General features: G+C 37.3%; 3 protein-coding genes across 3 annotated transcripts; all 3 read right to left on the bottom strand.

Moving 5' to 3' along the window:
• Positions 1 to 22312: 22312 nt before the first annotated feature.
• Positions 22313 to 30889, bottom strand: LOC135634363 (ras-related protein Rab11D-like). Its single transcript, XM_065144780.1, has 2 exons — positions 29986 to 30889; positions 22313 to 23019 (listed from the first exon to the last, which is right to left on the bottom strand). The coding sequence occupies exons 1-2, from the start codon at positions 30204 to 30206 to the stop codon at positions 22587 to 22589; spliced, it is 654 nt and encodes a 217-aa protein (XP_065000852.1). The 5' UTR covers positions 30207 to 30889; the 3' UTR covers positions 22313 to 22586.
• A 199-nt stretch (positions 30890 to 31088) lies between these two features.
• On the bottom strand, positions 31089 to 31938 carry LOC135634364 (pathogenesis-related protein 1-like). The gene has a single exon (XM_065144781.1). It carries the CDS (start codon positions 31882 to 31884, stop codon positions 31381 to 31383), a length of 504 nt encoding a protein of 167 aa, XP_065000853.1. The 5' UTR covers positions 31885 to 31938; the 3' UTR covers positions 31089 to 31380.
• A 2071-nt stretch (positions 31939 to 34009) lies between these two features.
• Positions 34010 to 36518, bottom strand: LOC135632421 (heat stress transcription factor A-4b-like). The gene is made up of 2 exons (XM_065140988.1): positions 35917 to 36518; positions 34010 to 35383 (listed from the first exon to the last, which is right to left on the bottom strand). Exons 1-2 carry the CDS (start codon positions 36187 to 36189, stop codon positions 34244 to 34246), a joined length of 1413 nt encoding a protein of 470 aa, XP_064997060.1. The 5' UTR covers positions 36190 to 36518; the 3' UTR covers positions 34010 to 34243.
• Positions 36519 to 66422: the final 29904 nt, after the last annotated feature.

Here is a 66422-nt window from a genome sequence, read left to right as displayed (position 1 = left end):
AGTACAACTCATGGCTTTAAGAAAATCGAGAGCGATATCACATGCGTAGCGAAAGAACAGAAAAACAAAAATCCCTAAATTTCTCTTAAATTATGTTCATCGTTATGCGAAGATTGGTGCACAAAGTCCATGATACTAAAAAATGCATATATGAAAGATTGTGTTACATAGGGAGATCGTATATCCCTAATTCCCTGTAGATTTATAAGAGAGGAAGAAGAAGGTCAAGCGTCCTCCTCTTTAGCGATGATCTACACAATAGGGTTATGACGATGCTTCTCCAATCTCTAGGCCTGTTATCTGAGGAGGAGAAGCAGAGAGGAGAATAAGAGATGGTAACCAAGAGAAGCTTTAGCACATAAACTTTTATTTCCCTCCTATTTATAGAGCCCCCCTATTAACTTAACCCTAATGGATCCTATCATATTGGATATTGGATCTCCATCAAACTACCTATTGGGAAATCTTGGGGGCGACATCACATGCGCAGCGGAAGAACAAGAAAACAAAATCCCCGATTCCCAAAGAGATGTTCGTCGTCGTTCGAAGATTGGTGCGCAAAATCCACGAAACTGAAAAACTGCATATAGAGTAGATTGTGTTATATAAGAAGATCGTATATCTCTGTTTCCTTGCAGATCTTTAGGAGAGGGTGAAGGAGGTCAAACGTCCTCCTCTCTAGCGGTGATCCACATAACAGGGCTGCGATGACGCTTCTCAAAACTCTAAGCCTGCTCTAAGGTGGAGAGGGGAAGGAGAATAGGAGAGACAAGCAAAGGCTCTAGCCTATTAGGCTCTGAATACCTCCAATTTATAGAGATCTCCTGTCAAACCCTAATGGATCCTCCCCTAGTGGGTATTGGATCTGCATCCAATAACCTAAGCCTTTTAGATTACTGGATCTCTGTCCAATAATCTCTCATGGGCTCTTATTGAATCTTGTCCATGGGATCCAATAATTCAGGGGCTTATTGGATATCCAATAAGAAAAGGGCTCCGTCGGATATCTCATATCCGAACCTCTACTTATCGCAATACCTATCATATGTGTGTGACCCTCTAGGCCCAATATCAAGCTGGCTGTGAGTCATACTTGTCAGAACTCCTTCTAATTTAGTGAATTATTATTTCTGTAATAATTCACTCGACTCATCGACTACGGACGTACTAGGCCACTACGCCGTAGTCCCCAGACGATACAAGGGAATCCAATCCATTGGACCTATCTATCCTCAGTTACCGTGTACTTATAGTCCCTCATCCATCTAATATCCTAGAGACCGTATATCGAGCATGGTGCTGCCAGACCCATACGGTTTCTACTCGAGTCTCGCTCTAATCGGATTCTCCTGGAGAACTTTTTCTCTCTCAACCCGAATGACCCTGGCCAAGGATTTGTCTGAGCAAGAACATATGGGATATTCCTCTCATGATGCTGAGAGTGGATGATCCTCTATCGACACTCAATAGCCCTCGTAAGGTCGACTACCACTCCCAATGACCAGCTATACTAGATCTGGAAAATCCAAACCTATAAGTCAGGTATCAAAGAGTGGAGCACTCATACAAGACATCCTTGGTGTCTCAAGTCTAAGGACCAGATATACCACTAAGACTACGGAATCACTGTCTGACAATAAGGCATTATCAACCATCCAGCATTCCATAAGCGAATCAATCAGTGAACTTATTCTCCAATGAGCACTTGTACTGTATCCCTAGTGTCCCTACATGAGCAGCTATGAGACTAGCTGCATCCATCATATGGACGGGTATACAGCACACTAGTCTGTCCGGTTATCACGATGTCCCTCTCGAGTAACCTATGACCGGGATTATTTAGGATATGTGTTTAAAGGTGAATCGATCTCATTTTCGTGATCTCATCACGATCCAATTCCCATTGCACAAATCCAAGGACATCACAATATACATGTGCATATATGCAATAGTTATAAAGTGATATATGCCAAAATATAATAAGAAAAAAGATTCTGTATCAAGTCACACATGCCATCACTCACGTGATTGGCTTGCTAGGCACCTATGACTAGCAATCTCCCACTTGACCTAAAGCCAATCACCTATGTGTTTGAACCCCATCAGACCCCTGTGATGCTCAAAGACAATATGAGACAACGACTTTATTAGTGGATCTGCAATGTTATCTTCGGATGGAACTCTTTTCACTACTACATCTCCTCGGGTTACGATCTCTCTAATAAGGTGGAACCTCTTCAGAACATGCTTAGATTTCTGATGAGACCTAGGTTCCTTCGCTTGAGCAATCGTCCCGTTGTTGTTGCAATATAAGGAGATCGGCTCCTCGCTACCCGGCACGACTCCCAAATCTGTGATGAACTTCTTCAATCAGACTCCCTCCTTTGCTACATCCGATGCAGCAATGTACTCTGCCTCTATAGTCGAGTCAGCAGTAGTATCTTGCTTGGAACTCTTCCAGCACACTGCTCCTCCATTCAAGGTGTACACATACCCTGAATTCGACTTGCTATCATCGACATCAGACTGAAAACTTGAGTCCATGTAGCCTTCAACCTTAAGGCTATTACCTCCATATACTAGTAAAAAATCCTTAGGCCTTCTCAAGTACTTAAGGATACACTTTACTGCTTTCCAGTGCTCTAAGCCTGGATCCGCCTGATACCTGCTCGTGACACTTAGAGCATGCGCTATATCAGGCCTAGTACATAGTATGACATACATGATAGACCCTATTGCTGAGGCATAAGGTATCATATACATGTTCGCCCTTTCTTCTGGAGTCTTTGGGGACATACTCGTAGCAAGCGATATCCCATGTCTCATCGGTATGAAACCTCTCTTGAAATTTTCCATGCCAAACCTTTTGACAATGGTTCCTATATACTTGGACCGGGACAAGTCAAGCATCCTCTTGGATCTATCTCTATAGATTCTAATCCCCAAGATATAGGATGTTTCCCCTAAGTCCTTCATGGAGAAGTGTCTAGATAACCAAGTCTTTATTGTGGATAGCATTCTTACGTCATTCCCAATGATCAAGATGTCATCCACATATAACACCAAAAAGGTGATAGTGCTCCCACTTACCTTCCTGTATACACAAGGCTTATCTTCGTTCTTAACAAAGTCATAAGATCTGATTGCCTCATCAAATCTTATGTTCCAACTTCGGGAAGCTTGCTTTAGTCCATAAATGGATCTAAGAAACCTACACACCTTATCTGGGCAGTTCTTGGACACGAATCCCTCATGTTGCATCATATACACCTCCTCTTCGAGGTTCCCATTGAGGAATACGGTTTTCACATCCATCTGCCAGATCTCATAATCATAGTGTGCTGCAATAGCCAATAGAATTCTAATAGATTTCAGCATTGCTACGGGTGAGAAGGTTTCGTCGTAGTCAACATCTTGCCTTTGACGATACCCCTTAGCCACTAGCCTTGCTTTATAGGTCTCTACCTTTCCATCTACTCTGATCTTTTTCTTAAAAATCCACTTGCAACCGATGGGTATAATACATTCGGGCGCATCAACTAGGTTCCAAACCTTGTTGGAGTACATAGAATCCATCTCAAAATTCATGGCTTCTTACCACTTCCCAGAGTCTATACTCATAATAGCCTCCTCGTAGGTCTGAGGGTCAATATCCTCAACATCCTCTCCTCTAATATGTCCCACATATCTCTCAGGAGGATGAGATGCTCTATCAGACTTACGTAAAGTTGAAACTTGTGTGTTAGGTACCTGAACAGACTCGGGTTGTAGAGTGGTGCTTAAGCTTGGTTCTCCAACCTCACTCAACTCTATCATTCTCCCACTATCTCCGCCAAGAATATATTCCTTCTCAAGGAATACTGCTCTCTTAGCTATAAAGACCTTTTGGTCCTCGAGATGATAGAAATAATACCCATAAGTTTCCTTGGGGTATCCCACAAATTTGCATTGCTCTGTCCTTGATTCTAACTTATCGGTGTTGTGTCTTTTAACGTGGGCAGGGCAGCCCCAAATCTTAACAACCTTAAGATCAGGCTTCTTCCCTTTCCATATCTCATATGGTGTAGACACTACCGACTTAGTTGGAACTCTGTTCAGAAGGTAAGCTACGGTTTCTAGGGCATATCCCTAGAATAAGATGGGTAGGTCAGCGAAACTCATCATGGACCGTACCATGTCTAATAGCGTACGATTTCTCCTTTCAGAGACACCATTGAGCTGAGGTGTATAAGGAGATGTCCATTGGGATAATATCCCATGGTCCTTGAGGAACTGAGTAAACTTTGTACTTAAGTACTCACCTCCTATATCTGATCAAAGAGTTTTGATACTCTTTCTAGTCTAGTTCTCCACCTTATTCTTATACTCTCTGAATTTCTCAAAGGCTTCGGACTTGTACTTCATTAAGTACACATATCCATACCTTGAGAAATCATCAGTAAAGGTAATGAAGTAGGAGTAACCACCAATGGCATGAGTTGACATGGATCCACATACATCACTATGTATGAGTTCTAATAGCTCAGTGGCTCTCTCTCCAGTTCCACTAAATAGAGAGTTGGTCAGTTTTCTACGAAGGCAAGGCTCGCAGGTTGCATATAACACATAGTCGAATGGATCTAGATATCCATCATTTAGCAACTTTTGAATCATTCTTTCATGGATGTGACCTAGCCTACAATGCCACAGGTATACACTGTTCATCTCATCTCATTTCCTCTTGGACACATTTACATTCATGAATATACCTGAAGCTTCATCAAGCTTTTGTTTCGCCCTTTCTGCAAGGTACTTTTGCAATTTCTCTTCCAGTGCCCATCTTTACCACAGTGGAAGCATTGGCCTTTGTCCTTTGTTAGGTCTTTCTTAGCAACCTTTGCTTTACCTGGTCTGCCCTTGCCCTTTCCCTTCTTAAGGGACCTTTCTGCTTTCCTTTTCTTTCTGGTCTCACTAGTGTAGAGAACTGGCTTCTCTTTCTTAATAATACTCTCTACCTCCCTCAGTATATTGAGGAGCTCTGGGAGAGTCACCTCAAGCTTGTTCATATTAAAATTTATTATGAACTGTGAAAAGGAATCTGGTAGGGACTAAAGCACAATGTCCATACAAAGTTATCCTCTAGGACCATTCCTAGACCTATGAGTTTCTATATCCACTCAATCATCTTTAGGACATGGTTCTGAACTGGTGTCCCCTCAGTCATCCTAGCGCGGAAGAGGCTCTTGGATATCTCATATCGTTGAGTCCTTCCCTGTTCCTCAAACAATTTACGGACATGTAGGAGAATTGATCTGGCATCCATCTTTTCATGTTGTTTCTGTAACTCAGGAGTCATAGAGCCCAACATATAGCATTGAGCAAGAGTGGAGTCATCAATGTACTTCATGTAGCGAGCGATCTCATCCTCGCTTACCCCTTCTTCGGGCGTCAGCATCACTGTATCAATGACGTACACGATTTTCTCCATCATGAGAACAATTCTCAAGTTACGGAGCCAATCCGTATAATTTAGACCAGTGAGGCGGTTGACATCAAGTATGCCACGAAAGGGATTTGAAACCGACATTTTATGAAAATAAAGATGCAACAGAAATGAATAACATGCAAATTTTGCAAGAAATAAACTATCATGATATGAACTTCTATCTTAATATGCTCTCACTTTTTTACTAACGAGTCATGCGACACCCTCAGCATGTGAAACGGAAGTCTCCGACAGACTTCTAGTAGGGATCATGATCCAATCAGCGTCTTAGTGTAACTTCGAGGGACTCGACCAATCACACTAAGCCTAAAAGGTAGATAACTCTTGTCGATCACAACTCCTTGTGATTCCCGTCCTATTCGGCCTCCGAATCACCATGGTCTCGAGGGACTCGACCAACCTTGGTGCTCAATTAAGTTAATACCTTCGTTACAAGATGAGTATGATTTGATGATATACCCTCGAGGGACTCGACCAAGCATACCATGTCCTCAGGTCACCGGTGACATCTCTATGTCGTAAGCAAGACAGCGAATCGCGATATAGGTGAGTCTCGAGGGACTTGACCAACTCAACCTACACCAGGAATCGGTTCCTACTTATAACGATGGAAGGCCATGTGGGTCAATCTAATTGCCTCACGTTTACCGACTTAATATTATCGAGAGAGATGTTTCTATGATTTGGTCTCCTAATATGACATGACACACATATACATATTTAATATATATCTATATCGCATGCAAATATATATATATATAGTATGTGTATAAGCAATCACACCAGATGATCATGGACCACAACCTAATGTGATTAGTCTCGAGCCAGTAGGCCTAATCACTCACATCAAGATCTATGTGTGCAACAGTGTATCTCCATGCCCTGTGATCGTCAATCTCATCCTCGTCGGTTCCGTCGACATCTCAATGCATCTTCATGCATCGCGATCGTCCGTCTCATCGCATCCACGCTCCCACTGCGCCTCCTCATGTGATTACAACTTAATCATAGGCACGCAGGCCCGATGATAAACGAAAAATATAATGGAGGCTCGCATACCCCAATAATAATAATCACAAGTACACACATCACACGGTCCATGATCATCCGTCCACATATCATACATCACATGTATAAATAATCATCATCATATAGGACTACTAGATAATAATAAAAATAATAATCAAATAAACTTTTTAATTAATTAGTATTTTATGAAATCAGGGACATATAGAAAATTTCTGAATTCATAGGGGTATTTTCATAATTTGGATAAAAGACAGAAACTGAAATTTCTCAAATTCATAAGGGCAAAACTATCTTTTTATCCAAAAACCCTAAGCCCCTCTCCCTCTTCACTGCTGATGCTATCGTCGCCACCCTGTCGGTGGCGGCAGGTGCAATGGGGTCGGGGCGTCGCCCCTGCAGGTGGGCGCCCCCGTGGGTAGCGTTGCCCCCGCGGGCGGGAGCCCCTGTGAGCACTGCACCGCCCCTTCCGCGGGCGGTTCTGCCCGCGAGGCAGCGCCCGTAGGCAATGCTGCCTTTGTCACGCCCCTCAAAATATCCATGATATTAAAATTTTCATCACAGACCAATCCAGGATCCAAACTAACATTTGAAGACACTGAAAAACATTCTATCAAATTCACATCTATAAAACCTATGCAGTTTATAATCATTTATCACATCACTCGATAATTCACATTTATGACAACCCAAGCCAACTTGACAAACATTAACAACATTTATAAATCCACAAGCTAAATAAATTATACAATCAGAACTCCAATTATTCACCACAAGTTCATATCATCATAAACTAGACTTAACATTCCGAAATTCCAAATAAGAGAGATCTTCTAACACTTTTACACAGTATATTCATTTCGATTCATCGACAACATTTCATTACATACAAAACATGCTTATACAACAATAACATAATAACCAACAAGACTTGCCCATAATTCTGAATAGCTTTCCATTGCCTTAGCCCAATTCAAACATCTCAAAGAGTGACTAGCTGACCTGAAAGATTTTATATAACAACGGAGTGAGCAAAAAACAGCTCAGTAAGTGACAAAGCATATTCAGAACAAAAGAAACGATTTCAAACAAGTAAGATATCATAATGCAAGGCAGAATACAAGAATTCTCAAGGATACCATCTCATTAGATACAAAATCATATGTGTCATGTCATTCAAAACATATTTGGTTCATAACAAATGGAGAATAGAGTAATTGGAGCATATCAATAGCGTACGAGATGTTCCAAAGCATATCAATGGCAAATAGGATATTTCAGAACATATCAGATCATAGCAAATGGAGCACAGAATAATTGGAGTATACCAATAGCGTATGAAATATTCCGGAGCATATCAATGACAAATGGAATATTTCGGAACATATCAATGGTATGTGAACCATTTTGAAGTATATCAATGGCATAGGAAACATTTTGGAGCATATCAATACAAAATATGAAACAAAAGCTCAGACGTCGTACCCTAGCATAGTGCATGTGAGTGGTGGCTCCACGCCGTGATGAGTTCTCGACTCTATCCACGGGTAGCCCTTTCCTACTTGAGCCCTCTTACCCTGCCCAAGTACTAGGTCGGCTCTGAATTTCATATCAAATAGATAGATGGTGAAGTGGGATTCCAAACATAATATGGTCCATCCATTTCTGAATGACCACCAAACATAATCTAAAGCAACGCGGGCTCTAAGCACATACCCTTTACCATTTCTGGCAAAGGTCCAAATAATCCCACAAACACTAAAGTACAAAAGGGTATTGTGAACAATAAATTGGGACATATCGGAGGCACATGCGGAACAACGAAATGTACATGTGCCTTTCTGAGTCAATACGATGCAAACATAATCCTTCACAAATGTATTTAGATTTGAAAGGAAATGAAAGTAAAAGCGTACAAGGATTCCAAGCAATCACTTATAGCTCAATTCAAATAAGAAGGTTAGATGAAATCAATTTCCAAAGGAATGAAACCAAAATATGCGAAATCGACCAAAGCTCGATTTCTGGCAGAATTCAAGAGGCACATTGAACAAATGATTCAAACTATCAATTGTGCTCCAATTTACTCAGAAATATATTGTGGAAAGATATTTCAATCTATTTTCAGATAAAATAAGTCTCGTATGAATTGAAGTTTCCAACAAAGAGTTACAATTGATTTAATAACCAAAGGTCAGAAAACAAAATCATTATTTTGCATAATCCATAGGGTCGGATTCAATAGATAACTGGGCAGACATTTGGACTCTAAATCTTTTAATCTAGGTATCAAAAGAAAGATCTACGAGTCTAGTTTCCAATGTAATAAGATTTGAATAAATCAAAGTTTTCAAAATGACTTATAGGCAGTTCAGTATCAAAAGGTCAGAATCTCAGACGTTGCACAGATTTGAATCGTTACGTCTAAACAAGAGTTATATCAAATGTAAGGCTAGAACAATTTAAAGTTCCTCATATTCAAAGCAAATGTAGAGATCAAATTACAGTACGGAAAGATCAGGACACTTGTAATAGGAAATATTAGAAAGCTTGCAATAGGAAGGATCAGAATACTTGCAAGAGAAAAGATTAGAAAGCTTGCAATAGAAAGGATCAGAACACTTGCAAAAGAAAAGATTAGAAAGCTTGCAATAGAAAGGATCAGAACACTTGCAATAGAAAAGATTAGAAAGCTTGCAATAGAAAGGACCGGAACACTTGCCTTTCAAATATTTTGATCTGAAGATCCAAAGAAGGCGTCAGCCCAATTCCTTATACTTTTCCTCCGTGTCCTCCACAACTGCAGCTCATGTAGAACATAGAGGTATAGTCACCTGCTCTCTCTTACTCTCATTCCTTCGTTTTCTTTTTTTTTCAAACGTAGCTATCGCAGCCATCGCCGCTGCCACTACCACAGTCGTAGCCACGACCGCCCCTTCCGACACAATCGCAGCCCCTTCCACTGTACTACTTCCTTCCTCCCTTCTCTCGTTCCTACTTTTTTTCTTTCCCAAACACAGCTGCCGCAGACGCAGCTGCCACCACCGCAACCGTAACCTCTTCTTCTTTCCCTTTCCTTTCTTTCTCTTTCCCACAAGCAGCTGCGGCAGCCACCACCGCGGCCGCAGCTATCGCAGCCAACGTCGCAGCTGCAGCCGCAGTCGCAGCCACGGCCGCAGCCACCACAGCCGTAGCCCCTTCTTCTTCCCCTGCTCTGTTTCCTCTCCTTCCATCCAACTGCAGCTGCCACTACCGCAGCTGCCTCCCCTTCTCCTCTTCCTCTCTTCCCTTTTCCTTTCTCTTCTTCTTCCTTTCCTTCTCTTCTTTCCCAGCTGCACTGCTGCAGTCGCAGCCTCAGCCACGACCGTAACCTCTTCTTCCTCCCCTGCTCATCTTCCTCTCCTTCTCTTCTTCCAACTGCAGCTGCCATCGCCGCAACCGCAGCTCCTCCTTTCCCTTCTCTTCTTCTTCTCCTCTTCTTCTTCCCTCCTCCTCCCCGGCGTCACACACACCCTCTCCTCTGTTTCCTTTGCAGGAAACAGAGGTATCACAACCTCTTCTCCTGCTTCCTCTTCTTCTCCTCTTCGAACACCCCACACCTCTCCTCTGTTTCCACCTGCAGGAAACAGAGGTGCTACAGCCCTAGCTACTGCCACCTCTCACTCCTCTCCCTCTTCCCTCTCTTTTCCCTCTTCTTCTCCTTCTTCCTTCTCCTACCTTTCTTCTTCTTCTCTTCTTCCTCACCTTCTCTTCCTCTCCTTCTCTTCCAGCCGCAGCTGCCGCCGTCGCAGCCGCAGCTCCTCCTTTCCCTTCTCTTCTTCTCCTCTTCTTCTTCCTGCCTCCTCCCCAGCGTCACACACACCCTCTCCTCTGTTTCCTCTGCAAGAAACAGAGGTATCACAACCTCTTCTTCTTCTTCTCCTCTTCGAACGCCCCACACCTCTCCTCTGTTTCCACCTGCATGAAACAGAAATGCTGCAGCCCTAGCTGCTGCCACCTCTCGCTTCTCTCCCACTTCCCTCTCTTTTTCTTCTTCTTCTATTCTTCTCTTCACCTCTTCTTCCTCCTCTCTTCTTTTCCCTCTTCTTCTTCTTTTCTTCTTCTCCTCTTCTTCCTTTCTTCTCTTCTTCTTCTCCCCACGCCCCATAGCTCCTCTCTCTGTTTCGGAAATAGAGAGTGTGGGAGGCGGTGGGATAAAACCAAAATTTTCAGTTTTCTTTATTTTTTTCTTTTTGCAACTTAACAGTTTAATCCTTGAAATTTTTATATTTACATATAGGTCCTCCAATTTATATATAAATCCTTATTAATAAATTTTCAAAAGTGAGGGATATTACACTCTCCCCCCCTTAAAAGAAAATTTAGTACTCTAAATTGATCATAACTAAATCGATGAAAAGACGAGGATTATGATATTTTTATTTCCTCCTACTCTCAAATAGTTTCATTAATACAATACAATTACATAATTATCCAAGAGTGACCGAAATATTCTCCTCCTTGATCCTCAATAGATGGTAACCCGACCTTCAATCAATCTTTGAAAATACCTGTGCATCCTGCAGTTAATCAAATAAGTCGTCATTTTAAAGAATACTCGTTTTTGATGGTCACCTAATTCAACTGTCTATAATCAATACAAAGCCTCAATGTTCCCTCCATCTTTTTAACTAATATCGGAGCACCCCATGATGAAATATTAAGCCAAATAAAATCCTTATTTAATAGTCTTTGTAGTTGTTTTTTCAATTCCACTTACTCAAATGATATCATTCTGTAGAGAGGCTTAGATATTGAGATTGTCCCAAGGATCAAATCAAAAGCAAAGTCACGTTTGGAGGTAATCCAAGCAAGTTATCCTGGGATACATTAGGCAAGGAGATAAATCATGTCCAATACTCTCAAAATAAAAGATCGACTGATCAAATATGCAAAAAGTGACAATTTGTTATATACCAATCCATACTCGTATGATAGGAAGATAGCCAATCCATACCAAGTATAATATCAAAACTCCAAATCTCTAGGAGAACAAAATCAGCAAAAAGTTCAAGTTCTCCAATAAGAATCAAACAAGAGGACCAGATTCAAGTTCGTTATCAAAGAATCTCCAATGATTGTATTTACATATATCACATAATGCAGTGGTCTAGGTTGAATACCCAAGTGATAAGCAACATATTACGAATCAAATCGTAGATAGGATCCATGGTCAAACAAATATTTGCATTCTTTCATAAACATGCATAATACATTCGATCACTAATTCAGAAGTTTTAGAATCATATTCAATGATAGCATACACTCTGACATGGGCTGATGATTTATGAGGCAGTGACAATTTCTTCTTATTCAAGGGGCAGTCTTTTATTTTATGATCCAATTTTCTACAAGCAAAATAGACTCCAGTTACCCGAAAACACAAATTTGTTTCATAATTTAACTTGTAATTCACACATGATTGAGTCTTTTGTGGTAACTTCCCATTTCAAATCTAAATGTCTTAACCCTCTTATTATTACTTTCTGATTCATTTCCAATCATATTTTTATTGGTAAACTTGTCCTTATCATTCTTGCCACTAATCTTCAAAAATTTCTTTTCATTGTTGCCATTAATAATCAGCCTCTACTTCCAATATAAGGTAGCAAAAGAAATCTTTTGATCATCAGAACAATTTTGTATATCAAATATCTTCTCTGTTTGCATCACCCATTTTTCTACCACCAATGAAATTAGGTCTACCATGCTTTCATTGCGCTACTCTGATTTAGTATCTTCGATCAACCCTTTCATCCCCTTAATTAATCAGAAACAAATAAAATAGGAGGACCAAATGTCCTCATCATCCTAGATTCCTAAAAGGCATCAAAGAAAATTTCTACCAATCACTATAGTTCACTAGATCTCAATATATTTTGTACGTCAACATATTAAATATTTCAGTGATCCTCAAATCATGCTCTGATACCACCTCTGTCACGCCCCTCAAAATATCCATGATATTAAAATTTTCATCACAAACCAATCCAAGATCCAAACTAACATTTGAGGACACTGAAAAACATTCTATCAAATTCACATCTATAAAACCTATGCAGTTTATAATCATATATCACATCACTCGATAATTCACATTTATGGTAACCCAAGCCAACTTGACAAACATGAACAACATTTATAAATCCACAAGCTAAATAAATTATACAGTCAGAACTCCAATTATTCACCACAAGTTCATATCATCATAAACTAGACTTAACATTCCGAAATTCCAAATAAGAGAGATCTTCTAACACTTTTACACAGTATATTCATTTCGATTCATCGACAATATTTCATTACATACAAAACATGCTTATACAACAATAACATAATAACCAACAAGACTTGACTATAATTCTAAATAGCTTTCCACTGCCTTAGCCCAATTTAAACATCTCAAAGAGTGACAAGCTGACATGAAAGATTTTATATAACAACGGAGTGAGCTAAAAACAGCTCAGCAAGTGACAAAGCATATTCAGAACAAAAAAAACAGTTTCACAAGTAAGATATCATAATTCAAGGCAGAATACAAGAATTCTCAAGGATACCATCTCATTAGATACAAAATCATATGTGTCATGTCATTCAAAACATATTTGGTTCATAACAAATGGAGCATAGAGTAATTGGAGCATATCAATAGCGTACGAGATGTTCCAAAGCATATCAATGGCAAATAGGACATTTCAGAACATATCAGATCATAGCAAATGGAGCACAGAATAATTGGAGCATACCAATAGCGTATGAAATATTCCGGAGCATATAAATGATAAATGGAACATTTCGGAACATATCAATGGTATGTGAACCATTTTGAAGTATATCAATGGCATAGGAAACATTTTGGAGCATATCAATACAAAATACGAAACAGAAGCTCAGACATCGTACCCTAGCATAGTGCATGTGAGGTTTAACTTAGTGGTGGCTCCACGCCATGATGAGTTCTCAACTCCATCCATGGGTAGCCCTTTCCTACTCGAGCCCTCTCACCCAGCCCAAGTGCTAGGTCGGCTTTGAATTTCATATCAAACAGATAGATAGTGAAGTGGGATTCCAAACATAATATGGTCCATCCATTTCTGAATGACCACCAAACATAATCTAGAGCATCGCGGGTGTAAGCACATACCCTTTACCATTTCTAGCAAAAGTCCAAATAATCCCACAAACACCAAAGTACAAAAGGGTATTGTGAAAAATAAATTGGGACATATCGGAAGCACATGCGGAACAACGAAATGTACATGTGCCTTTCTGAGTCAATACGATGCAAACATAATCCTTCACAAATGTATTTAGATTTGAAAGGAAATGAAAGCAATCACATATAGCTCAATTCAAATAAGAAGGTTAGATGAAATCAATTTCCAAAGGAATAAAACCAGAATATGCGAAATCGACCAAAGCTCGATTTCTGGCAGAATTCAAGAGGCATATTGAACAAATGATTCAAACTATCAATTGTGCTCCAATTTGCTCAGAAATATATTGTGGAAAGATATTTCAATCTATTTTCAGATAAAACAAGTCTCGTATGAATTGAAGTTTCCAATAAAGAGTTACAATTGATTTAGTAACCAAAGGTCAGAAAACAAAATCATTGTTTTGCATAATCCATAGGGTCGGATTTAATAGATAACTAGGTAGACATTTGGACTCTAAATCTTTTAATCCAGGTATAAAAAGAAAGATCTACGAGTCTAGTTTCCAATGTAATAAGATTTGAATAAATCAAAGTTTTCAACAGGACTTATAGGCAGTTCAGTATCAAAAGGTCAGAATCTCAGACGTTGCACAGATTCAAATCATTATGCCTAAACAAGAGATATATCAAATGCAAGGCTAGAACAATTTAAAGTTCCTCATATTCAAAGCAAATGTAGAGATCAAATTACAGTAAGGAAAGATCAGGACACTTGCAATAGGAAATATTAGAAAGCTTGCAATAGGAAGGATCGGAACACTTGCAAGAGAAAAGATTAGAAATATTGCAATAAAAAGGATCAGAACACTTGCAAGAGAAAAGATTAGAAAGCTTGCAATAGGAAGGATCAGAACACTTACAATAGAAAAGATTAGAAAGCTTGCAATAGAAAGGACCGGAACACTTGCCTTTCAAATATTTTGATCTGAAGATCCAAAGAAGGTGTCAGCCCAATTCCTTCTACTTTTCCTCCGTGTCCTCTCCCTGTTCCGTGTTCTACATATGTCTTCTCTTTTTCCTCCACAACTGCAGCTCATGCAGAACATAGAGGTATAGTCACCTGCTCTCTCTTACTCTCATTCCTTCATTTTTTTTTTTTCAAATGCAGCTATCGCAGCCATCGCCGCTGCCACTATCACAGTCGTAGCCATGACCGCCCTTCCGACACAACCGTAGCCCCTTCCACTGTACTACTTTCTTCCTCCCTTCTCTCGTTCCTACTTTTTTTCTTTCCCAAACATAGCTGCCGCAGACACAGCTGCCACCACCGCAACCACAACCTCTTCTTCTTTCCCTTTCCTTTCTTTCTCTTTCCCAAAAGCAGCTATTGCAGCCACCACTGCTGCCGCAGCTACCGCAGCCAACGTCGCAGCCACAGCCGCAGTCGCAGCCACGGCCGCAGCCACCACAGCCGCAGCCTCTTCTTCCTCCCCTGATCTGTTTCCTCTCCTTCCATCCAGCTGCAGCTGCCACTACCGCAGCTGCCTCCCCTTCTCCTCTTCCTCTCTTCTTCCTTTTTCCTTTCTCTTCTTCTTCCTTTCCTTCTCTTCTTTCCCAGCTGCACTGCTGCAGTCGCAGCCTCAGCCACGGCCGCAGCCTCTTCTTCCTCCCCTGCTCATCTTCCTCTCCTTCTCTTCTTCCAACTGCAGCTGCCATCGCCGCAGTCGCAGCTCCTCCTTTCCCTTCTCTTCTTCTTCTCCTCTTCTTCTTCCCTCCTCCTCCTCGGCGTCACACACACCCTCTCCTCTGTTTCCTCTGCAGGAAACAGAGGTATCACAACCTCTTCTCCTGCTTCCTCTTCTTCTTCTTCTCCTCTTCGAACGCCCCACACCTCTCCTCTGTTTCCACCTGCAGGAAATAGAGGTGTTGTAGCCCTAGCTGCTGCCACCTCTCGCTCCTCTCCCTCTTCCCTCTCTTTTCCCTCTTCTTCTCCTTCTTCCTTCTCCTACCTTTCTTCTTCTTCTTCTCTTCTTCCTCACCTTCCCTTCCTCTCCTTCTCTTCCCGCCGTAGCTACCACCGCCGCAGCTGCAGCTCCTCCTTTCCCTTCTCTTCTTCTCCTCTTCTTCTTCCCTCCTCCTCCCCGGCGTCACACACACCCTCTCCTCTATTTCCTCTGCAGGAAACAGAGGTATCACAACCTCTTCTTCTTCTCTTCCTCTTCTTCTTCTTCTCCTCTTCGAACGCCCCACACCTCTCCTCTGTTTCCACCTGCAGGAAACAGAGATGCTGCAGCCCTAGCTGCTGCCACCTCTCGCTTCTCTCCCACTTCCCTCTCTTTTTCTTCTTCTTCTATTCTTCTCTTCTCCCTCTTCTTCCTCCTCTCTTCTTTTCCCTCTTCTTCTTCTTTTCTTCTTCCTTACTTCTCTTCTTCTTCTCCCCACGCCCCACAGCTCCTCTCTCTGTTTCGGGAACAGAGAACGTGGGAGGCGGTGGGATAAAACCGAAATTTTCGATTTTCTTTATTTTTTTCTTTTTGCAACTTAACAGTTTAATCCTTGAAATTTCTATATTTACATATAAGTCCTCCAATTTACATATAAATTTTTATTAATAAATTTTTAAAAGTGAGGGATATTACGGCCTCGCTGGGGGTTTTGCCCGCAGGAGCAACGACCACAAGCGCCACTGCCCTACGGCACGTCACCCCACGTGAGCAGCGGTCGCAAGCGCCGCTACCCTGCAGTACCTTTGCCCGCTGGCTGCCAGCCTCGTCGGCCGCAAGCCTGCTGCAGGCACAGCGCTTGCGCATGCACCGACGCTGTGTTGCCTGGCTACGGTTATCGCTACAAGTGGTTGTAGGCACGCAGATCGAGGGCAGCAACTGTTGCTGCCCTTCCTTGTTTTGGCGTCAACAATTTTGACGTCAAAATTCTTCCTAAACACAACACACGTAGTTCAAAATCGATCATTCGCACGAACAACCTGGCTCTGATACCACTGTTGGGAAATCTTAGGGTCGACATCACATGTGCAGCGGAAGAACAAGAAAACAAAATCCCCGATTCCCAAAGAGATGTTCGTTGTCGTGCGAAGATTGGTGCACAAAATCCGTGAAACTGAAAAACTACGTATAGAGTAGATTGTGTTACCTAGGGAGATCGTATATCCTTGTTTCCTTGCAGATCTTTAGGAAAGGGTGAAGGAGGTCAAGCGTCCTCCTCTCTAACGGTGATCCACACAGCAGGGCTACGACGACGCTCCTCAAAACTCCAAGCCTGCTCTGAGGTGGAGAGGGGAAGGAGAATATGAGAGGCAAGAAAAGGCTCTAGCCTATGAGGCTCTGAATAACTCCTATTTATAGAGGTCCCCTGTCAAACCCTAATGGATCCTCCCCTAGTGGGTATTGGATCTGCATCCAATAACCCAAGCCTTTTAGATTACTGGATCTCTATCCAATAATCTCTCATGGGCTCTTATTGGATCTCGTCCATGGGATCCAATAATTCAGGGGCTTATTGGATATCTAATAAGACAAGGGCTCCATCGGATATCTCATATCCGAGCCTCTACTCATCGCAATGCCTACCATATGTGTGTGACCCTCTAAGCCCAATATCGAGCTGGCTGTGAGTCATACCTGTTAGAACTCCTTCTAACTTAATGAATTATTATCTTTGTAATAATTCACTCGACTCATCGACTACGGACGTACTAGGCCACTACGTCGTAGTCCCCAAACGATACAGGGGAATCCAATCCATTTGACCTGCCTGTCCTTAGTTACTGTATACCTATAGTCCTTCATCCATCTAATATCCCAAAGATCGTATATCGAGCATGGTGCTGTCAGACCCATACGGTTTCTACTCGAGTCTCGCTCTAATCGGATTCTCTCGGAGAACTCTTTCTCTCTCAACCCGAATGACCCTAGCTAGGGATTTGTTTGAGTAAAAACACATGGGATATTCCTCTCATGACGCCGAGAGTGGATGATCCTCTATTGACACTCAATAGCCCTCGTAAGGTTGACTACCACTCCCAATGACTAGCTGTGCTAGATCTGGGACAACCAAATGTATAAGTCTGGTATCAAAGAGTAGAGCACTCATACAGGACATTCTTGGTGTCTCAAGTCTAAGGACCAGATATACCACTAGGACTATGGAATCGCTGTCTAACAATAAGGCATCATCAACCATCCAGCATTCCGTAAGCGGATCAATCAGTGAACTTATTCTCCAATGAGCACCTGTACTGTATCCCTAGTGTCGCTACACGAGCAGCTATGAGACCAACTGCATCCATCATATGGACGGATATACAGCACACCAGTCTGTCCGGTTATCACGATGTTCCTCTCGAGTAACCTATGACCGGGATTATTTAGGATATGTGTTTAAAGTTGAATCGATCTCATTTTCGTGATCTCATCACGATTCGATTCTCATTGCACAAATCCAAGGACATCACAATATACATGTGCATATATGTAATAGTTATAAAGTGATATATGTCAAAATATAATAAATAAAAAGATTCTGTATCAAGTCACACGTGTCATCACTCACGTGATTGGCTTGTTGGGCACTTATGATTAGCACTACCCAAGTCTCTTAGATTAATGGATCTCTATCCAATAATCTCTCATTGGCTCTTATTGAATCTCATCCATAGGATCGAATAATTCAAAAACTTATTGGATATCCAATAAGATAGGGGCTCCGGTGGATATCTCATATTCGAACCTCTACTCGTCGTAATGCCTACCATATGTGTGTGACTCTCTAGGCTCAATATCGAGCTAGCCGTGAGTCATATCTTTCAAAACTTCTTTTGGATTAGTGAATTATTATCTTCATAATAATTCACTCGACTCATCAACTGCGGATGTACTAGGCCACTACGACACAGTCCCAAGACAATATATGTGAATCCAATCTATTGGACCTATCTGTTCTCAGTTATCATATATCTATAGTCCTTTATCCATCTAATATCCCAGAGACCATATACTGGGCATGGTGCTGTCAGATCAATACGGTTTCTACTCGAGTCTCGCTCTAATCGGATTCTCCCGGATAACTCTTTCTCTCTCAATCTGAATGATCTTGGCCAAGGATTTGTCTAAGCAAGAACATATGAGACATTCCTCTAATGACACCGAGAGTGGATGATCCTCTATCGACATTCATTAGTCATCGTACGGTTGGCTACTACTCTTAATGATCGATTGTGCTAGATGTGGAACTTCCAAACATATAAGTCAAGTATCAAAGAGTGGAGTACTCAGACATCTTTGGTGTCTCAAGTCTAAGGACCAGGTACACCACTAGGACGAAGGAATCGTTGTTTAATAATAAAACGTCATTAACCATCCAGCATTTCGTGAATGGATTAATCAGTGAACTCATTGTCCAATAAGCACCTGCAATGTAACCCTAGTGTCCCCACATGAGCAGCTATGAGACCAGCTGCCTCCATCATATGTACGAGTATATAGTATACCAGTCTGTCCGGTTATCTCGATGTCCTTCTTGAGCAACCTATGACTAGGATTATTTAAGATCTATGTTTAAAGGCGAATCGGTCTCATTATCATGATCTCATCATGATTCGATTCTCATTGCACAGATCTATGAACATCATAATATATTCATGCAATAGACAATATAAAGTCATAAAATGCTAAATAATATAAGAATATATATCATCATCACTCATGTGATTAGCTTGCTAGGCACCTATGACTAACAATCTCTCACTTAACCTAAAGTCAATCACCTATGTGTCTAATCTCCATCAGACCCCTATGACGCTCAAAGACAATATGAGATAATGGTTTTATCAGTGGAACTATGATGTTATCTTTGGATAGAATTCTTTTCACTACTACATCTCCTCGGGTCATGATCTCTTTGATCAGGTGGAACCTCCTCAGAATATGCTTAGACTTCTGATGAGACCTGAGTTACTTTGCTTGAGCAATCGCTCAATTGTTGTCACAATATAAGGGAATCAACTCCTCGCTACCCGGTACAACTCCCAAATCTGTGATGAACTTCTTCATCTAGACTCCTTCCTTTGTTGCCTCTACTACAGCAATGTACTCCACCTCTGTGGTCGAGTCAGTAGTAGTATCTTGCTTGGAACTCTTCCAGTATACTGCTCCTTCATTTAGGGTATACACATACCCCAAATTTAACTTGCTATCATCAACATCGGATTGGAAACTTGAGATTGTGTAGCCTTCAACCCTAAGGCTACTACCTCCATATATTAGTAAAAGATCCTTAGTTCTTTGTAAGTACTTAAGGATACATTTTATTACTTTCTAGTGCTCCAAGCCTGGATCTGCTTGATACCTGCTTGTGACAATCAATGAATACGCTATATCATGCCTGATACATAGCATGACATACATAATAGACCCTATCGCTGAGGCATAGGGTATCCTATCCATGTTTACCCTTTCTTCAAGAGTCTTTGAGGACATACTCCTAGAAAGTGATATCCTATGTCTTATTAGTATGAGACATCTCTTGAAATTTTTCATATCAAACCTTTTGACAATGGTGTCTATGTACATGGACTAGGACAAGCCAAGAATCATCTTGGATATGTCTATATAGATCCGAATTCCCAAGATATATGATGCTTCCCCTAAGTCTTTCATGGAAAAGTGCTTAGATAACTAAGCCTTTACTATGTATAGCATTCCTACATCTTTTCCAATGATCAGGATGTCATCCACATATAATACAAAGAAGGTAATAATGCTCCCACTTACCTTCCTATACACACAAGGCTCGTCTTTATTCTTAACGAAATCATAAAATTTGAATGCCGCATCAAATTTTATGTTCCAACTTTGAGAAGCATGCTTTAGTCCGTAAATGGAAAAGCAACCTACACACCTTATCTGTGCAGTCCTTAGACACGAATCCCTAAGGCTGTATCATATACACCTCCTCCTCGAGGTTGCCATTGAGGAACACAGTTTTTATATTCATTTGCTAGATCTCATAATCATAGTATGCTGTAATAGCCAATAGAATTCGGATGGATTTTTGACATGAATACGAGTGAGAAGGTTTCGTCATAATCAACACCTTGTCATTGATGATATCTCTTAGCCACTAGCTTTGCGTTATAAGTCTCTACCTTTCTATCTACTCCGATAGCCTATACTCGTAATAATCTTCTCGTAGGTCTAAAGATCATTATCCTTAATATTCTCTTCTCTAATATGTTCCACATATCTTTTAGGAGGATGAGATACTTTATCGAACCTACATAAAGTCGAAACTTCTGTGCTAGGTACTTGAACAACCTCGGGCTGTGGAGTGATGCTTGAGCTAGGTTCTCCAGTCTCACTCAACTCTATTACGCTCCTATTGTCTCCATAAAAAATGTGTTACTTCTCGAGGAACACCGCTCTCTTAGCTACCGCTCTCTTAGCTACAAAGACATTAATGAAAGTGACTTATTGGCATGTGTTCTCTGGTGTACATCTCCCTTACCCAACACGACAAAGACATTAACGAGGGTGACTTGTTGGCATGTATTCTCTTATGCGATCATGCTTCTCAATTAATTTCCTTATCGCTTTGGGTTAAGCAAAGAGTGATCTCTTTGTTGATCATCGAAAAGGAAAGGCCGGAGATCATAGAGAGTAAGTGGTTCATGAGTTTTTGCTTAGGTGTTGCTTAGGTGAGGAGGAGAAAAGTGAAAAGTGTCATGATTATTATCAACGTAAATATCTTATATCTTCTTCATTGCAGGCTAACATGAAAATAAATCGGTCTAATAGAAACATGGATAGTAAACAGACAAACAAACAAACTGACGATTTAATCTAAATTGTGAAGCTGTCACTCGAGTAGGAAGCCGACCCTTTTTGTCTCTTCTAACTGTACTTGTATTCTTACCAATTAGTACTATCTGCAATGGAGGTGGCATGCAATACTAGTAGTTAGGAACAACTTTTACTACAGATTTGATCCATAAAAATAATAATTCTGATCACAGTCGTACGAAATCTATGACTATTTTTCTATGCATCCCAATGAGAAGCATAAGACGATGAATCCACCGACGAAATGAATCTGCATGTGAAGCATTTTTAATATTAGAAGTGATGCTTATGGACCCCGAAAGTACATTTGGCAAAACAAAATAACCACAATAAGTATGATGGGATATAAACCGTTCTGGCTATAGTGAGAATACTTCTTTACAATATCATGAGACAAACGGGTAGAAGAGCGTTTCCATGTCCTAAAGTCACAAGCCCTCGGCCAAGAACACAAATGTACTGATGAGGCCATGAATGTTTGATACAGTAAAACAAATCAGAAATGAGCATAAAGGGAGTAATTTTGGGTCGACCAAACTTGCCTAATATTTTCCTTACCCCATTAATCATTTTGATTAAAAAAAAAGAACCCCTAGAAAGAGAAACTTAGCTTCTGATGAACATAACTCTCGCTACAGCCATATGCTACTACCAGTCAACCACTTGCTGATAAGAAGATATGATAGTCAATTAAATGGTCCATTCCAATAATCACAAAGTCGTTTATACTAATAACATTTATCACACTATCAAAAGAGCATTTACTGAAATGAACCATCACTACAATAGAATAGAGACTGTTTGCTTAGTCGGCTCACTCTAGATTGCACCATAGTTAAGCCTTAGTCTCAACAATTGGAATATCGGACTATACTTGCAGATATTAAAATAACAAAACCTCAGTCTATTCAAGTTCATATCCAGAATTGCTAATCTCAAAAGAAAAAAAGCAATCTGACATTACTCAAACTAAAACATGCATCAGAGAGAGAAAGCAACCACTGGGCAACACTAGTGTTACCTAACTTGAACAGCAGCTGGGTTTCTTCAGTGTAGAAGCATCATCCTTTACGTTTATTCTCTCACCTTTACTAGGTACAGAAGATGTTGCATCATCACCTGCTTCGACTGCCTTCTTACTCACAATACGGTATATCTGAGTCAAGACCTCTTGAAATGCGTTGTCCACATTCATTGCTTCTAATGCAGATGTTTCCATAAAATATAGGGATTCCCTCTCAGCATAAGCCTTGCCGTCTTCGGTCGGAACAGCAACAAGGTGTCGGAGGTCCGACTTATTCCCAATGAGCATGACAACTATGTTAGGATCTGTGTGGTCCCTCAACTCTTTTAGCCAACGTGAAACATTCTCAAATGTAGGACGTCTGGTAACATCATAGACGAGCAGTGCACCTACTGCTCCCCGATAATAAGCACTTGTTATGGCACGATACCTGCATTTGAAGGTCAAATTAAGCAATATATATTATGAGCATAATTTCAACCTGAAATGCACCAATTAGCACTTGATATGCTTTCCAGCTTGTGCCAGATCTGACAATTTTAACTTAGGGTTTACCACAACCTCCAAGATCATTTCTGCATGTCTGTATTTACCATGGCTGTGACCAGTGGTATAGATTACACATACATAGATCTGTACATCGTCTGTGCAAATTATACTCAATGCAAAGAAACATAAGTGTTCAACATGATGAACACATACTTGCTCTCCACAAGATTGATGAGCATGTCAAATTATCATGTCAGAATATTCAGATTAGGGTCACAACAAACTCAGGTCCACCTAATGGTTGTTATATCAACAATCAACTAAATGTTGGATTTATGCAAATGACCAACATATATTGAGAAAAAGCTCAACTACATGTTCTTTTCATTGTCATCAAAGGTGCAGACACCTTTTGATGATCCTAACGTATGCTAGCAGAACAAAGTACATTGACATCCCAAGTAACTGTTCCGTGATTCAAAAGCAAGTTTTCACAGGAGACGGGAAACATCAGTAAATATTGTTGTTCAAGGCTAATGAAGTGCTGCCATGAACAGCAGGATATTGTTCAATGATTGCAATGTTCTTGACAAAGTACCATAATATGAAAGCACACAGAATTCCAATGATGCATATGGAGTAAAAAACTACTGAGATATGCTGTTAATAATGTTAAGATTAATTCAAATAGTTATGATTAGATAAAATAAAAGAAAAAAATAGATTTAAATAAATAAATGAGGGTGAAAGATTTATTGGGATATGATAGATTTTTTTCATTGGTTTAAAAGACTTGTACTTTATCTTTTGATCAATATAAATAGGTACTCTTGGATCAATCCAAAGCACTGCAAATTGGAAGTACTCTTAGTATCTTCTACTATTTTCTTCGCCTTCTCCCTGAAGTTCTGTAGAAAAGCCAACAGTGTGGTACCAGAGCCTGGTTCAAAGAAGATCAACAAGAGTACATTGATTAAAAAGAAAAGAAGACTAGTACATCCAGAAAAACAAACAAGAAGATGGTAGGCATTGAAGTAAGTGTTCATAATTAACTTCTCCCTATCTTCAAAGGTGATAATTATCAATTTTGGACTGTTAAGATGAAAACTCTATTTATTTCACAAGGATTATAGAATTTGGTAGAGAATGATTATGTTAAGTATGACCTACAGGATCTTAATATTACTAAAGATAAAAAAGATTAGATGAATAAGAATATGCAGAAAGATGTAAAAGCTCTCTACATGCTACAACAACCAATAGATGATTCCCTATTTCCCTAAATCATAATGACATCAACATCAACAGAAGCTTAGAAAATATTAAAAAGTGTGTTTGGAGGCACAGACAAGATAAAAATTTCAAAGCTCCAAATTCTTCAACATTAATTCGAAACCCTTATGATGAAAGATTCTGAATCTATCGCTAATTTCTTCTCAAAAGTATCTTCTATTACGAATCAAATGAGATCTTATGGTGAATCTAAAAGATCCAACTGTAGTAGAAAAAGTTTTACGAAGTTTATCTCCAAAATTTGATATGATTTTTGCTTCTATAGAAGAAGCTAAAGATACAAATACATTGTTTATTGATAATTAATGGACTCCCTTTTAGTTCATGAACAAAAAGTAAACAGATCTTCATATGAAACTTCAAAACAAACTCTTTAAGTGAAGATATATCAGAAGAAGGTCCAAAAGAAAAATTCAAAAGCTAGATCTTAAGGGAGAGATTAAAATAACAGAGGTTGTGATCAATCAAATGAGGGACAAAGGAACTCGAATGAAGGTAATAAAGAAACCCGTCGATGTTTTTGTTACAAAAAAATTATACATATTGAAAAAGATAGTTGGTACAAAAATAAAAACTAAATGTTCCTCTCTGCTCTTACTGTAAAAAATATGATCATCTTGAGAAAGATTGTTGGAATAAAAATCAAATAAATTATCATAAAAAAAATAATAGTAAAGAAAAGGATGAAGAAAATTTTTTCCTTATAGCATCTGATGAAGAATATTCTAAATCTATTTGGTTTTTGGATAATAGATACAGTAATCATATGATAGAGGACAAAAGTTTATTCTAAAGACTTGATGATTTAGTCAGATCTACAATGCAAATGAGAAATAACAATAAAGTTCAAGTGGAAGGAAAATGAACAGTTGCTGTGAACATTAAATCAAGTAAAAAAATCATTGATGATGAGATGGTTATTCCTGGTTTAAAATAAAATCTCATTAGTATAGGGCAACTGATGAGAAAAGGATATTATACTTTTTTTTTATGATGAAAAATGCTCGATTTATGATTAAAAAAAAAATTAATAGCAACTATGAGGATGACAGAAAACAAAATGTTTCCTTTATTATTTTCGGATTTCTCCTTACGTGCTATTGTTACTGATGAATCGATATTATGACATAAAAGCTATAATCATTTGAATTTTTGTGGGTCTATACAAACTATCTCGAACCCTTCAAATTCAAATTGATAAGAAGAGGTCTCAGAACAAGACTAAAGTTGATGAAAATTCTAATGAGAGCGATGAGGAGCCACAATTCAAGAAGCGAAAAGTTCTTAATTCTGTTCCATTTACCGCTGGTAAACCTATTACAAAGACTATAAAAAAAAAGGAGAGTACCAATAGTGATGAAGATGAGGATGACAGTTTTGAAGAAAGTTATGATGATAAACATTTAAAAGGGCAACAAGCTAAAAAGTCTCAAGCATAAAAAAACAACAGTGGTTCTGATGAGTCTTTTGAGGAAAGTGAAGATGAGCAACCAATAAAGATTCCGAAGAAGGTTAAAGATGCAAAAATGGTAGATATAACTCCGAAAAGTGAAAAACAAATTGCTACGAAGTCAGAAATAAAAGGGCCCAAAACTCTCACTACAAGTCAGACTCAAACTCTTCAGAAAATCCACCAAAACTTAAAGAAGACTTTCAATCCTCTGAAGATCATGAAGACTTGTAAACCTATGGAACTAGTTGATAAGGAGAAATTCAAATGGACTACTGTAGCACCGAATACTAGTTTGCCGATATCTTCATAAAAGTTTTGGTAAAAGAAAAGTTTTATTCCAAAGACAACTTCAAATTACAACTATTTGAATTAAGAGGGTGTGTTAAAATTAATTCAAATAATTAGGATTAGATAAACTAAAAGATAAAAATTTAGATTTAAATAAATAAATAAGGGTGAAAGATTTATTGGGATATGATAATTTTTTTTATTGTTTTAAAAAATTATATTTATCTTTTGATCAATATAAATAAGTGCTCTTGGATCAATCTAAAGCACTGCAGATTGAAAGTACTCCTAGTCTCTTCTACTATTCTCTTACCTTTCTCCCTGAAGTTTTATAGAAAAGCCAACAAATAATAGATGCTAATGACGAGAAAATGTAACCCTTTTAAGCATAGTCAACAAAATTAGATGATGCCAGTCCTGAATTTAATATATTCTAACACAGTGATAATACATTTAGATCTATAATGAGGCTGTGGCCTTGAGCCTTAAAAAAGGGAGCTGGAGCACAATGTCAAAACCAAAATGGAAAGGTTTTAAGTACCTTCTTGCCTACAATCAGAAACTTGGTGTCCTAAGAAAAGAAAGGTAATGTAGTATCTTATTGAAAAGGGATGAATAGCTTTATGAAGCCATATACATGAAACTCCATCATACACAAAGATCTTCACATGAAGTAGACAGAGTCACATACTAACATGCTCGCTCATTATGTTCTATATATAAACATGCTCCTATCTTTATCACATTATAAGCATTGAGGTCCTATGCAATTAGAAAACACTTGATGACCATTATGTATAAAACTTAAGATGCACCACTTGCCAGAAGTGGTTTCTAGAACATTCTCAAAGAAAATGAAGTGATGACTAAAGTAACTTTCCACATACCTAATCACACTTCCTTAACTGTTTAATCTAATGGTTATTACCTATTGTTCCAAGGCCTCACTTTTCTGAGTACTCCAGCGAATCCAGAATTTCAGTTTCCTTACAATTGAAGCTTCTTTTAAAAATATAGGAGGGAGTTCCACAATTCGTTCTCTCAAAATTGATATTGGATCAGAGCTAGAGTCTCTAAAAATTTAGATTCATAGCCTCACTGGTTAAAGTTCTTTTTTTGCAACTGTCTAGATCTTTATTTGAGGGCAGGCCTTGGTCGTAAGGTTGCTCTTTTATGACCTGGGAGACCAAGATTTGGGTCATGAAAATAACATTTTTAAATATTTAAAGCTGCATACATTAACCATCTCTAGACCTCATATTGATGGAAGCCTCGTGCACTAGGTATGCCTTTTTTTTGTCTTAACCTTTATTTCCACATCTGTGATCACACCTCCATAATATGGACTATTTACATATTGTTCACGTTGTTTAATCTAATGGTTATTACCTGTTATTCCAAGGCCTCACTTTTCTATGTACTCCAGCAAATCCAGAATTTCAGTTTCTTAACAGTTGAAACTCCTTTTAAAAATCTAGGAGGGGGTTCCACAATTCATTCTCTCAAAATTGATATTGGATGAGAATAGAATCTATAGAAAATTTAGATGGATTAACTCAACAGTTAAAGTTATTTTTTGCAACTGTCTTGACCTCTGTTTGCATATATTCTTCCTCCAAATAAACCACAAAATGACTAGATGAAGCAGATACATACTAAAAGCTCCTAAGCTTGTAGAAAAATTATTTATCAAAAGGACTCTCACTATTCTCCTCTGTAGAGATTGTCCACTGCTGGTCAAACAATTCATAGTTGGAATAACAGGGGTTAGATGCTAGGTAAACCAAGGATTGAAATATCATACTGTACTAAAGTTTTGACATTCGCTCAGTATGATACGATACTATATACCGAGCGGTATACCATTCGGTATATATAATATATATATATATATATATATATAAGTAAAAAATATTATATATATTTATATATAAATTTTTTTTATATATAAATATTTTTATAAAAGGCGACGTCGCGTCGCCTCGGTGACGTTACCCCGCGTGGGAGAAGGGAAAGGCGATGTTGTCGAGGCAACATTATATATATATATATATATATATATATATATATATATAAAATAAAAGGCGACGTCGTGTCGCCTCGACGACGTCGCTCCACGTGGGAGAAGGGAAAGGCAACGTCGCCTTTTATAATATATATATATATATATATATATATACCGCCCGTACCAAGCGGTATTATTCGAAATTGAAAACCTTGAGTTAAACATATGTAAGTTTAAGTTACTTTCTTATGCAAATTTTGTGAGATGGGCATAACTGAAGGACAATATCCATCTTAGAGAAATGAAACATGAAATAGATTAAATTAAAAAAAAAGAGCAAAACTAACCCATTACTCTAGCTTTTTTTTTTGCCACCTAAGTTTCTCTGAATTCTTGTTTGAACAACCTAGGCACAATCCTAACCTCATTCTCTGCCATTCTGGCTACTCTCTTAGTCTCTTATGTTCTTCTCTCCTTCTCATCTCCCCCTCCATCAACTCAGGAAGTCTAATGCTGAATGCCAGCTGGCAGCCCCTCTCTTCTTCTCATCCCTCTACATAATCTCTCTAATAATTTTGTCCCATCAAATCAATTTCTCTCCATCCTCCATTGTACTCTAACTAATCCTCCTGCCATCTCCCACTTGTTATCATCAACTTCCCCTTTATATCCTTCACTTTTCTTCTCCCACTCCCTGGAATCCCACTACTGGCTTCCTGTAGGCCTCTTTGGAGAGACAAACTATGGATATAAGAACAATGCTATCCAATTAGTTTGCAGATTTCCTTCACAAAACCCAAGAATATATTTCTTAGGTTAGCCCAACTCAACCACACCAAACCCACCAAAACAAACAAACAATTAACGTCAACTGCTTTCACATGGTGCTCAGCCAATTTGTATTTCAGTTAATAGGTATCACTTTGAAATGAAGAAATGTTTGTTTCAAGTTGCAGTTAATGGATATCACTTTGAAATAAATATATGTTAGTTTCAAATTGAAGGATGGTAACCAGGCTCAACCTAAAATGAAAATTTTTACAACAAAATTTCCTCCTAAAATTCTAAACCTAAATATGATTAGATTTCTTTTGATCTTATTGACTAGGACAAGTTGTGCCACCATAATAAGGTTCCTCCTCTATAATTTGGTTGACCACCACAGGAGTTGTGAAAACAAACCTCTTGACTGGGTAAAGCTCTATATTTTGACCCACCCTAGAACCTGTATTCCAGATGCCATGCACACCTTTTTGCTGACACAATAAGATTGTTGATTCAGTCACGTATTTTTTGGCATTGGATCAAGTTTGTATTCCATAACTCAGAATTTAAGACATAATCAACACTTTAAATTTTAGCAGTTTGAGTTCCTTCTCTTATTTGATGGCTTACAATATTTTTCTTGTTTAGATGTTTAAGTAGCATATTACTATTATAATAATCACTGTTGGAAACCTAATGCAAACTAAATGTATTGTATTTCCTATATTTTCTTGTTTAGATGTTCGAGTCACCGTTGGATAGTCTGATCCTATCTTTTGTTAACTACTTAGATCTTCAAACTCAATAAAAGGTCGCTAGGAGAAATACTTGCCCATTATAATAAAATAAACGCCAGTTGACTTCGATTTTGTTCCGAGCAGGTTAATTCACTGCCAAGTTCGACTGCATCCAATTTGTATCAGATGAAATCTTCACCTACCAAGTGAGGTGTTCCCTGATTCTTCTCCAGGACACGAGATCCTAATTCGCTAGAAACCTAAGAAACCCCTTTCACAACCCAAGAAATGGATCCGCGTGTCAACCTTAGTCAACTTCAAGAAATGAATAAGGAAATCAGAGGGAGAGGGGGAGGGAGAGAGTACCTCTCTTGGCCGGCGGTGTCCCAAATCTGGGCCTTGAGAACCTTGGTGTCGACGGTGATGCTGCGGGTGGCGAACTCGACGCCGATGGTGGACTTGGACTCGAGGTTGAACTCGTTGCGTGTGAAGCGGGAGAGGAGGTTGGACTTGCCCACCCCGGAGTCCCCGATCAGCACTAGCTTGAACAAGTAGTCGTAGTCGTCCTCCGCTCGGTATCCTGCCATCCCTCCCTGTCCCCTTATCCTCTTCCGTCTGCTCTCTCTCTTCTCTCTCTCTCTCTCTCTCTCTCTCTCTGCACTGCGGCAACCACCGTCCACCACGGCTCAAGAAATAACTACCACCGAAGTTGTTCGGTGTAGTTTCGATCGGTCGAGGTGAGATTTTGGTGGAGACGGTGGATTGGATGATCGTCGCGGAAGAACACGATTAGCACACAGGAAGAAGCGTGAAAGAGAGAGAGAGAGGAAAGACAGAAAGAGGTCTTTTTTACCTGAAACGAATTTACTCGCCTTTTTACCACTCGTGCTATTGGGTTTAACTTGGGACCCGGATACTTGAGGCATGGTCTCTCGGAGGCCCATCGATCGGGCTTCGTTCGGAGGCGAGGAGAAGTGCCACGATGGACGGAAGGACAATCAAGGTTTGATAAAGGAGAGAGAAAGGTTATTTCAATCACCATACCGGTGTCTCCCCAGATCTCCTATTTCGTGTTATTGGTCCTATAAAGTTGGGCGAATCTCTCGTCGATGGTGCAAGAAAGGGGTATCGATCTGACGCGAGGGATTCAATTCACCGTTGCACTTTGCCTAACCCGTTTCCAGAAGGAAAGCGACACACCCTTCTGCCATCCAATGGAAGACGAAGCGGCAGAGGAGGGGAAGAGAGAAGATGCTTGTGCTGGTCCGCCTTGAGCTGCTTCTCTCAAATGCAAATAAAACCTTTCTGGATTTGATAATTTAAAGTCCCATAATGATCTTTTCAAACCCTCGGGAAATGCAAGAAAAGCAAACTTAGATAGAAAAGAGAACAGAGATGTCAAGAAACAGTACAAAGAACAGACATTTCTTCCTCGTAAAGATGACACCTAAGAGTTATAGAAGCAATCATAGGTGAAATATCCTCCTCATTATAGTATTTAAGAGTCGACTTGGGGTGGATCTTGGGACAATAATTCCACCTAAACCAACCTGAAGCCACCACTTGTGGGACCAATTGGAATTGGAGTCAACGCTGTTGATTTTTGGATACAGTAAAGTCAACTCAATAGCTGTTTCAACTTACCAAAAAAAAAAAAAAACTCAATAGCTGTTTCTCACTTCTTCTTCTACCACAAGCAACACATGAAAGAGAGTCATATCGTCGAACACACTAAGATAGAAAGGGAGCTGAAGCCATAATTCAGTAAGGCCTTCTGCCGATGATGTTGCCGTGGGGATCGTACTCGCAGACGCCGTAGGTGTCGCCGCTGTCGCAGAAGATCCTTGCGCAGCCGACGCGCTGCGTCGTCCTCCACACCATCTGCGTGTAGTGGTAGCAGTCGGCGTTGCTGGAGCAGGTGTTGGTTCTGTAATCGTAGAAGCGCTGCTCGGCCGCCCAGGCGGCGACGACGTCCCGGATCGTCCAGCTCTTGCCTTGCCCCCAGAAGATGTTCTCGCCGTAGGACAAGGTGGAGTGCACCAGCGCGCAGTCCCGCTTCCGCTGGTTGGCGTACTGCAGCGCGACGTCGGCCAACTGGGTGCTCCACTGCAGGGGAGGGACCCCGATGCTCTTCCGCAGCTCGTTGTGGGGAACAAGGAACTCCGCTGCGTCGCCGCTCACTGCGCTGAGAAAACGGCCATCTACGTGAGAGAGGAGGAGTGGGACGATGAGGAGGAAGGTGGGAAGAGAGTTGATGATGGCCATGACACGACAATGTCGAATGAGAGAGAAGGATTGTTCTTTCTTGGAGTCGATGAGAATTGTGTGGGTTATATGCTGATGGTAATCCATGAGAGGTTTGGTGGTGGGATCATGTGAGCATGTGAGTGAGGCAGGAATAAGAAGGATTATAACTCAAAAGTCAGTGCTCGGGAACATGATCAGGTAGCTAATCATGGTTGTAAGTCCGGCTACGTGTTGTTGTGGTGGTGGTGAGAAGAAATGTCTGCATCAATGTTCTCCGCATTCCACCACCAGATGTAAGACCGAGGAGAGAGAGACAGCGTCAAAAGTCAACGATGTAGGAGATTATGACAAGAGATGCATGGAGACACATGCTCCCCATGTGGAATTCAGTATGTTTAGTCTTGACGAACTCAAATACATGCTGTTATATGCTTGTTGCATTCTGAGAACATGGAAGGAGGTATGAAAGTCCTACGAGTGTGTTTTGTTTAATGTATTTGATGTTATGGTAGAGTTGCATGCAAGCCATGCATGCTTTAATAATGTTCAGAAACCATTTTTATTGGCCACAATGCTGTTTCAAGGAGAAAAAATGTTAAAGAACTACCAAAACGTTAGATTCTCTCAGATGAGGAATGTAGTCATATATTGTTCAGGCATTACTATCATGTGGAGAGAAGTTTTAAGCTGTATTTTATATTGATCTATGTATTAAATCTTAAAAATGATTCACTAAGGAGATTAGTAATTGAGAACATTGATGTTTCTCTCACTATTTTGGTTCTGCAAAATCAACTGTCTGAGACTGGCAAAGAGGGAGAAAACTGTTACCTGTTTACACAATGAATGAGAATATTATCCTACTTTCAAATTAAAGGCATTTGGACTCGTCAAATTTGCATAAACATGGAGAACAAATTATTGTGAATGTAGGCAGCAAATATGAAGAAACAGAAGAACTATAAGAGTTGTTCCTCTTTCACTCTCTGCAATCTTCATGGTACAAAGACCCCCCAGTATCCTGCTCTACAAATGCGTCTTCAGTAAAGAAAGAAGATTAATCTCTTTCTCTGTTTTACTCGACAAGAAGTCCATCTCCTCTTTTCCAGTGTCTCTGTGTTTTTTCGAAATATAGCAGCTCCATCATCCTCGAGGTTGCTTTCACAAGTACTTTCAAAACTAGATCCAGTCAAACCACATGAATAAACATGCGAGTAAAGCATCAGCTTGAAAAGAAACAGACTGATCTCCAATCAGGTAAGAGGTCCTCATCAAACTGCATTATTTGCACCCTTCCACAAAAACACATAGATATAAGTTTACCTTAGACACTACATTATGCTATATCTGCTGAAATGGATCACACTGAAACATCAATACCTTAGCATAAAGAAGCAACTCTTAAGGCATAATGATTCTGTGTAACTTTCATAGTTGTCAGGCTTTCTAGATGTCTTCCCATGGTGGTACATCTATAAGAAAAAAACTCTGTTTAGTGAATAGAATTCATGCATGAACTTAATTAGCTGAAACATCTATGAGGACCTCTCGTCGGGGAATGTTGTGCCAATAGACATGCTCCTATCCTATACAGCATAAGTAAAAAGATCGCGTTACCATGTATTGGTACTGTTGACATGCTTCAATACGGTGCCTACTGATACCTTTCTTTGCTTGGTAGGTACCCATCTGTGCTGACTGCCAAGGCAACCTTAGATATCGTATTCCAACTTTCCAAGATAAACGTCTGAATGAGCATCCCAGAGGCAAACTTAACATAATAAAAAGGGCCAATTTTGCAATGTATCTGACTACTGCAATGTAAAAACCAAACAGATGCATATTGTCAACAACAAACAACAAGGCGCAGATACTACAACCACCCATACCATGTCAAACAATATAAACTACAAAAACGACATAGGCAGAAGCGCAAAGATCAATATGGTTGACCTTGATGAACAAATATACCCTCTAATTTCATTTCAAATAGCAGTCAAGAAAGCTTACTAAATCTAATGATCTAAAGAATTTTCATGTCAAGACTGTGAGTATAAATTAACCCATGTAAAACATGCATGGGAGAAAAAGGATGTCAATTCAGTCAATCAATAAATTTGTCGAAAAACGAGGGGGCATAGCCTCAAGGTAAAAATGATTTAGAATTATCCTCATACCAGATGCCACCATGCATCCAAAAATAAATGAATAAGGTGCTAGTAAGAAAAGTACAAGTTACTTCTAACCGAGGATGCAAATAAATTTCAGGACTGAAATCTGAGTGTCTTTATCATACATATCTACCATGGGTTATATTTCGCTATCAAATCACATATATATATCCTAACATATGAAACACCAAAAACAAAATCTAACATCAGGTTTTCTCTACTGAAGTGAGATTCGCCATCTTTTCTACAAAATGATCAACATTTATCCCATTCCGACACATGTTTTCCACCTCTCTTATCTTTCCTTCACTTTGTTCATCATCTGAATCTCTTCTTTTCAACTGGACTACCTTAGTAACAGAAGAACCTGGTATCTCTGTAAGAAATTGTTCCCAAAACACATCATTTACTCCAGTGGGCATGGTAGATGTGGTGGTACTGGTTGCTTGATCTCGCAATGAATCAACCTCAGTAGCTGCAGGTTCTAAATTAACATCTATCTCAGCAACCTTGATCCTTGAATCTGTTTGATTTTCAGCTGCAGGAATACCAGGAGTTTCCACATGGCTCATACATTCTGCTGTCTCTGGAGACGAATGGATATCTCCCAGACAAGGTGAAGAAGGATATAAGTTAGGCAAAAGTGATTGCAGACTTGCACCAGTCTCCACTGATGATGCATTCATTTCAGTGAGAAGAACATCAGTGGGAAGGCAAGCCACAATGCTATCATAGCACATGTCATCACCGGAAGTTTGACTAACACCTCTGAAGAAATTCTCCAATGAATTCAACGATGACTCCATCTTCTCAAAAGGCTCCATGTCAAATATCTGAATAGATGCATAGTCTGATTTTTCACCTGCCAAGGGCTGCTGGAAAGTGACAATTTGATTATCTTCCATAGCAGTGTCCTCATTGAAGTAATTGATTTTTGGCAATCGCCTCTTCTTGCTGAGAAGATCAGAGTCTTGTACAAGGTTAGACAGGAACCAAGGCTCCTGCACGATCTGTGTCAAGAAGGCCATCAAATTTCTATGTCGGTCTCCCAGGACCTGTAATCTTTCCTCTAAGGACTGCATTTGGTGCTCCATTCCATGCTGCTTGTGCACATTCTTCCGAAGCTCATTCACAAGCATAGCCTTTTCTTGCTTAAGCCGCTCAATCTCCTCTTCAAGATCCTGTTTTTGAGCTTCCGACAGTGGTCCTGAAGAGCTACCTTGGTTGTGCGGCGAATGGCTATATACTGGCTTGCGTCTGTGTATGTTCTTCAGGAGGTGCTTTTCTCCTCGTATAAAATCCTCATTTGCAAACTCCCACTGATCAGGGTCTATCTTTCTGAAACCCTGCAAGGGTCAATGAACAGTTTAATATCTTTTGAATCACACATCAGAAACACTAACCAGTTCACACCACTTGAAGATCATCAAGGCAATAAAGGTATTCATACTTATCTAAGTCATGTTTACTAACTTATTGCCAATCGAACTCGCAAATTGAAGAGAGGGAAGAAAGGAAGAACTTGTCCAAAACTCTACACGATCTAAAATAAATCGACATGTAGAAAAACTAATTAACAGAACCATCAGAATGGTGGAAAATAGACCACCGGCTCAATCAACTCATCTCTAACCAATTTCAGAAGTTCAAGATCACAACAAGAACATCTTGGTTCAAGAACCAAGAATGAGGTATGAAAGCTTTGATAGAAAGCAGAAATCACTTCTGCGAACTGAACTTTCTCTCGTTCTCTACAAAAGACAAATCATACAAATAAAGCAGCCAAGAAAAGTATGCCAATTAACAATCAAACAGGAAGCAAAATACAGATTCCAACTGTTAGAAAGGAGAGGCCTTTCCATGGAATTGTTCCACTTACGTAAGTGTTGAGCTGCCTCACAAAGCTGGAGAAGTTGCTGTGCTTAAAATACTTGGGCAGCAAATCCCTAGCGAACTCCAGCTGATTCCACACGACGAAGCTCAGGTTGGTGGGGCTCCACGAGACAATGGAGTTCGTGGCCGGGTCGTCCACCATCTCGTACGTCTTGGTGAGGAACGGGGGAGGGGAACTCGAACTCGAACTCCCCCGCGGGCTCTCCATCCCTATCAACAAATCGAACACCAACGACCGAGGAATTAGGTCGAATCGCATCCAATCATGGAAGGATCAACCTCGAGACCGCCGTCCCACCCAAGAACCTCGATCGATCTGCTGCTCCCTCTTCCAACGGGTCGCACCCCAAAAAGAAACAATCTTGAACAGCTTCTGATCACCGAGCAGGCGACACCGGCGAACACCCTGCGGAAAGGTCCGGCCTTTACGGCGAGGAGGCTCGAAGGGAAGCAAGAGAGGAGAGGAAGAAGAACCAGAAGAAAGAATGCTTTTTCTTCCTCCTCCCTTTCGATCTGCTTCTGTGGATTGGGTAATAATCTTTATAGGGAGAAACCAATGGAGATTTCGTATGTTTTACTTTCGTCTCATTGAAATTTCCAGAAGAAAGAAAGGAAAACAAAAAAAAAAATTCATTTGACTTTAGATATAGATATATATTACTCTCATTTCATTGCCTTAAATATTTTACACTTTGTTAAATGAATGAATTTTTACATATATCTCCGACCTCAAATAGTTGTTTTGGTACTCATATTAATATTTATATACTCTTCCACAAATTAGTTTTAGTTTTTATAATATTTTTTTATAAAATGATATCTTTATTTAGGAAATAAAACTATATATATATATTCTCTTTTTCTTTGATTTATAATAACAATTTTATATAAAGTGAAATATTATTAGGGTAAAATCATGTATATATATATATTATTATTATTTAATTCTTTATGAGGCAAAGTGAATATGGATCACAATCAATAACATTAATAATAAAATAATAAATCTCGACTATTTTATTTTAAGTCCGAATCTTTTATCGTTGGGATCCGTAAAAAGTTTGATGCGAATTACATTAAACTATTAAAATTCACTATTTTTATTATTTTTTACCATTTTATTACTGATATTTTAAGCATAATGTGCCATAGGATCCAAAGAAAAGTTATCATGAGGGGTCAAAGCATGTTGAAGAAGGAGAAGAAGAAGAAGATGGCGTAGAAGCTTCCTTGTGCAATTGTTTCCGACGACTTCCATCGTTTCTCTCTCCAAGACTACGTGGACTTTTTTGTTTGGCGCTACGTGGTCGACTCTGTGTGTTCTGCAGAGGTTTCGTAAGCAGGATCGTCATCATGCCACTGAACGCTCGGTTCATCGTTCTAGAATCAAGACTGGCATTCCAAGCTCCACCAGAGCTGAATTATGAGTATCCATGTCGTCATTCTTATCCGTAATTTTGTTCTACACGGATGGAGAAGTTCAACGACGAACATTTGCCGGTGACGTTCTTCTGAAGTGACAGCAGCAGCTGCTTCGGATCAGAACGATGGCATGGATGTCTTGAATCTTAGACCACCACCTCCGGAGATGGAATGTTGCAGAGATAGGAACTCTTTTATGGGGGCGTTTCCTTGGAGCACGCTGACAATGGCAGACAATTTTAGGCCTCGGAGTTGGAGATGTGTTGGTGCATAGAAGAGCCAGCTTTAACATCTGCGGAGCTTCTTCCATGGAGAAGGCAGAAGCAATAGCAGAGGATCAACAGTTGACAAATTCACGGTTTCCTTGGTAATAGGGCAAAAGAATTCTGATTACTTCTTAGAACAGTTGACAAATTCGCGGCTTCCTTAGATTTTGAAGATGCTTGACGGCGATTTCAGAACCATCCGACAACACACCCTTGGCCAATTCAAGCAAGAAAAATATGATGGTAAGATGATCAACACTAAGAAAAAACTAGCATAATGAGCAACACAGAAATGCATAAATGTAACTTGTAAACTCCACCTTCACCTATCTTGTTTGCAGGATCAAAGTTCCTGGTTGCAGCTTTGATATGCTTTAAGCTGAACTGCCCAGTTTGCAGCTCTAGACCTCAAAGCTGTGTGTGCAAGTATCATGCAGGAAACCATCAAATGTTAATTCTGAATCAACAAGATGAAAGTTATTTACTTAGAGAAAAGTGAATCTTCTGAGATTTATTGTAAGACAGGTTTACAATAGCATATAGAAACAAGAATTTGTTTCCTTTTTCATGATAATCTATCTATAGATGGATTTCGGAAAATATTTTAATCCAATTCCAAGCAAAACTGAAACACGATGGCTAAATGATTGACCAGTTTCCCCCTCTATGACATATTTGAAGTGATAAAAGCCGAAAAAGAAATGCATAAATAACATCCTTGCTTACCATTGTATTTGGAATCTTTCCTTCTGATATAACAGCAAATTAGGCATAAGGATCAGCAGAATCGTAACACAAGCAGCAGCAACAATGGCCGGTAGATAGCTTGTGACCTGTTTCAGGCTTGAAATCTACATGGAAGCAAATACTTCACAGCATTGGCACGCAAACAACACACGATAAAATTGAAGAACAGGCTTCCACAAGCTTGCTTGGTGTCACCGAAATGGCTGATGCAAGAGGAGCATACACACCCCAGAACGGAACGGGGTTTGTGCCCTTCCCAGCCCAACAAAAATGAGTCTCCAAGGTGCCATCTACCATGACAGTGAAGGACTCGATGATTTCCTTACCAGTTCCATTAGCTTCCTTAGCAATGTTGAAGTCTTGCAGAAGAAGGCTGCTACATGTTTCATCATCTGTGAACGCTATCTCGGCAAAATGCAGATTGACCGTGTACAAACAAAAGTCCATAGTATTTGGGTAAGGAGGGATTAAGCCTTGCGGTCATGTAAAATTCTGGCTTGGTTATGTTCAGTGCTGTTGTGGTATCGACGAAATCTCCTGTGGAGCTATAAGCCCATTTCTTGCTCTCAGAAATGGGAAATTCTTATGCATCATGTGATTATGTCGTCTTTTATAATATGATTTCTTGAGGGATATCATTGATAGGAAAAACTCTTCTAATAATTTATCATAGACTTTTTGTTCTTGTCTATAAATAGACAAGACATCTAGGAGCTAAATGATGCCGTTGAGATATTACAATTTTTCTCTCAATCTTCCTGAACCATCAATCTATAAAAGATAGGATGAGAAAGAGAGCCTAATTCTCCTTACAAATTGATAGTAGTTTTGGATCTAGGGCTAGTGTCTTTGTAGATCATACCAAGATTTTTTTCAAATGACATCGAAAAGTACATATCATATTTTATGCTTACAATTCGTATTAGAGCCTAGATTCTTGAAATCAAATATCATAGATCTATTATTTTCTAATTTATAATATTTGAATGATCCATGTCGATCTTTCTATCTATCCAGTGAGCTTCTTTGTATCATCGTCTTCCACGATCGCAAGATAGCGATGATTGCGCTACCTGCATGGCGCACGAAGATGGTAATAACACTGCTGCCGATGGAAGCCATAACACCAGCACTGCTACGTGTGGTCTTCTACGATGATTGCCAACACCAGGCGGTGAGCCATACGCTATGAGCAGAAACCGCGTCCAAGCGGTGGTAGTGCGTAGGCATAGGCCACGCCCAAGCGACGATCATGTGCCAGGTTGGTGCTGCAAGGGGGTCGCACAGTCGGCAACCTCCCACAGCCAACGATTGTGTAGGCAACAACAACGACGCAAGGCAACAAATTAAGGTTTTAAAGCAAATTATAGTTTTTAAACAAATGTTTTTTTTTGGTCAAATTATGACTTTGCCCTTTTGTACTTTATTAATGCCTTTTAATATTTTAACAGTTCTATCCTTTAGAAATGTCATAATTACATCTGATATCCTGTCAATAAAATTATAGTTTTATCGTTATGAAATTAAGAATTTCTAATTTATATCCTTAATTATAAAATTGATAAATATGATTTATTTTAATTATGAATGAATTTGATCATGATTATATTTTGATTATTTGATTAAATTTAATTTTATAAAAAAAATTATAAAATTTAATTTTCTTTTATAGTTTTCTCATGTGATTTATTAATTACATTTTACATATGGTAAATAAAATCTAATTATTATTGTTGGATATTTCTTTAGTTATTGGCATGTATATATTTGGAATTATATAATAATATTTATCTTTAAGACGAAAGTATTTGAAATTATGAAATAATATTTATCTTTCACATGAAGACATAATTTATATGTTATCATGATTATCATATAAGTATTTTTTACTGATTAATGCTCAGTAATTCTATTATTGAATTACTTAGCATAAATTAAATTGAAGAAATTTGATGAATATTATTTGTAACTCATCTCCCTAAGTTTTATCTGACTTATAGCTACCAAAGTGTCACACGACGATAGATTTTTGGGATATGAATTACATTTAAAGTTCTCATTTATAGGACATTTTAAATTATATTTTATATTATTGTATTGGTTTTGTAGCCACCAAAGTGACCTAGATTAATAACTTATAAAATTACATTAAGGAACTAGTCCTAAATGACATTAAGAAAATAATACTCACAATGACACACATAATTATGAGATGTAAATAATCCCAAAGGAAAATCTACTTTAAATAATTATGTGATGGGGTAGAGTGATACTGTTTTTGATATTCTTGCAGCTTAGGGTTGTATGCCCAAAAGTAACAATACTATTCCAAAAAAATGGTGTCAGTCCTCCATATATGACATTGAGTGAACACTAGTTATATCAATATTTCACCCAAAGGTGAAATATGGATGATATCAATAGTTCATCAAATTTTGAAAACTCAAAGTATTAATATTATTTTATATTTTACAATGATACTTTCCTCCATACATTCTCATACTTCTAGTATCCCTATACTCTCTGGATTAAATTAGTCAGAATAGTTAGAGTATGTGCAATAGTTAGAGTATGTGCAGTTGCTCATTGAAAAGCTATCAAACTTGACTGATGAAAGTACTATGGAACAAGTTAATGAAATGAAAGCTTGGGAAAGATCTAATAGGCTTAGTTTAATGTTCATAAGAATAATGATTGCAAATAATATAAAGACTTCATTATCGATTACAACTAATGCAAGGGAATATTTAAAGGTTATTGAAGACATTTAAATCTACTAATAAGTCATTGGCTGACATACTAATGAAAGAACTAACTACGATTCAGTATGATGGTACTAAAGGAATTCATGATACATCCTTAATATGGCTAATAAAGTTGTAAAACTTAAAGTATTAGTCATGAATGTTGATGAGTCTTTCCTTGTATAATTTATTCTTAATTCTCTTTCTTCTTAGTTTGGCTCATTCAAGAATCACTATAATATAAATAATAATAAGTGGAACTTGAATAAGTTAACTAATATTTGTGTTCAAGAAGAATTGAGATTAAGATAGGAAAGTTCATATAATGTCATGACTACTACTCAGAGAGTTGGTAACAGAAAAAAAAAATTAAAACATCATCCATTAAAGAAATTTGTAGAGTCTGGAAATATTAAACAAACTAATGAAAAGAAAGCTTCTATAGTAGAGTGTTTCTTTTGTGACAAAAAAGGATATGTGAAGAAGGACTACATTAAACATAAAACTTGGTTCGAAAAGAAATGTATAAACTTGACCTTTGTATATTTCGAATCAAACATTATAGAAGTTCATCATTATGGGAAATCGTCTCAAACTATATTTCGAATCAAACTTGACCTTTGTATACTTGGTGGATTGATTTTGGTACTTCAACTCATGTTATCAATAATATATAAGAAATTATTTAAATCTAAAAATTTAAAAAAAAGAGAAAGATTCATCATTATGGGAAATCGTCTCAAAGCGGAAGTAATGCCAATGGGGACTTATCATCTATATCTAGAGACATGTCATCTGATGGATCTTGTTGATACATGTTATGTTTTTACTATTTCTAGAAATTTAGTTTATCCATCTAGAATTGATGAGTTAGGATATTATCTTTCTTTTATAATGGTAAACTCAATATATTTTATGATTCAATAAAAGTTGATTCTAAAATTCTATGTAATGGTTTATATAAAATTAATTTGAATCTTGAGTTTGCAAAGATACAATTGACCCTACAATCAAGTGGTGGATTGAAACTTAGTTTTAATAATAAAAGATCTTCTATATTGTTGCATAGACGATTGAAGCATACCTCTAAGAAAAGAATTAAAAGATTAGTGAAAGATAATATTTTGAAACATTTAGACTTCATTGATTTTGATGTTTTTATAGATTGCATTAATGGAAAGCAAATTAAACATACAAAGAAAAATATCATAAGAAGTAAAGAACTTCTTAAGATTATTCATATTGATATTTACAAACTACTCCATATTTCCTATTTTAGTGGAGAAATATATTTCATCGCATTTGTAGATGATCTGTCTAGATATTACTATGTTTATCTATATATGAAAAGTCTTAGGTCGTTCACTCTTGAAGTGTATATAAAATTTTCAAATCTGACAAGAGTGGTGAATTTTATGGCAGATATGATGAATCAGGTTATAATGTTGGTCCTTTTGCTATATTTTGAGAACAACGGGGTATTTATGCTCAGTATGCATTACTAGGTTTGCCATAGTAGAATGGTATTACTGAAAGGCGAAATCATACTCTTATAGATCTGGTTAGGAGTATGATGAGTTATTTCTTTATACTTGAGTCAATGTAGGGTGAAGCTCTAAGGACAACTATATATATCTTGAATAGGATTCCTAGTAAGTCGGTTCCATCAACTCTATTTGAGTTATGGACTAGTAGGAACCCCATTCTGAGACATTTATATATTTAGGAGTGTCCTACAGAGATAAGAGTATTCAATCAACATGAAAAGAAATTTGATCCAAGAACTATTTTTGGACATTTTATTGGTTATCCAGAAAAATTCCAAAGGATATATATTTTATTACCCTAATCATAGTATGAGGATAGTAGAATCTAGTAATGCAAGATTCTTAGAAAATGATGAAATCAATGGAAGTAAAAAATCTGGAAGGATCAATTTTGATAGTGAGGAGATTCAAGTTAATTCTCCCATATCATCTCATATTCGAGAAATTGTTGTTCCTCAAATCAATAAGAGAATTGACAAGAGTGAACAACAAAATAACATCGATGAACTCTCACATGATGTTGATATTGTCGCTAATGATCTTATAGAACTATTACAATTGGCATCTTTGAGAAGATCGGAAAGGAAAAAGAAAAATATCATTTCTGATAATTATATAGTATATCTACAATAATAAGATTATGATATAGGAATAAAAAGAGATATCTTATCATTTTTATAAGCTATAGAAAGTAACAATTTAAAAAAATAGTATGATGCAACGAAAGAAGAGTTAAAATCAATGGACCAAAATGATGTTTGGGAACTCGTTAAATTACCTAATAATTATAAAAGAGTCAGTTGAAAATTGATCTTTAAGACAAAATGTGACTCAATGAACAATATCGAATGATATAAAGCCAAACTTATGGCCAAAGATTTTTCTCATAAAGAAGGCATCAACTATAATGAGTCGTTTTCTTCAGTTTTTAGAGAGGACTCGTTAAGACTCGTTATGGCATTAGTAGCTTATTATGATCTTGAGTTATATCAAATGGATGTGAAAATAGTATTTCTAGATGAGAAAATATATATAGAACAACCTAAAGGATTTATAGAAAAGGAAAAAGAAAGTTAGGATTATAACTTAAGAAATCTATTTATGGCCTTAAACAAGCTTTCTTCGGATTTAAGGAAAATACTATTGATCATTAGATATATCTGAAGGTAAGTGGGAGCAAGTTTATTATATTGATCTTATATATGGATAATATTTTATTTGCTAGTAGTGATCTTGCTTTATTGCACAAAACCAAAATATTTTTCAGCAAGAACTTTAAGATAGTTGAGATGAATGAGGCAACCTATGTTATTGGCATTGAGATATTCAGGGATATATCTCAAGGATTATTAGAACTGTCTAAGAAAAAATATATTAATTATATTTTAGAGAGGTTTAATATGCAGCTTTGCTCAGCCAATGATATACCTATTACCAAAGGTGAAAAATTCAGCCAAAATTGTACTCGAAAAATGAGTTAGAAAAGAATCAAATAAAGAATATTCTTTATGAGTGCGTAGTTAGAAATCTATTATATGTTCAACCTGTACAAGACCATATATCAATTTTGTAAATACAATGCTAGGTAGATACTAGAATAACCTAAGAATGGAACATTAGAAAGCTACAAAGAAAGTAATGAGATATCTGTAGGAGACGAAAGATTATATGCTCACATATAGGAGATCAGATCAGCTTGAAGTGATGGGATATTCAGATGTTAATTTTGTAAATTACCTCGATAGTAGGAAGTCTACTTCAAGATTTATATTCATATTAGTTGTTGGGGCAATTTCTTGAAAAAGTGCAAAGCAATTGCTTATTACATCATCAACAATGGAAGCTGAATTTATGGTATGCTTTGAAGCCACAAATCAAGCTTTATGACCGTAAAATATCATCCCAAAACTTGGTATGGTTGATTCAATTGCTAGGTCATTGGAGATATTTTGTGATAATACCATAGTATTTTTTTTCTCCAAGAATGACAAGTACTCTAGTGGTTCCAAGCACAACAAGATAAAGTACTTGGTGGTTAGAGAAAGAGTTCAGAAACAGTAAGTCGTTAATCTCATATTTTGATGATAAAATCAATTGATAGTGTTTATGATTTGATCTGTATTTTGAATGACACTAGAAGCTTCGATCAGGAAGAGATGATTAAAGCAGGAAGAATCATGTTGGGCAGGAGAAAAACATGTCAGAAGATTGGACGTAATGCCAAAGAATCGATCGACGTATCAGTAGAAGGCTTCGGGACATGAGTTCGGGCATCGGGCCAAGAAGAGTAGAAATTGTGTCAAGAAAATCGGAGTTACGGAGGTCAACTGACCGATTAGGCAATAGGCCCCAAGAGAGGATGATGCGTCGAAGAATCGGATGAAACGTCGAAGAACCAATGACATGCCGGACAACATGATTCAAGCTTTGTAATAATTATCTAGATTGAAATAGGTTTTATTTGTGCAGGATTAACTATGATAGTGATCAAGGCATAAAGTAAAATGAAGTCCTAAAGTCAAGAACGAGATTTTGTTGGGAGTTCGAGAGTTCGTCGGAAGTACGGATGTTCGTCGGAAGTTCTATCGAAATTGACCGAGAAGTCCAAGAGCTTGCCGAAGAAGCTCGTCGGAACTCACCAAGAAGATCGTTGTGAAGTACAGGAGCTTGTTGGGAGTCCGTTAGAACATTGCCAAGAAATTATCGGAAGTTCACTGGAAGATCGCTAGAAGCTCGTCGGAAGAAACCAAAACTAACTGGATCGGATTTGCTTAGTGTATGCCTTATAATTCATAGTTAGTACATAATTGAGATTGAAATTGGGCTAACCCAATTAAGGGCTAGTTAGGCCCATGTATGGACTGTGTTGGGCCCAATAAAAGACCCAAACAATGACCCAACAAGTGGCATCATCGTGACATAGTCTCCGAGACTATGTCAGGTGGTGGTACCGCCCAGACTCAGTCTCCGTGATTATCAAGTGATGGTACCATCAGTTTAGGCGGTGTTACCACCTAGACATAGTCTCCTAGGTGGTGGTACCACCAGGCTAGGCAATGGTACCACCAGGCTAGACAATAGTACCACCCAAACACAGTCTCCTAGGCAATGGTACCATCAGACTAGGCCATGGTACCGTCCAGTGTCAGTACTATCAGTGGTGGTATCGCCCACTGTTAGTGCTGTAGGTGGTGGTACCGCCTAGCACAGGCGGTGGTACCGTCAAGACCCGGAAAACCCAGGATGAGATATTTTTAGGCTCTAAGTTTGAATCAACTTGAGGCCTATAAATACCCCTCTTATCTTTGGTTAACATACACAAGAATTGAGTAAAAAAAGTAGAAAAACTCTATTGTAATCTTGTGAGAACTCCTCTCAAAGCTCTAAGTGTTAGTATAGTTTTAGAGAGGAATAAAGGGGTGTAAAGATTGTCTCCTAAACCTATGAAAAGGAGAAGAGGGTTGTAAAAGGGTAGTTGATCTTCGCCCATTAAAAGAAGATCGTTAGTGGATGCTGGTGGCCTCGATGGAAGGGGAATCGATGGAGTAGATGTAGGTTGTGACGACCAAACTACTATACAACAATTTACATTTTTGTTCTTCTTTTAATTCTCATATTGCAAACTGATTTACTTACTTTATTTGCTCATGACAATCTTGCAAACGTTTCAAAGTTAAGCATCTTTACAAAATGGGTTTTAATGTAAGAAGATTTTTGAACTGACGATTTTTTACCGCTGCACTAATTCAAACCCCCCCCTCTTAGTGCCGACTCGTTCCTAACACAAGTGTCAATTGAGAACCTAAGCACTACTATAATGATTGCTGATCAATTTAATAAAGTTTTATAGTGTAAAATATTTAAAGAATATGTTTTTAGAATGGGCCTTGTGAGCAAGCCATAAAATATATTGTGATGCATGTTTAGGTGGATACTATTATTGACATTTTTTTTACTTAATTAAAGTTATTTGTTTCTGCTATCATGTTTATATTTATGTTTATGCATATTATAGTTGAATGTAAGAATAGAACTGTCTTAACAAGACAAATTATATGGGTCATTATAGACTATATTAGAAAAGACTAATAATATTGTGATAGATAGAAGGGAGTATGAGATTGATGATATACAACCACTATGACTCATATTAATAGCTAGACTTAATGTAGTATTATTATATTTATTAGACTTATTGAGTTATTTTTAAAATATATAGCCATGTATAAAATACTTTTCAAAAAAATTTTAGAATCCAATTAGGTAAAATTATTTTTTTTAAAAATTATTTTTTTTAAAAATTATTTTTTTAAAAAATTATTTTATTTATTTTAATTTTGAATATCTTTTATATCTTATTAATTAATATGCCAAGTGGGAGAATGTTAGATTATGTGACCCTTTATAATTATATAAGATATATAATAGAACTAATTGGATTTTAATGACAAATATTGACTAATAGAAAGAAGTCCATATTATAGTAGGTTTCCTTAGGCGACACCCTTGATGGGAGGAACTCTCATAATAACTTATCATAGACTCTTTTCTCTTGCCTATAAATAGATAGGATTTCTAGGGGCTAAATGACACATCTCATAGAGGACACAATTGAGATATTACAGTTTCTCTCTTAACCTACCTCCATGAATCATCAATCAAAGCGATCCTAAGAATAGAAAGAGAGGAGAAAGAGAATCTAGTTATCATTGTAATTGTATGATAGTGGTGTTGGATCTAGGGATGGTGCCTTTGTAGATCACACATAGATCTTTTCAGATAACATCGAAAGATACATATTATAAATCTGATATAATATTATTTGATTTCAATTCTGACATAAATTTTTTTTCGATATCATACATTTTATACTTACAACCTATCCTAATGTATCTATCATCTTCATACTCATTGCCATCCATGATCACCTTGCCACCACCATAGTTCACGAGTAGAATGAAATCTGTGATAGATTCAAAACCCAAATGTACTCAATCATGAATACTCATAAGGAAGAAATGCTTCAGCAGGTTATCCTTACTCACCATAGAGAAATGTTTCTCCAGAACATGGAAGGATTCTTCTTAAGCATGACTTTATCCTGTAAAAATGGAAACCAGCCAGATCACTACGGTACAGTGAATGCTGAAGGAAAGGCATCGAAAGCTTAGGTATCCGAATTCATGGATGAATAGCTCGACACTAGATTACTGCTAGCAAGAAAATCCATCTTCGATCAAGGTAGTTAAGACCTCTAGGGGCTAAATAATGCATTTCATATAGGATACAGTTAAGATATTACAGTTTTTCTCTTAACCTACTTCCATAAATCATCAATCAAAGTGGTCCTGGGAATAGAAAGAGAAGAGAAAAAAAATCTAGTTCTCATTGCAATTGCATATTGATAGTGGTTTTGGATCTTGGGACAGTGCCTTTGTAAATCACACAGAGATCTTTTTAGATGACATCGAAAGGTACAGACATAAATTTTTTTTTGATATCATAGATTTTATGCTTACACCCGATCTTAATGTATCTATCATCTTCATACTCATTGCCATCCATGATCACCTTGCCACCACCACAGTTCACGAGCAGAATGAAATCTGTGATAGATTCAAAACCCAAATGTACTCAATCATGAATACTCACAAGGAAGAAATGCTGAAGAAATGTTTCTCCAGAACACTACGGTAGGATTCTTCTTAAGCATGACTTTATCCTGTAAAAATGGAAACCAGTCAGATCACTACGGTACAGTGAATGCTGAAGGAAAGGCATCGAAAGCTTACGTATCCGAATTCATGGATGAATAGCTCGACACTAGATTACTGCTAGCAAGAAAATCCATCTTCGATCAAGGTAGTTAAGACCTCTAGGGGCTAAATAATGCATTTCATATAGGATACAGTTAAGATATTACAGTTTTTCTCTTAACCTACTTCCATAAATCATCAATCATAGTGGTCTTGGGAATAGAAAGAGAGGAGAAAGAGAATCTAGTTCTCATTGCAATTGCATAATGATAGTGGTTTTGGATCTAGGGATAGTGCCTTTGTAAATCATACAGAGATCTTTTTAGATGACATCGAAAGGTACAGACATAAAATTTTTTTTGATATCATAGATTTTATGCTTACACCCGATCTTAATGTATCTATCATCTTCATACTCTTTGCCATCCATGATCACCTTGCCACCACCACAGTTCACGAGCAGAATGAAATCTGTGATAGATTCAAAACCCAAATGTACTCAATCATGAATACTCACGAGGAAGAAATGCTGAAGAAATGTTTCTCCAGAACACTACGGTAGGATTCTTCTTAAGCATGACTTTATCCTGTAAAAATGGAAACCAGTCAGATTACTACGGTACAGTGAATGCTGAAGGAAAGGCATCGAAAGCTTACGTATCCGAATTCATGGATGAATAGCTCGACACTAGATTACTGCTAGCAAGAAAATCCATCTTCGATCAAGGTAGAAAAGTTCAGCAAATCAATTTAGCTCGGAAGGGATTTCATATCATGGAGGACTTGCATATTTCCTTGACAAACACCTGGCGCAGGGGTTCCCAAAAACGAGATGTAAGAAAACATCACTGCAGATAGTGAGTTCATGACATGATTATAGCCCTTAGAAATGCATGATAACAACTTCAAATCGGACATTGCGGACAGATTCTGATCACTGTTCAAGATCCAACCGGGTATCCTCCCGTTCAGCTTGTTATTTGTAAGATACCTACACAGGAGAAGCGAAAGATAGTGAGATTGGACATGGCATGAGAAGATACCACTGTGAACATTTGTTTACATGCTAGTTAGACAACTGCTCGGTCCTTCGTAGCTCCTTGGAATTGGACCTGACAGGCTGTTGAAGCTTAAATCCCTGTGACGCAAATTTGATGCAGAAAGGAGGTCATCATACATGCTTTGGGAAGAAGCTTTCGATCAAAAGAAACTAAAGCTTTTTGAGACAGCCTTCTGATACACCCACAAGCTTATCATGTTTCTCATCTCTCCAATGTACTCTGGAAGTTCATGGACAAGTTCCTCAGGGCCCTGTGTCATCGACAAAGAAGAAAGGAAACTGCAAGCAGATCACGATGTTGAAGCATTTGATGCACAACCTCAGAATCGATAGTAAATTGCAAGTATATTTCTTTAGAAGTAAACTGCAAGTAGTAAATTGATAGATACCTTCAGAATCTCTAAGATGTGTCTTGTTGGATTTTTTAGAAGTTTTATATATATATTTTTATAGGTCTCATAAAGATCATCTAAAAGATAACTATAGATTTTAAACCTATAGAGACATTCAATTTTTTCGGAAGATTTTTCAGAATTTAGAAGGATTCAGAAAGGGGATAATTTTCATACAATATAGATATAGATCAATGTTCAAACCACTAGTCCCATTAAATTTCTTAGGTTTGAGGGATATTGAATCATAATATATAAAATTAAATTAATTTTTTTTATGATTATAAATCATTATTTAATGAAGTAGAATAGTAAGTTGAGTATATTTTTTATTTTATCCTTTTAAAATATGTGTTATGATGTTTGTTTAGGGAAAAACTGATGTCAAAAGAATTATTGTAATAATCTAACATAACAAAAAATATAAATATAGATATATCACAATTAATAAATTTTATTAATTGAATTATATGAAATCAATTTAATAAAATTTTACAAGCAATTGAGATGCAAAATATTAACAAAATATGAGTGAAATAAATTAAAATATATATTAATTCAAATTAATAGTTCTGGACGGAAAAATAATTTACTGTTAGTCCTAATTTTAATATTTGATTTGGATCTGTCAATAAGTATAAAAAGAAAACTTGGAGTACTTGACAGAAGCTGTAATGTTTTAAATATCACAGTTTCAAAATCAATTAAAAACAGTTCGTAAATTAGATGATAATATTTAACTTATATGTTATCAACTGGTTAGGGGTTCAATTCTTACAATAAACATATTTTGGATTTAACCAACAGAACACTTAATTGATTCAACATAATCAAAGACTTCCCTTTTTTATTTTTTTAATAGAATTAAAGTTCTTTTTAAATTCAACAGAATCAGTCTTTTTTAAAATCTAAAATTTTTAGTGAAGAGATTTTTTTAAAAAGGAAACAATATAGTTTCTTTTATAAATAGAATTGATGTGTATAGAATAAAAAGGAATACTGTCAAAGTTATTTTCTCTTTTAATATAAATCCAAAAATATAAACTAAAAATATAACTGAGACTTTTAAAGCTTAATAAATGATGGAATAATCATGCAACCACTATAACATTTTTTTTATAAATTAAAAAAATGATAAGATAATAATTAAACTACAAGAGTAATGAGATCAATTTTTAAATGACAAAATAATCATTGAACAACTATAACAATAATGAGAATAACACTTATAAAATATTTGTTTCATGATACTAATCTGATAATTAATTTAAGTTACTTAACAAATAATCAAACACTTACACAAGAATTAACATGAATAAATATATACTACTATTTTTTTTATTTTCGGGTTAGCACCCCATGTAGTTTTAATCAGATAAAAAAATATGCCTAGATTGTTAGATCAATAACTCTAATGATTTAATCTAAAATATGTTAAATTGAAATGAGAAATTTAGAAAAGGAACCCGAAGGCATACGTGTGTAAACATCTCATACTGCTTCCACTCACATGAAATCATTCCAAGCCTTTACAGATCTGACAAGAAGGGAGGCTTGGAGAACTCTGGCTCCTGAGCAAGCTGTGATGAAAAGAACGAGCAGATGCATGGAGAAAGACTCGGGAATGGCCATGAATTGGATCGCCATTAAACGAGGCTTACATGCTCTTGACATGGCAGGCGGCGGAGTCACAATCGCACGTGACGTTGTCAGCGAACACTGGCACGTCGCTTCTTCCTGCAACAATCCATCCTCTGTCTCCGCTGCAGGGATCCACTGAGAAGTCCAATTTCTTCCTCAACTCGGAACCAATCACTCGCAGTGCCTCAACTGCGTCCATAACATGTGAAGTAATGAGATCAAAGAATCGCCTCAAACTGTGTACTGATTGATTCAGAAGTCAGTCAAACTAAAAGCTACGCATGGCAAGCGTACTGGAAGTGGAAGTAGTCCTTTGTCTTACTCGTGGAGACCAAGATTGATCCGAGAAGTAATTAAGATCATCCGTATCTTGTCTGGGAAAGATTTCCTGTGTAAAACACTAAGATTCAGTAGCTGGAAGAAGACTTACTGAGGTCAAACCAACGTGTTTGACCGTAGTTGACCCCGAGACCATCAATCTATCGAACGCGTATGGTCTTACAAGCTGAAAAGTCAACAAGAAGCCGTAGTGCGGTACGCGCAATTATACATCGATCGAGCGAAGCAGCCGCCGCCAGCACAGAAATTTGTGGAAAGAAGAAGAAAAATTAATGGTTTGCTCGTCTCATAAACTATCGATTAAATGATCCAGCAAAATCCAAATCGACATTATAATCGGTGGTGACGTGAATCTCTCCAGGTAATAATAAACTCATCAAGAACAAAGCAATATTTCCATTGAAAACAGAAGATAAAACAACCAATAACATCCATCTTTTTGTGTTTCTATTTTATTCTTTAGCATCCAAATTAAAGGATAATACTTTTAGTTTCTAGAATTAGAATTCGTTTCAAGCCAAAGAAACAAAGGAGTTGAGATAAAACGCTCGATTCTTTATTAGGGGGAAGAGAGAGATCACTGCATGCGTACCTCCAGCTTGGTCTAAAATCTCTTCTTGGTGTGGCGACAAAGATTCGTGTTGAAACAACTGAAGCCAAGTAGCAACGACAATAAGATAAGCGCAAAAGGGAATCGATATGGAAAATGCGCAAGGGTAAGTCCAATGATGATCAACAAGGTTTATGATGGCAGAGGCAAGATGTCGAGAGCGATGGTATAGGGCAAAGGCGATAGTATAGGGTGGAGGCAAGATCTCGAAAAAAATGGAGAATTACAATATGTCACCAATGAACATGAATCTTAATGAATTTTAATATAAAGTTAGGTCAGTCACCTAAAAGTGACATAAGTTATTTTCACTATCTAAATTTTTCGAATTACAAAATATGGACTAAGAGATTGTTTGGAAGTAACCCATCACATCGATATCGAGATGTGATGCTAAGTAGAGAAGGGTTATCTTATTATTTTGGACTAATGAGAGTAAAAAAGTTGATCACAACATAGAGATAGATTAGCAACTTAAAATATAAGAATACTTTCGAATCAAAATTGATAGATACTATGATCAAAAGAAAAGTAAAGATTGTATTTACAAGGTAGTGGGTAGAAAGAAAATCTATAGAAAAATTGATAGTAGTAAATATAAAATTTTGATATACTAAAAAATTTAAGTATGTGCATGAATTATTAGTGTTATTAGTGTTTATGCCTAAGTCGAATTGGATGATCAAACCAAAAAAACTTTAAAAAAGCTTAGATGATATAATGACTATAAGATGAGATTTGAATAGTCATATAAAAAATATTTATATTGAATATAAATAGGTACAAGCGGGCTTTGGCTATAGGGAGAGAAATGAAGATGATAGTATGAATTTAATTACTTATAATTATAAATATTTATTTTAAGAAAAGAGATGAATATTTAATCATTTATAAAAGTAATCACACCCATAGTAAAGAGACGTCTTTCTCGCTAGAAAGAAAGATAAAATTATAGGGGGGGGGGGAGGGGGGGTTGAGAGGGGTAATTAGTGCTATAGTACATTTTCTTCAATTTTAAAAGTTCGATCGATAAATGCATATTAGAAATATAATTAAAAAGTGTGAGTAAGAATTGCTAGTAAGTAAATCAATAGCAAAAAGGTAAGAGAAGAAATATAAATCGATTTATAGTGGTTCGGTTATCCCGATCTACGTCCACTCTCAATTTCTTTTCTCTCGAGGTCATCGACTTTCACTACTGATCTTTTTTCTAAAGGACGAAAATTAACTATCCTTGTTGTAGGAAAATCTAGGGGCGACATCACATGCGCAACAGAAGAACATAAAACAAAAATATCAGATTTCTCAAAAAGTGTTCATTGTCATAAGAAGTTTGGTATGCAAAAATCTATGAAACTGAAGACTATGCGTGAGATGGTTGTGTTACCTAGGGAGATCATATTTTCTTGAAATCTTATAGATATGTGGGAGAGGATAAAGAAGGTCAAGTGTCATCTTCTCTAGTGGTGATCCATACGATAGGGGCTACAAAGATGCTCCTTAAATCACTGCCCAAATCTCTATACTTGTTGGCTGAGGAGGAGAAGTGGAGAGGAGATTAGGAGGTGGCAGCCAAGAAGGCCTATAGCCCTTTGGTTCTCCCCTATTTATAGAGGCCCTCCCATTAACTTAACCCTAATTGATCCTACCATAATGGATACTAGATCTCCATATAACTACCCAAGTCTCTCAGAGTAGTAGATCTCTATCTAATAATCTCTTATTGACTCTTATTAGATCTCTATATGATCGAATAATTTAGGAGCTTATTGGATATCCAATAAGATAAGGGCTATAGCGGATATCTCAATATTCGAACCTCTACTTGTTACAACACCTACCATATGTGTGTGTCCCTCTAGGCCTAATATCGAGCTGACTATGAATCATATATATTAGAACTCCTTCTACCTCAGTGAATTATTATTTTCATAATAATTCACTCGACTCATTGACTGCGGACATACTATGCCACTATGTCGTAGTCCCCAAATGATACAAGGAATCCAATTTATTATACTTGTCTGTCCTTAGTTGCCATGTATCTATATTCTATTATCCATCTAATATCTTAGAGACCATATACTGGGTATGGTGTTATTAGGCTCATACGGTTTCTACTCGAGTCTTATTCTAATCACATTCTCTTACATAACTCTTTCTCTCTCAATCTGAATGACCTTAGCCAAGGATTTGTCTAAGCAAGAACATATAAGATATTCCTCTCATAACATTGAGAGCAAATAATCCTCTATCGACACTCAATAGCCCTTGTAAGGTTGGCAGCCACGCTCGATGACCGGTTGTGTTAGATCTAAAACTTCCAAACTGATAAGTTTGGTATCGAAGAGTGGAGTACTTATATATGACTTCCTTGGTATCTCAAGTATAAAAACTAGATACACTATTGGGATGATGAAATCATTGTCTAACAATGAGAGATCATTAACTATCCAACATTCTATAAGCGGATCAATTAGTGAACTCATTCTCCAATGAGCACATGCACTATATCCGTAGTGTCCCCACACAATCAGCTATGAGAGCAGCTGCCTCCATCATATGGATGGGTATATAGTACAATAGTCTATTTGGTTATCTTGATGTCTCTCTCGAGTAACCTATGACCGAGATTATTTAGGGTCTATGTTTAAAGACAAATCGATCTCATTATCATGATCTCATCATGATCCAATTTCCATTGCACAGATCTATGGACATTAGAATATATACATACAACAAACAATATAAAGTAAGAAAAATATCATAATAATAATAAGAAAAAAGAATGTGTGTCAGACGTGATTGGTTTGTAGGGCACCTATAACTAGCAATCTCCCACTTGACCTAAAGCCAATCACCTACGTGTCATAGACTTAGCTGGTTTTGCCTAAGTCGTGCGGCACCCTTGCATGTCTGTCCGTAAAGGTTAGCCTCCCCGAAGCCTCCCATGTCCCTTAGGACCCACAAAAGAGAGAACGAGTTAGAGAAAATGCCTCATTCGGGATCCACAAGCAAACATTTCCAAAAACACTTCATAGACAATGAAAATTACAAACAAACTTTACAATCTCTGAACAGTTGCACAACAAAGGGTAAAATGATCCACTATAGATCGATAATCTCTCACAATTGTCCACATGATACTACCTTTATTTACAAGCCTAAAGCGGCCAACAAACCCAACTAAAATGAGACTATTAAGCCTTCGGTCGTCCCTCTACATACTGTGCAAAGCATGAACATACCAAAAGACACGAACATACATAAGCATTACATCAAACATCCTGTTTCGAAGTTTGTCCGTGATATATGTGTCTGATCCCCATCAAACCCCTGCGATGCTCAAAGAAAATCTGAGATAACAACTTTGTTATTGGATCTGTGAAGTTATCTTCGGATGGAACTCTTTCCACTGCTATATGTCCACAGGCCACGATCTCTCTAATAAGTTGGAACCTCCTCAGAACACTTCTAATGAGACCTAGGTCCCCTCATTTGAGCAATCGCATCGTAGTTGTCACAATATAAGGAAATCAGCTCATTATTGCCCAACACGACTCCTAGATTTATGATGAACTTCTTCATCTAGACTTCCTTCTTTATTGCCTCTACTGTAGCAATGTACTCTACTTTTATGGTCGAGTCAGCGGTAGTATCATGCTTGGAACTCTTTCAGCATACTGCTTCTCCATTCAGGGTGAACACATATCCTGAATTAGACTTACTGTCATTGATATTGGACTGAAAACTTGAGTCCATGTAGCCCTCAACCCTGAGGCTACTATCTCTATATACTAATAAAAGATCCTTAGCCATTCTCAAGTACTTAAGGATATACTTTACTACTTTTCAGTGCTCTAAGCCTGGATATGCCTAATACCTGCTTGTGACACTCAAAGCATACATTATATCAAGCCTAGTACATAACATATCATATATGATGGACCCTATCACTAAGATATAAGGCATCCTATCCATGTCTGCCCTTTATTCAAGAGTCTTTGGGGACATACTCGAAAGTGATGTCCTATGTCTTATCGGTATGAGACATCTCTTAAAATTTTTCATATTAAATCTTTTGACTATGGTGTCTATGTACTTAGATTGGGACAAGCTAAGTATCCTTTTGGATCTATCTCTATAAATTCAAATCCCTAAGATATAGGATGCTTTCCTTAAGTCATTCATGAAGAAATATTTAAATAGCCAACACTTTACTGTGGAGAGTATTCCTATATCATTCCCAATAATCAAGATATCATCCACATATAATATCAAAAAGGTGATAGCGCTCCCACTTACCTTCCTGTACACACAAGGCTCATCTTCATTCTTAACGAAGTCATAAGATATGATCGCCTTATAAAATCTTATGTTCTAACTTTGGGAAGCTTACTTCAGTCTATAGATGAACCTAAGTAATATGCACACCTTATATGGACTTTCTTCGGACATGAATCCCTTAGGCTGTATCATATACACCTCCTCCTTGAGGTTGTCATTGAGGAATATAATTTTTATATCCATTTGTCAAATCTCATAATCATAGTATGCTGCAGAAGCCAATAGAATTCAGATAGATTTCAGCATGGCTATGGGTGAGAATGTTTCGTTATAGTCAACACCTTGCCTTTGATGATACTATTAGGATCAAGAGTGGCACAAAGAGGAGGGGGTGAATTAGTGTAGTGGTAAAAACATCGGTTTCGAAAAATCCTTTCATACAATAAAAAACGAACTTAGAAGATAACTTGAAATCTCATGTTCGTAAATGTATTGAAGGCAGTAAGCAAGTAAAATGGTTTGCAGTAAAGTAAATTGCTCAAGACGAAATGCAAACCAGATTTTAGAGTGGTTCGGTCATCGTGACCTACATCCACTTCGTTGATTCCTCTTTCGTCGAGGCCACCGATATCCACTATCGATCTTCCTTTAATAGGCGAAGATCAACCTCCTTCTTACACCCCTCTTCTCCTTTTCACAGATTTAGGAGACAACCTTTATAAGCACTCACTCCTCTCTCAAACTATTCTAACACTCAGACTAGAAGAGGAGGATTCTCACAAGAGATTACAATAGCGTTTTTCCCTTTTAAAATTCTCTGTGCTTGTGTGTATTAACTAGGGATGAGAGGGGTATTCATAGTCCTCAAGTTGATTCAAACTTAGGGCCTAAAAATATCTCATCCTGGGTTTCCTAGGTTCAGGCGGTACCACTGCCTGTGTTGAGTGGTACCACCGCCTGGCACCCTGCTAGGGGTGGTTTCACTACCCAGACTGATGGTACCATCGCCTGACATAGTCTCGGAGACTATGCCACTACAGTGCCACTTCTTGGGTCACTATTTGGGCCTTTCATTGGGCCCAACACAGTCCTTATATGGGCCCAACTAACCCCTAATTGGGTTGGCCCATTTCCAATCTCAATTACGTACTAACTATGAAATTTAAGACATTTCCTAAGCTAAATAAGTCCGTAAGTCTAGGTTTCTTCCGGCGAGCTTCCGACGATCTTCCGGCGAACTTCCGACGATCTCTCGGCAATGTTCTAGCGGACTCCCAGCAAGCTCCTGGACTTCACAACGATCTTCTTGGCAAGTTCTGAAGAGCTTCTTTGGCAAGCTCCTGGACTTCTCGGTTGGTTCCGGCAGAACTTCCGATGAACGTTCGGACTTCCGATTAACTCTCAAACTCCCAACGAAATCGCGTTCTTGACTCCGGGACTTCATTTTGCTTTATACCTTGCTATCGTAGTTAATCCTGGATATGTAAAAACATACTTCAATCTAGACAATTATTACTAAGTTTGAATCATGTTGTCCGATATGTCATTGGTCTATCAACACTTCATTCGATTCTTCGACGCATCGTCCTCTCTTACGGCCTATTGCCGAATCGGCCAATTGACTCTACAACTTCGATATCCTTGGTGCAATATCTGCTCTTCTTGGCCTGATGCCCGAATCCATGGCCCAAAGCCTTCTGTCGGTACGTCGACCGATCCTCCGGCTCAACGTCCAATCTTCTGATATGTTCCATTGGCCCAACATGATTCTTCCTGCTTTAAGTGTCTCATCCTGATTGAAGCATCCTGCGTCACTAAAAACGTAGATCAAATCATAAACACTTATCAATTTATTTCATCATCAAAATATGAGATTCAACAATCTCCCCCTTTTTGATGATGACAACCAATTGATGACGGAGTTAAACTTAACTCCTAGAGTTTAAACAAACTACCCCTATCAATATGGCATAAAACTCTTGGATTCAAAAATCTAAGCAAACGTGTCATGATAAATTCATACATAACATCAACATACTTCTCCCCCTTTGTCATTAACAAAAAGGAGAAGTTCAATTATCAAGTGTTTTAGACAAACAAGTTCAAGTCATTGCATAATAAATATAATTTCTAGTTTTATCATTATGCAAGCTAGCAATAATTAAAGATGTGCAAGTTTAGCATATTTGCTTTTCTTGAGATAGCAATTTTTTGCTTCTCTTTATATTACAAGCAAGCAATTTTTATGATATGCAAGTTTTACAATATACAGCTAGCATATTTGTTCTTCTCCTTACAACATGCAAGTTGCATAATCACTAAATTAGAGCCGACTATAAATTTTGAAGATGTGAAAGATTGTAAATTTTGTAAGTTTGCATTTTTGCTTCTTAAGATAGGCAAGCTAGCAATCTTCGGTGATGTTCAAGATAGCATTTTCTTCTCTTTTGAGAAGTGTGATTTTTTGCTTCCATTGCAAAAAGCAAGCTAACAAAATTTTACATCATTTTACAACATAGAAGCTAGCAATTTGGTAAGTGTTACTTCTCTTTGAAGTATAAAGGTTAATAAGTTTTTGAAAAAGAATGCAAGATAGCAATGCATCATTTTAGAATATGCAAGCTAACAAATTTTAAGATGTTCAAGAAAGAAACTCTTGCTTTTTGGAATATGCAAGTTTGTAAATTTTGCTAGATGTGCAAGTTAGCACTTCTTTCTCCATGTAATTTGCAAGCTAGCAAGTTTTTGCTTCCTTTGCAATGTTTGAGCTAGCAATATTTCTCTCCCTTTGTCATTATCAAAAAGAATGGAAGAATACAATGTTTGTAATTCTTTTTCCCTTTACATGAAATTTTAAATCATGACAAAGTTGAAGTATCAATCTTTTTTCAATATGTTTGTGCATCATAATAGTTTCAAATTAAAAAATACACAATTTAAAAATCTTACATTTCATCCTTACTTTATGCATGATATTAACAATATATCAATCATCATATCATACAAGATACTCAAGCATTCATAATATATCATTTTAGCAACAAATCATAGCATTTTAAATCATGATGGTATCTAAATATCAAATTACATTACATCCTATATTTCATGCATATTTTTATTTCATCACATTCATTTCATCTCATTAAGAAAAATTAATTGGGTGATGAATATAAGGAGTTATACAAAAATAAATCATATCATGAGATATAAGATCATGTAAATACCAAAAGACATGATTCATGTATTTAATCTCTTTTTAAATAAAATACCAAAAAAAATTGTAGGAGTACAAAGAAGAGATCTTGATTAAAAAAAATCTCAAGTAAATCCAAGAACTCATAAGAAAAATCATGATTCATTTAGAAAATCTCCTCTCAAGAAACTACTAAGTAGAATTGTAGAAGAAAAAGATCTCAATTCATAGAAGGATCTAAAAAAAAAATCAAGATAAAGCTCATTCAAGTTCCAATCATCACATCAAAATCGTTTTCAATAGTTTCATAAAAAAGGACATAGATAGATTCATTAATCTCTCCTTTTTAGATAAATGGTAAGAAGAAACATAGGAGTTCAAAATCAAGTTGATGATTCAAAAAAAAAATCACAAGTTATAATCAAGAGAAAAATCATCATTTATATTCAAATTATTCAACTTATCAAATCAACAAAGTCACTTTTAAGATATTCATAAAAATGATACACATAGATTCATCAAAATCAATAAGATAGAGATGTTTCATTTTAAATTGTTGGTTTTATGCAAGTCTTTATCTTTTTATGCCAAGTAAAAACACATCAATTGTTTAGGATCGAAAAATAAATTTCATCATAAAAACCATCAAGATCAATAAACCATAATTTATCCAAAAATTATTATTACTTCAAATCATCATGCATAATTTAAATATAAAATCATCAAGCATGATATTTATATTATTTCATATAAGCATGCCCCTTTTTATTTATGCCAAATCAAAAGATACATCATTTTAAAAAATTAAAAAGTAACTTTCATTACGGTAACAATCGATAATCCATAAATCACAAGAATCATCATATATAATTTCGAAAGATAAACTCATTAAGCATTATCATCAAACATGGTTTCATAAATCATAGAGCATTTCTAATAAAAATCAAGAAACAATATGGAAATCGACATGATACACATTATTTCTTCTTGAAAAATATACATATGATTATCATTAGATTTAAATCTAACATTTTATTCCTTTAACACAAAATATATAATTTTCATTATCATTTTCAAAATTACTAACATGATAAGCATGATCCTATTTTATTTTTATATTTTCATTACATCATTAAACATGCAATTTTTTTTAAAAATTATATAATTTTTTTAAACTAAATTAAAAATAACTCATGAAGAACATCAAGTAATTTTAAAGTAAACTAAATAATTCATTTGAGTTGTTTACCTCATTATAGAAAGCCGTTCAGGCATAGTTTGCCACCTCGGCTTTGTTGATTTTCTCTTCATCTTTGGATGAGCTCAATTCATCCAAAGTCACATTCTTCTTCTTGCTTTTATAGCAAGTAGTTGTATTCTTTTTATTCTTTAATTTTTGTTTCATGAATTTTTTAAATTTCATAGTGATGAGTTCAAGTTCACCATCACTTGAGCTTATGCTCGAGTGGTCTTCGATTGTTCTTAGTCTGAAATCCTTCCTATTCTTTGAAAGTTGGTTCTCAAGTTCTTTACGTGCATTGCACGTCATTTCATAGGTTATTAGAGACCCGATAAGTTCTTCGATCAAAAAAGTATTCAAATTTTTTGATTCTTGAATAACCGTTATTTTCGAATCCCAATTTTTAGAAAGCGATCGTAAAATCTTATTAACGAGTTCAAAATTAGAAAAGCATTTACTAAGAGCTTTTAAACCATTGACGACATCCGTAAAACGGGCATATTTGTCAATAATGGTTTCACTCGGCTTCATTCGAAATAGTTCAAAATCGTGCATTAAAAGATTGACTTTAGAATATTTAACTCTAGTAGTGCTTTTGTGTGTGATTTCAAGAGTGTGCCAAATATCGAAAGTCATTTCGCACATAGAAACACGATTAAACTCAGTTTTATCCAAAGCGCAAAATAGAGCATTTATAGCTCTAGCATTTAAGGAAAAAATCTTTTTCTCCAAATCATTCCAATGGTTCATTGGAAGAGAAAAACTTTCAAATCTGTTTTCAATAATATTCCATAAATTTAAATATAAGGAAAGTAAGAAAACTCTCATTCGAGTTTTCCAATATGTGTAGTTTGTCTCATTGAACAAGGGAGGACGAATGAGAGAGTGACCTTCTTGAAAGCCGAAAAGAACCATTTCTCTTGGGTGTTAAACCAAATGAAATGAGAAATATGAGGCTCTGATACCAACTATTAGGATCAAGAGCAGCATAAAGAGGGGGGGGGGAGTGAATTAGTGTAATGGTAAAAATGTCGATTTCGAAAAATCCTTTCGTATGATAAAAATCAAACTTAGAAGATAACTTGAAATCTTGTGTTCGTAAATGTATTGAAGGCAGTAAACAAGTAAAATGGTTTGCAGTAAAGTAAATTGCTCAAGATGAAATGCAAACCAGATTTTAGAGTTGTTCGGTCATCGTGACCTACATCTACTTCGTCGATTCCTCTTTCGTCGAGGCCACCGACATCCACTATCGATCTTCCTTTAATAGGCGAAAATCAACCTCCTTCTTATACCCCTCTTCTCCTTTTCACAGGTTTAGGAGACAACCTTTAAAAACACTCACTCCTCTCTCAAACTATTCTAATACTTAGATTAGAAGAGGAGGATTCTCACAAGAGATTATAACAGCATTTTTCCCTTTTTAAATTCTCTGTACTTGTGTGTATTAACCAGGGATGAGAGGGGTATTTATAGGCCTCAAGTTGATTCAAACTTGGAGCCTAAAAATATCTCATCCTGGGTTTCTTGGGTTCAGGCGGTACCACTGCTAGTGTCAACTCTATCAGGCGGAATGGTGCTTGAGCTAGGTTCTCCAACCTCGCTCAACTCTATCATGCTCCCACTCTCTCCACTAAAAATATGTTCATTCTCAAGGAACACTGCCCTCTTGGCTACAAAGATATTTTGGTCCTCAAGATGATAGAAATAATATACAAGTTTTCTTAGGTTATCCCATGAACTTGTACCGTGCCATCCTATATTCTAACTTGGGGTTGTCTCTTAACGTGGACAAGGTTGCCTTAAATCTTAATAACATTAAGATCATACTTCTTTCCTTTCCATATCTCATATGGTGTAGACACTATCGACTTAGTTAGAACTTTGTTCAGAAGGTAAGCTACGGTCTCAAAGGCATATCCCCAAAATGAGACGGGTAGGTTGATGAAACATATCATGGACCGTACCATATATAGTAGTATGCGATTTCTCCTTTCGGATACACTATTGAGCTAAAGTATATAATGAGGTGTCCATTAGGATAGAATCTCATAGTCCTTGAGGAATTGGGTGAACTCTCTACTCAATTACTCACATCCTCGATTTGATCGAAGAGTCTTAATACTCTTTCATCCCTGGTTCTCTACTTCATTCTTGTACTATCTGAATTTCTCGAAGGCTTCGAACTTGTACTTCATCAAGTATACACATCCGTAACTAGAGAAATCATTAATGAAAGTAATAAAGTATGAGTAACATCTTATGGCCTAAGTTGATATGTGACCGTATACATTATAATGTATGAGTTTCAGCAACTCAGTGGCTCTCTCTTCACTTTCACTAAATGGAGAGTTGGTCAACTTTCCATGAAGGTAAGGATCACAAGTTGCATATGACTCACACTCGAATGGATCTAGGTATCCATCATTCAATAACTTTTGAATCCTTCTCTCATGTATATGACCTAGCCTATAGTGTCACAAGTATACACTATTCACCTCATATCATTTCCTTTTGGACACACTTACTTTCATAATATGTGGAGCAATGTCTAGGATAAATAAACCATTATGCGATGTCTCTCTAATGATGATCTTATCAACCTTAATAATTGAACAACTATTTCTTAAAAACTACTTTATAATCATTCAATGTTAAACATGAAATGGAAATAATATTTTTAATAATAAAAGAAAGAAAATAACATTCATCTAATACAATAGTAGCTCCAATAGACAGATGTAAAGTGACCTCACCACAACAATAGTAGCAACTCTTGCTTCATTGCCCATCTTAAGGTCAATCTCACCTCTCGCCAATCTCCTAGGCTTTGCCAGAATCTGCAACAAATTGCATATGTGATAAATAGTACTAGTATCTAATACCCATGCACTATCATAAAAATCTAATAATTAGAGACTAATCATGAATATACCTGAAGCTTCTCCAAGCTTCTGTTTTGCTTTTTCTTTAAGGTACTCTTTATAGTTCCTCTTCCAGTGCCCATCTTTGTCGTAGTGGAAGCATTGGCCTTTGTCCTTTATCGGGTTCTTCTTAGTAACCTTTGTTTTACCTGGTCTATCGTTGCCCTTACCCTTCTTAAGAAACTTTTTTGTTTTCCTTTTCTTTTTAGTCTCACCAGTATAGAGAACTGACTTCTATTTCTTTATAGTGCTCTCAGCCTCCCTCAACATATTGAGGAATTTAGGGAGAGTCACCTCAAGCTGAGAAAAGGAATCTAGTAGGCATTGAAACATAAGATCCACACACAAGCTATCCTTTATAACCATTTCTAGACCTGTAAGTTCCACTCAATCATCTTAAGGACATAGTTCTGAACCAGTGTCCCCTCAGTTAAGAGACTCTTAAATATCTCATATCGCTGAGTCCTTTCATGTTCATCAATCAATTTATAGACATACAAGAGAATGGATCTGTAACTCAAGAGTCATGGAGCCCAACATTTAACACTGAGCAAGAGTGGAGTCATCTATGTACTTCATGTAGTGAGTAATCTCATCCTCGCTTGCCCCTTCCTTAGGTGTAGGCATCACTATATCAAGGACGTACATAATCTTCTCCGCTATGAGAACGATTCTCAAGTTACAAAGCTAATCTGTATAATTTGGACTAGTGAGGCAGTTGACATCAAGTATGTCATGTAAGGAGATGTAGTATAAATAAATAACATGCAGATTTTGCATAAAATAAACAATCAAAATATGGACTTCTATCTTGATATGTCCCACTATTTTTCTAGCGAGTCATGCTGTTAAGATCGACACTAAGAAGGGAGGGGGGGGGGGGTGTAAATTAGTGCGTACGTAAAAATTATGTCGAGTCAGAAATCTTCGTACGATAAAATTGCATCAAGGAGTATTTAACTTTGAAAACATTTGTAAGAGTCTGCAACTAAAGTAATAAGGAAGTAAAGTAGCTTACAATAAAGGTAAACAGTAAAACAGAAATGCAAACTGATTTATAGTGGTTCAGTCATCGTGACCTATGTCTACTCCCGATTCCTCTTCACTCAAGGTCACCAGCTTCCACTATCGATCTTCTTTCCAATGGGTGAATATCAACTACCCTTACACTCTTTCTCTTTTTTACAAGTTTAGGAGAGAACCTTTACACCCCTCTTTTACAAGCGTTCCCTCACACACCTCTCTTAGGACTATCACTAAGCTCTTGGAGGAGGGACTTTATACTTAAAAGATTTTTACAACCTTAGAATCACAGAATTTTTGCTCTCTTTTCATGTGTATTCCAAGTAGGAATTTGTGGGGTATTTAAAGACCCCAAATGGCTTCAAAACTTGGAGCTAAAATTTAAATCCCCGAGTTTTCGGGGGTATGGACGGTAATATCGCCTACCAATCTGACACTAGGCGGTACCACCACCTAGTCTAGTGGTACCATCACTTGACACAATCTAGGAGGCTGTGTTTGAGCAGTACCACCGCCTAACACAATCTTAGAGACAGTGTCTTGGAGATTGAGCCTCTAGTAGTGCCACCGCTTGGACCAGTGGTGCCACCGCTTGACCCAACTTTTGGGTCATTGAATGGGCCTTTCTCTTAGCCCAAAATAGTCCCAATTCGAGCCCAGTTAGCCCTTAATTAAGTTGATTTAATTATATTCTAAACAAACCCAATTCAAACTAAAACTATTTCGATCTAGATAATTATTACAAAGCATTAATCACATGTTGTCCAGCATATCATTGGTTCATCGACGCTTCTTCTAATCCTTCAATGCATCATCCTCTTTTATGGCCTTTTACCTAATCAGCATATTGACCTCTGTAATTCCGATCTCTTTAGTACAATATCTGCTCTTCTAGGCCCAATGCTCGAACTCATGACATAAAGCCTTCTACCAACACATCAACCGATCCTCCGGCTCAACGTCCAATATTCTGACATGTTCTACTCCGGCTCAACATTGATTCTTCTTGCTTTAATTATCTCTTCATAATCGAAGATAGTCCTATGTCACTCAAAACACAGATTAAATCATAAACTCTATCAATTGGTTTCATCATCAAAATTTGAGATTCAACAATCTCCCCCTTTTTGATGATGACAACCAATTGATGACGGAGTTTAACTAAACTCCACCTATCAATATGTCATATTGATAGAACCTTTAAATTCAGAAAATCATATAATATTTAAAAATATAAAAGTATATCCTACCATGCATGATTCAACTCATCATTATATCTTCTCCCCCTTTGTCATCAATAA

This window comes from Musa acuminata, chromosome BXJ3-3 (assembly GCF_036884655.1).
Source record: "Musa acuminata AAA Group cultivar baxijiao chromosome BXJ3-3, Cavendish_Baxijiao_AAA, whole genome shotgun sequence".
NCBI lineage: Eukaryota > Viridiplantae > Streptophyta > Magnoliopsida > Zingiberales > Musaceae > Musa > Musa acuminata.
The sequence above is the reverse complement of the archived record's forward strand: the minus strand, read 5'-3'. Positions and strand labels throughout refer to the sequence as shown.

What these genes read in the sequence shown, in the direction of transcription:
- LOC135634363 (XM_065144780.1), bottom strand. Translation starts at nt 30,206, where the DNA reads ATGGCAGGATACCGAGCGGAGGACGACTACGACTACTTGTTCAAGCTA. An exon ending in GACACCGCCGGCCAAGAGAG is followed by an intron (nt 23,020 to 29,985) that starts GTACTCTCTCCC and finishes CTTCAAATGCAG; the next exon opens with GTATCGTGCCATAACAAGTG.
- LOC135634364 (XM_065144781.1), bottom strand. Translation starts at nt 31,884, where the DNA reads ATGGCCATCATCAACTCTCTTCCCACCTTCCTCCTCATCGTCCCACTC.
- LOC135632421 (XM_065140988.1), bottom strand. Translation starts at nt 36,189, where the DNA reads ATGCGATTCGACCTAATTCCTCGGTCGTTGGTGTTCGATTTGTTGATA. An exon ending in TGAGGCAGCTCAACACTTAC is followed by an intron (nt 35,384 to 35,916) that starts GTAAGTGGAACA and finishes TGACCCTTGCAG; the next exon opens with GGTTTCAGAAAGATAGACCC.